General features: G+C 41.3%; 2 protein-coding genes across 4 annotated transcripts; one reads left to right on the top strand and one right to left on the bottom strand.

Moving 5' to 3' along the window:
- Positions 1 to 12,022: 12,022 nt before the first annotated feature.
- On the bottom strand, positions 12,023 to 33,206 carry sh3tc1 (SH3 domain and tetratricopeptide repeats 1). Of its 2 annotated transcripts, XM_023966131.2 has the most exons (19): positions 33,017 to 33,206; positions 32,437 to 32,508; positions 28,770 to 28,900; positions 27,867 to 27,972; positions 27,337 to 27,477; positions 23,702 to 23,900; positions 23,500 to 23,576; positions 22,295 to 22,490; positions 22,082 to 22,212; positions 20,778 to 20,816; positions 19,331 to 20,680; positions 18,317 to 18,457; positions 18,018 to 18,239; positions 17,762 to 17,942; positions 15,855 to 16,005; positions 15,032 to 15,154; positions 13,496 to 13,646; positions 12,706 to 12,902; positions 12,023 to 12,625 (listed from the first exon to the last, which is right to left on the bottom strand). In XM_023966131.2, the coding sequence occupies exons 1-19, from the start codon at positions 33,129 to 33,131 to the stop codon at positions 12,377 to 12,379; spliced, it is 3,972 nt and encodes a 1,323-aa protein (XP_023821899.2). In that variant the 5' UTR covers positions 33,132 to 33,206; the 3' UTR covers positions 12,023 to 12,376. The 2 variants fall into 2 exon arrangements, with proteins under 2 accessions (XP_023821899.2, XP_023821900.2); XM_023966132.2 differs by lacking the exon at positions 32,437 to 32,508 and having other exon boundaries at positions 33,017 to 33,190.
- Positions 33,207 to 39,117: 5,911 nt separating this feature from the next.
- Positions 39,118 to 60,622, top strand: znf16l (zinc finger protein 16 like). Of its 2 annotated transcripts, XM_023966143.2 has the most exons (5): positions 39,118 to 39,987; positions 46,324 to 46,536; positions 49,569 to 49,670; positions 49,752 to 49,861; positions 50,519 to 50,861. In XM_023966143.2, the coding sequence occupies exons 1-5, from the start codon at positions 39,252 to 39,254 to the stop codon at positions 50,663 to 50,665; spliced, it is 1,308 nt and encodes a 435-aa protein (XP_023821911.1). In that variant the 5' UTR covers positions 39,118 to 39,251; the 3' UTR covers positions 50,666 to 50,861. The 2 variants fall into 2 exon arrangements, with proteins under 2 accessions (XP_023821911.1, XP_023821910.1); XM_023966142.2 differs by lacking the exons at positions 49,569 to 49,670; positions 49,752 to 49,861; positions 50,519 to 50,861 and adding an exon at positions 56,485 to 60,622 and having other exon boundaries at positions 39,129 to 39,987.
- The last annotated feature ends 11,173 nt before the right edge of the window (positions 60,623 to 71,795 follow it).

Raw genomic sequence — 71,795 nt, 5'->3', positions numbered from 1 at the left:
CGTCGTACAAAGCCCCCAGGATGCGATGCACAGGCCAATCCTGCAGACGCTTGGCAGAAATACGGGAGCTACGGCGCAGAGGATGCGAAGCAGCAGCGGAACCGCCCAGAGAGATGGAAACGGGGGGAGCAGTCGCGGGAATGAAGGATACCTCCCCATCAGAAAAGGGGGGGCGATCGCTGTCCGAATCGCAAGGCGGGGCAGACATACCAACGCCAACACACAACAGAAAAAGCACTGACGGCATGAGAACAGGCAAAGAACGCGGTGCTGCAGTAAGGAGGATGAAAAATGTACACACCTGGACTTAAATAGGACGCTGAACAGGTGAGTTTGATTAACTGACCCGCCCTATAGGGGAGTGACCGCAGGCAACGACTGCCTGAGTTGCCTGCCCGAAATGCTCCCAAGGCCGCTCACTAATTTGTGGAAACTAAATAATTATTCACGTTAGTCATTGATAAAAACAAATGTGAGCAATATTTGGATTTACAGCAGATACTTTAACATTTCTGTCTGTGTGGGTCTCATTATATTGCATGGAAGACAAGGATGATGTTTCGAGATCAGATTTATTTATTTTAAAAAGCACAAAAGGATCGGTAATCATGTCTCCACCTTGTCTGGGTTCATTCACATCCTGCTGCAAAAGCTGCTTTCTGCCGCTACTTCCATGTCTCTGTGACCCACATTGCACACCTTCACACAAAAAATGCACACAGAATACACTTACATACCACATTGGCTTACCAATGAACCAACCGGTGAAATAAACACAAAAAAATCTTCTTAATTCCTCTTATTGCTGTCTGTTGTGCTGACTTTGCATGTGCTGCTCCTGTAGAAAACAAGTGCTTCTTACATCTTTAGCTGAAATCAGGTAATCTAAACATTTAAAAACTCTTCTTAATTAAGTATTATTGCTCCTACAGCTCCCAAAATGTGATATAGTGTAAAAAATACAAATATTTCAATCTACAGATTAAAGAAAAATAATTAAAAACATTTTCAGTAGCACTACGACAGAGCGCCCTCTGCTGGCTAAATAAATAACTGCTCACATATCAACGGCAACCGAAGTGGTGAACTCTGTGTAAGGAGGGAAAACGGTCGGACAGTCCTTTTTATCTGGGGATTCAAGAGGTTGAAACCTGATAAGAGCCGTTAATGGACATTAAAAGTTAAAAAAAAGGAAGAAGTTATGTTGGCTGTAATTGTTGTAAAAAGTATTCAGATCTAAGATGTTTGCTGAAATTAGTGTTGTGATTTTGTACAACTGTGTCGTTGCATTTTTCGTGTGTTTTATAGCATTGCTGGACGAAGCTAATGTGGCCGGTGTTCAACTTCGCCATCATCCCTGTTGCAGTTCGGGCCACAGAGAACCTGCTGTAGTTATTTTTGTGTATTCTTCTCCTTTTATTTGACCTTTTTCTCTTTTTTTTTGTTTTGTTTACACTCGTTTCTTTTAAGATTTTTGAAGATCTGATAGTGACTGGCTGAGAGAAGAATCCTAAAGATTAGAGATTCACAGTTAAAGTTGGTTTAAAAAAAAAAAATTGTTATCTTCCTTATCACTATTTGATCTGAAATCCTGAGTTACATTTTTGTTTTGGAATGAAGAACCCAAAAGCAGTTGTGTGTCCTGTGCAGGCGTAATTCACCAGGCTACACAATTTGGTACCAGGAGTGGGGTTCTGCAAAATTAGCGACTCAGGAGTTTTTGCAATATAAAGAAATATAGAAAAAAATGTTCTGTTTTTATTTATCTGCAAATTGTTTCTCCACATCAAAATACTCTTTTGTGTTTAAACACTTTTTGTGTATTTATTCTGTAGTGACAGGACTAGTTATCCTAGTGAATTGTTACAGATAGCCAGTCAGGGGACCTCACAAAAGAGAATTTTCTTTTAATGTGGTCTTTATTGCTGTATTAAGGGATACCTTTGCAGATTACGAGCGATTAGTGTTGGAGGTTTGGAAACGTGGCCAATGCTCAGTCCAAAGAGGAACTTTTGTTGATGCAGAGTTGTTGATCTAAATGAAAATGTAAATGATGGACATGCAACTCAGATTTCCACTCCATCCTGTAGTTGTGGGGATGCGGGGGAACTGAATAGGGGGGACTCTTGGGTTACAAGAAGGAATCCTGTGGGAGAAATAACCTCACTCATTAGCTAACTGTACCTGGATGAGGATGAAAATCCACCAGGGGGGGCTGAACAGACAAATTATCTAAACCTACCTGATATGACTTCTTTTTGCAATGACCTAAGAGCCTTGAGTGAAAAACTAAACAACATAGAGGTTAATTTCAGTGCTTTAAACAGAGAGGAGAAACTTCATGCCTATATAGACAAATGTGTTTTAGACCAGTGTTTTTCAACCTTTTTTGAGCCAAGGCACACTTTAACCTTGACAGAAATCCCACGGCACACCAGCATCCAAAAAAAAGAGAAACTCAGTTTGTATTGATCTACAGTCCCTCCACAATCTCATATGCATTTATGTGATAATTCTGGAAGAAAAACCTGGAAGCTGCAGCTGTTTTTTCTAAAAGATCTTATAAAAGTTAAGTTGAATGATTTATAAACTCATTGTGGTTTCAAGACGTTTAACAAGGAAGAATCATTGTGCACTGAGACACTGTCACTTTAACCCAATGCATCATGGGAGTTGTAGTGCAAACAGCCGCCGAACGCAGACAGACTCGCGTCTCTGAGCTTCATTGTTTTGTTCACTTGTTCCACGGTCTGACACCGGGGGCGCTGAAGGAGAACAGGAAGTTGGAGTTGTTTTTAACATTCAATTTAGTCTTAATGTGCCCCCCCCCCCTTATTATGACCTGTTATTATATCTTTTATAATTATTTTAGTGTTTTGTAATGTATGCATCTTTTTTTAACAATGGGTATTTTAAATGATTTAAATTTTTTAAATCACTCAACTACAAAAACCGTCAGGACACGTTTCCCATAATGCATAGTTTTGTAGTCATTTAGGCTGCCTGTCCTATAATAACCTGCGCCACTGTGCAGTTTATTAAATAAATAAAGTGCTGTCATTTTATTTTTTGTAGTATTTTCTGTGTAAACACGAGACCTCTCTGAGGTCCACCTGACATTTGTACCTGGACTGAAACTTGACCTGAAAGCTGTTGTTGGAATGTTAGAACAACCAGCCAATGAGAGAGCAGGACATTGAATTTGCCCTTCATTTTGTTTAGTTTTCTAGTTCTTTCAATGCTTGTAATGTTCTGTTTTCAGGTTTGGAGCCCCCTGTCACTGTCTCACCTGGATTCATTTGCTAGTTACCCACAGCTGTCCTCATTGAAGTTGCTCATCCTCAGTGAATATAAGAATCAGGTTTTTAGTTCATCTGTGTTTGTTGGCTTTTTTATTCTCCTTTTGTTTCAAAGTTTGTTCTTGTTTAAGTTCATTTATTACATCTCTGAGTTTCTTCCCTAAGCCTGATCTCCTGCCTTTTAAATGTTTACCCTCCAGTTCCCGACAGATGAGACGGATCTGTGGAGCAGTTGGACTCATTAGCTCAAGATCCCAGAAAATGCTGATCTTCCTCATCATCCTGTCATGAATATCATGTAACTTTAGTAAAGGAAATAAACAAAATGTGAAGGAATTTGTTTTATTATTATCATTGTTTAAATGTATTTCTTTAAATGTTAACTCAGATTGACCTTTTTACCTCTTCTGAAAACAGTTGTGTGTTTGTTCATCTGCTTCTCATCTCCCACCCAGGATGAGGGGTTTACGACACACTGTCCTGAGCTGATAAGGGATACTGTTTGAAGTTAGAATCCAACCAAATGGGTCATTGACGACACCCCCTGATGAACTTTTTGTCTTTGTCTTGAATTGTTACCTCCCACTTGTGTTCTTAATAAAAGCAGCACAGGGAGGGGCAGACCTTTGAGAAGAGAAACGTGGTGGACCTTTTCCAACACATTTGCTCCTCTCCCTCGTGCATGAGAAACTTGATTCTTGTTGTGGTTTGTTGTTTATAATTGTGTTTTTCTTTAATGTCTAGATGCATTTATCTGACATTCTTTGGTCCATTCGAGCCGGATGACAACATATCTGCGTCCTTGGGGGAGGACCATGCCGATTGAAGTCTGTGCTCAGCCCGTGAGACTAGGTCTCCGGAGGAAAGTCCGTCGTAGTGAATTCTACGCCGGCCAATCGACTGGTCTGATCCCTGGGTCCGGATTGACGTTATTCGTTAACCAGTCAGACCACAACGACAAGGCAAGTACAGCGCTTTTTCAGGGGTTCAAGTCCCCGAAGTGGCCCAGAATTCTGAGGGACAGGTTCAAGTCCTGTTGCCTAAAACACGTGTGGGTTTGGAGTCCCGGAAAAGTCCAGAATTCTAAATAAAGGTGTAGGTTCGAGTCCTGCAGCCTAACACGCGTAAGAGGGTTCAAGTCCCTAAAAGGCCTAGAATAACAACAAGAATAAAATAAAAAAAGTTTTTTTTTGGTGTGAATGTGTGTGCATGTGTGAAAGGAGTGAACTTGTTCGAAGCAGTGAGCAGCTGGAAACCTTGCGGTGTTAACACAAGGCTGCTTGTTGGAGTAGAACAAGATTTCATCTCATTAGGCTTTAGGTGAAAAGAACCCAGAGTCTAAAACGGGTTTTGCTCCTGGGAGGACCCTAAACGTGTGACCGGATCAGACAATAGGTCTGACCTAGAAGCTTGTTGCACGGGGAGTGAAATTCGGTCCTGAGAGAAATTCTCTGTTGGTTCTGATCACACTCTGTGACTAACATAAATAAAAGAAAAAAGAAAAAAAAATGGGGGAATTCAAATGGAAAGGTTGAATTAAAATGAGATTAAAAATATGTGTGAAGAGTTCATCCAGATTCAACTACATTTTTGAGAAAATGGGATAAAAATTACAATTTTAAGGGGAATCTTGGAGTACAGGAATGTACAGAATTAGTTCAACGGTTACCAATTAAAAACTAGAATAAAAACTAAAAAAGAAACAAAAAAATAGTGAAGAATTAATTTGTGCAAAACTGTGCTTAAATGAAGCAACGAAAAATAAAGAATGGCATTCAGAAAAGTAAAACTAGAGAAGCATGTCTGATTGCTAAAAAAAGGAGGATAAATCAGTTGTGAGACTCAGACCCCTGCAACAGCAGGCTGCAGCGGGCTGCAGACCGAGCAGGAGCAGGATGAAAGGGGGGAGAGCAGAAACCAGCTGATTTCTCACCTCCTCCCTACCAGGGGACGAATGCTCCTCTGTTGACGGGTTTTTACCCACCAGTGACTGATTTAAATAAACCAGAAAAAGAAAAAATAATGTTAGGAGGAAAAGGGAAAAACTTGAATGGAGAAAAAACTATGGGTGTTGGTTTGGAAGAAGCTGGAGAGTCATCTAAAGTTGCAGAGACATTTCCAATCATTGAAGTGCCCAATCCCAGAGCTGGAGAAGATGGCCAGAGGCCTACACTTCTTTTGTTTAGCACCTGGACATTAGAGGATGTTAGGAAGACAGTGAGGGGAGTTATCTCTCACGGGCAAATGATGGAAGTTCAGAGAGCTTACCATCTGAATAGCATTAAATGTCAGCAAGTATGTATGACTGCTATGAAAGCAGACTGGGCAAAAGTAAAGGAATCCTATGGATGATGATGATCCACCCAGACCTTTTCAGCATAACAGTCTAAGAGTTAATTCAAAGTCTTACACTTTTAGGACAAAGAATTAGAGAAGCCTTTCCAATGAGACCTGATTATGGAAAGATTAGTCAAACTAAACAAAAAGATGGAGAGTTAGTGTCTGATTTTATAGTCAGATTTAAATAAGTTTTAAAGCTAATAGTGGACTCAGAGATGATGATAATGATGATGATCCCTATAGACAGCAGCTGAAACAAGTTTTACTGCAAGCTATGAGACCAGAGATTGCAGACTAGATAAGGACACTTTACATAGATCTACCAACAGGAGCACTACAACAGTTTGTGAATTTTGCTGTTCATGCAGAAAAAGTGATGGTGAATAAGAAGAAATTTAGGAATGAAAGTGTAGATACATTTTGGCAGGAGGAAAGTAGTGATGTGTTTTTTGGAAGGAATGTGAAGAGAGGAAGAAATCGTGGTCATGGAAAAGGAAGTTTTAGAGGAAGGTTTAGAGGAAGTAGCAACAGAGGGTCAGAGCAGGTTGATGAATGTTGGATTTGTAGACAGGTCCTGAAAGGAAGAAATCAGATTGATTAAATGGTAAAAGAAATGACAAGATAAAAGATGAATCAGAACTAGAAATTCAACCAATTTGTGATGAATTTTTAGATCTCACTGAAAGGGAAATAGTTTTTGTTGATGGGTCAGCAAAGAAAGATGAAACAGGCAGAAACAAAGTGGGTTTTGCTGTTGTAACTCAAGATAAGGTTCTGAAGGCAGGACCCCTGTGTGGAAATTCCTCAGCACAATCAGCAGAGTTGACAGCCTTAACTGAAGCATGCAAACTGTTTAAAGATAAGCCAGTTACAATCTACTGATAGCCAATATGCGTTTGCTACAGTGCATTTATTTTGTCAACAGTGGAAGAACAGAGGGTTTAAAACATTAACAGGAAAACCAATAACGCATGTAGACTTACTGAAAGAATTATTAACTGCTGTAATGTTACCATCTAAAGTAGCAATATGTAAATGTGAGGGACACACACGAAGAACAGATCATATTTCTAAAGGAAATGCCTTTGCAGATGCAACAGAAAAGCAAGCTGCAACAAAAGATGTAGAAATATGCACAAATGAGAATGTGACTGCAGATGCACCCGCTGATGTTTTAAAAGAAATGCCACCCAGTGCACCAAAACAAGAAAAAAAATTTTGTTGAAAAAGGAGCAAAGTTAGAACAAGGTCTTTATGTCAGCACAGAAGGTAAACCTATTTTACCAAAATCCATGTACAAATGGGCAGCAATTTTGAGTCATGGGCTTTGCCATGATTCAACAGGGGGGATGGTGAACTTATTAGAGAAATATTATACAACTTATGGATTTATGCTCTATAAACTCTATAAAAAATTTTTTTGTAAACAATGTGTTACATGTATGCGTCATAATCCCCAAGGCAATGTTAAATTTAAGAGAGGAAAATTTCCTGAACCACCTTTTCCTTTCCATACAATCCATATGGATTTTATTGAATTGAATAAAAGCAAGGGATTGAAATATTGTTTAGTGATTATTAATGCATTTTTCAAATGGGTTGAAATTTTTCCATGTGCAACACAAGACGCTATTACAGTAGCTAAAGCTATTTGTAAAAGAATGATCCCAACTTTTGGCTTTTGTGATAATGGTACACATTTTGTAAATCAAGTGATAGATCTAAAGAGACATTGTAGTTATCACCCACAGAGTGCAGGATTAGTTAAGAGAACTAATGGCACTATCAAATCAAAGTTAAAGAAATGCATGGAAGAGACAAACAGACAGTAGCCTGACTGCATAGACTTAGTTCAACTAAGCATGCGTATCACACGCACAGCAGGTCAACCTTTAACGCCTTTTGAAATGTTGTATGGACGTTCTTATAGGTTACCAGACATTGATCCTACACAGCAACATTCTCCAGATGATGATGCAAATTTAGTGGATTATTTGAGAAAAATGTTTACCACTAAAGATGTGCAAAGGACAAATCAAGTGCCAGATTCCTTTTTATCTCCACAGGACACTTCACCAGCGCAGGTTGGTGACTGGGTGTTTGTGGAGGCCGTAAAAAGGAAGTGTTGGTCCAGCCCACGGGGGGAAGGGCCATTCCAAGTCCTGCTGACTACACCAACAGCTGTAAAGATTGCTGAAAGGACGTTTTGGATCCACCTGTCACACTGCAAGAAAAAGCATCTGGGTGAGGCTAATTCCAACTGCTAGGTGGGGAAGTCTGACTACAAAGGGAGGCAGCTGTATAGAAGCTGCTTGTCTCAACGTCAGCGAAGCAGGGGAATCCACCTAGTCTTAGGGAAGAAAGCACACCAGATCTCTTTTGCACTACACGGATCCTACACTGTTAGAGGACTTGAGGAGGTGATGTGCTAGTAACCTCTCCCTCCCGAAGATAGGCACATATCCACCATGGCGTGTCCAACTGGGCTAAGAGACAGTTTATTTTGTTTACTGTTCCTGCTATTCCTGACAGGAGCAACCACATGGATTCGATTCTTTTGGAATCATTATCCACCCGCAAGAAGAACCACCAGTGAGGAAAGAAACATTTCTCGACGATGGCTGAGTATTGATGAACATGATGTTTTGAATAGTCCAAAAATGAACATAACTCACCTGTATATGACAAATTCTTGGTATAGGTATGTTATGTTACTGGCTAAAGAAAGGAATAGATCTGATTGCTATGTTTGTTCTGTAATTGAAGCTTCATCCCTACATCCTAATTTGCAGGCAAAGCAATTTTCTGAGTGGAAAAGCGACTGTGTTATTGAATATAGTACCAGAGGGTATATTAGTACTGGAGCTGTCACCACTTCAAATGGTACTCTTGTAAGACCGAGTTGCAAGAGTTTGTATCAGTTTAAAAAACGGAAATTGACAAAATCATTAGCTCCATATGCTAGTGTGGAACCAGGAACTGTGTTTCCACATTGCGTAACTAACAATGGCACAAAGTTTTTAGGAACTTTGCCAACAAAGATGTGTCGTGAACTTCTTGTTCCCTTCACAGTCCAGATAATCAATAACAGAGTTTCCCATGGTTATGCAGTTCCCTGCCCCAGAGGACGTTGTGTTGGATCTAATCCAGATTTAATTCCAGGTAACAATGGTACTTATGTGGTTCATCAAATGTTTTGGTTATGTGGGCAGGCCCTCTACCTCAGTCTGCCTACAGACTGGAGTGGGATTTGTGCTTCTGTAAAGGTCACAGGTCACACTTTCATAGTTTCTGCAGTCCATGAGCCTCACCTGCGCTACAGACGTAACCTTATTGATGTCAAGCCACATGATTCCATTTGAGGATCACATGTTCCTGGAGACCATAAACACTGGAATACTGGGGAAAAGGTAACTATGGCATTGTTCCCTAGGTGGGAAATGCTAAAAACGCTCTCAGAATTGAGACCATTGATTATAGATTAGGTTTATTTTTGAACGCTACAATTAAAGCATTTAAAGCCTATAATGAAGAAATGTCAAGCATGAGACTTATGGTTCTACAGAACAGATTGGTTTTGGACTTATTGGTTGCTCAGGAGGGAGGTGTTTGTAAAATGTTAAATGATACTTGTTGTACATTTATTCCTGACAACATCGATGAAGGTCACAGCATCACAGAAGCATTACATCAACTTGAAAAGGTTCAGCAGGCAATGCAGGATGACAGGAAACCCCAATCTTGGGATTTCTTCTCCTGGCTTGCTTTTGGTTCCTGGTGGCAACTTTTGTTAAAAATAGTGACACCTATTCTTATGGTACTGATCATATGTTGTGTGTTCACTATGTGCATTTTTCCTTGTATTCAATCTATGATTTCCAGAGCAGTGAATGGTGGAGTACAAAGTGTTCTTCTGAGTCAAGAATACAACTTGTTATTAAAGGGAGAACAAGATGACTGTAATGATTTTGAAATTGAAATTACTTGAAAAAAAAAAAAAAACTTCTCATCTGAGTGTAAATTGAAAGTGTTATGAAAATGAAGATGTCACAGAAAACTGAAAAGTGATGTGATATTGGATGTGAGATTTTGACATTTATCAATGATAAAAAGGAGGGAGTATGTGAAGGAATTTGTTTTATTATTATCATTGTTTAAATGTATTTCTTTAAATGTTAACTCAGATTGACCTTTTTACCTCTTCTGAAAACAGTTGTGTGTTTGTTCATCTGCTTCTCATCTCCCACCCAGGATGAGGGGTTTACGACACACTGTCCTTAGCTGATAAGGGATACTGTTTGAAGTTAGAATCCAACCAAATGGGTCATTGACGACACCCCCTGATGAACTTTTTGTCTTTGTCTTGAATTGTTACCTCCCACTTGTGTTCTTAATAAAAGCAGCACAGGGAGGGGCAGACCTTTGAGAAGAGAAACGTGGTGGACCTTTTCCAACACATTTGCTCCTCTCCCTCGTGCATGAGAAACTTGATTCTTGTTGTGGTTTGTTGTTTATAATTGTGTTTTTCTTTAATGTCTAGATGCATTTATCTGACACAAAAAAAAGCCTGACAGTAAATAAGTCATGTTTTATTCATTTTACAGCTTCTTTGGTTCTTTTTTCCCCCTTTTTTTGTAAATGTAGTGTCCCTAATTGACCACCAGAGGTCAACAAAGCTCAAATTAATTAGGCCTTTTTAGGAGGAAACGCTCAAGAGAATCTCAGGAATATTTTCAATAGATTTATGAAAGTTCAGAAAAATAATAATTTCATAGATTCAAGGCTTACTGTTTAATTGATTTACCCCAATCTGGATAAAATACAGGGTTGTGTCAGGAAGGGCATCTGGTGTGAAAATCTCTGCCAAACCCAAAGTGTGGATCAGTGAAAGCGGTTAAACTGTGGTGACCACTGATGGTATATGCCGAAAGGTGAACAAACGTGTTTAGTTTTACATAAATTGGGGATCCAGCTCATACAAAACGTCAAAAACAGAATTTCAGAAAAATTGAAATCTCTAGAGAAATAATAATTTATTACTAACTTACTATAAAAAGATAAAGACAGAGATTCTGATCACATCAAACTAATCCAAATAAAGTCTTTTCAAAATGATTTGCCCATCTTTAATGGTCTCGGAAGGGTCCAGGTCCTGCTGGACCTCCATCCAGATCGTCAGCAGAAGGAACCCTGGAGTCCTCTAGAACATTCTGCTGGATCGTTGCAGTGATTTTGGATTGAAGAAAGCAGAGTTTACCAACACCAGTGCTGGACATTGTAGCCCAAATCATGACCTACTGGAGATTTCCCTCTGGACCTCCAGCAGCTTGGGTTCTGCTCCTCACCAGTCTTTTGATAATCCGCTGAAGTCGTCTCTTTTGCTGGTGCGTCTTCTTCTGCTACATGTTACCCTTCTGTTAGACTTTCTGTGGATCTGCTTGGATTTGACGCTCTGTGAACAGCCAGCCTCCTTAGCGAGGAACTTTTGACGCTCTCCCATACCGATGGTCTTCTGGATAGTCAGTATAGTAATTCCCATACTGAACCAAACGGAGACAATTACCTCTGACTTGGTGCTTTGAGTTGGATTTTATGAGCTGGAACTGCAATTTATGTAAAAATGAACTAATACTTGAAATCAATTAAACCTTGAATCTATATTTCTATGTAATATAGACTGCATTTTCCATGATATTGTAATTTTTTTGTATTTCAAAACCAGCAGATCTAGGCTGAATTCTGTCGACAGTTGTTGAACCAGTGTGTTTTTGTTTTGTTTTCGGGAGTTTCAACTGTTTTTCTGTGTGCATTTTATCCTTTCCAAACACAATAAAACCTGTGAAACTTTCTTTTTCTTCAATTCAAACAAAAAAACTTTGCAGTGAGGAGGATGCACTTTACTCATTAGCATGAAAATGCTGCCCCCTTGTGGTGAAAACCTGCACGTTAAAAAAATGCAGGAATGCACAATCCTGTTTTCTTTCTATTGTGTTGATCTGTTTTGCAGCCTTTCAAAGCCCAATGCACAGTCTTTCTTTAAATCAGGTCTGCAGCTTCTTTTTCATTCATGCTACATTTGTTTATGTCTTTAGTTTGGCATTATATCACATTTAGACATTTCCCAGTTTCACAACTAATTCTGTTCTGATTTTGAACTTTTTTTTGTAAGTTTTTGGACACAAATTTCCAAATCCTCCCATTATTCTGTTGCTGTTTATCTTTCAGCACATCCCTTCACCATGTTTGGCACAGCTGGCTTTGAGGGTGGCCGTGGTGCAGCGGCAGGGCGACCAACCTCCAATCAGAAGATCACAGGCTTGGTTCCCGCTTTGCCTGCCCTAATATCAAAGTGTCCATGGGCAAGGGAAAACAAATCCATTCCATAATTTCCTTTGGGATTTAATCTGCACAACGGACAGAGCAACCGTCTAAACCCAGAACAAAACTGTATATTTTTCCTGAAGAGGTTAAACAATATAACAAAGGGAACTTGGATGCAGCTTCATTGTCGTTTCTATTAAATAAGATCATCCTCCTGTTAGTCAAAGGAGCGTAAAACATTACAGAAATGCAGAAAGGAAAAATAACATCAGTGAATCAAACTTTAAAACACTTGAAGTTCTCAGAGAATGTTCAATCCTTAGACAAACATCTTCTTCATAGCTATTATCAAGTGTACGTTTCTCTTAAAGTGATTGTCTAAAAGTCTAATGACTCGAGTTTCCTTTTAGTCACAGCTACTGTGTGTTGTGCTGGAACATGCTGACCCGCTGCCGATCTGCTGAGATGTTGATCCTTTTCACGTTCAGCTCTGTGGCAAAGCTTCTGGCCTTCTGGTAGAAGAAGAGGGAGAGCTCCCGGTCTACGAGGAAGTTGTGGTAAATGGTGGCGAGGCGTGTGCACAGCTGCAGCTGAGACCTCTTGTTGCCCAGATCCATGGCTGCAGCCAGAGCCAGGTGGTAGTATCCAGCAGCATCGAACGGGTCCTGCTCCGAATGACCCAAAGAGACGTCTCCCTTCAGAGAACGGTCTCCACATCCCCCATCCTCTGTGTGTGTTTGCTTACCTTCAGGTGGTGGAATATGATGTCTCCAAGCGTCTGGTACACCCTGACATAGTACAGTGTTTCCTCATCAAACTGCAGAGGACTTGGACAGAGCGCCAGTGCCTTCAGGTAGTAGTGTTCGGACAGTTCAGACTGCTCCAGGTGTTGGTACACGAAGGCCAGGCGATGGTAGGCCACTCGCTCATTCAGACGCTCTCCTGCAGACAAACCAGGCACGAAGCTATGCTACGTCCACACTGGGCATGTGTGGCGCTTTGAGCAGACGGTGTTCATGTTGGACTGTTTCTACCAGATACCAGGGCGGGTACCTGCAGCTGGAAGAGGCTTGGTGTGAAATGTCAAAGTGGTGGAAATCTTATGAATCTTGCTTTTTTTCTTTCACAGCTCTATTCTGATTTATGAAAAGACTTGGTGTCGTGTTTATCCAGCCGGACACAAGCTGCAATTATTCATTTCTTCTCCATGATCAGTTTTTAAATGGCTGGGACGTCCGTGTTTTTAATTCATACATCACTACCGAATCAGAGTCCCTGATTCAACTGATTTAACTTTTGACAAGCGTTCAATGAGTAGAAACCTGCATAGTGATGCATAAATGTGAGTTTTGAATGTGGAAGCCCAAAACGTGCATTTATGCACCTTTACCTAGACTTCTTATTGAAATGGTCGCTGCAGCGTGCGTTCCCGAGCCCAGTGTGAATGTAGCATTACAGTTCTTCTGCTTCTGATCTGCAGCTTTTCATTTTGAAAATCCTTCACATTTCAGAGTTCCCGGCAGAAGAGTGCTCACCTGCGCTGGCACTGATGTCCACAGCAGTGTGAGCAAACTCTACGGCTTCGGCGTAGGACTTGAGAGCGAGCATGACTTCAGTCAGCTTGTTGCACAGCCTCAGTCGGGACGGAGAGCTGCCGATCTTCACTGCAATGGGCAGAGCACGGTCCTGCGGGGTGAAGAGCACAGACACCGCTCTGCTTTAAAGGTCTACTTTCAAAGCGGTCCCAGTGGTCTTTTCATTATCATCATGCCGTTTTTTAGATATGATTCATTCCAGATGACGCTCTCCATTTGTACTTTTGCCGTGCATGTAGATGTGGTGAATTTAAAGAGTCTAGAAAATGTTGTTTGGTTTATGCCTTAATGACAACTGACCCTATGGGTGGATGCAGGCTGTCTGTCTGTGGGGGAAAAATGGGCAAACCCTAATGGGTCACGTCGTTGGCACGTCGTACAACGCTCTGTAAGCCCGTAAGATGAAAATTCACGTTTTCTACGGGCATGCTGCAAGCGGCCGGTCATGGCAAACACTCATATAACATGTAAGGGTGAAGTTAGAGAGACTCATTGTTTTTCAAGGAGCCCGTTAGTGCTGTTCACGTGTTAAATGCACGCTCCGATTTTGTAGTTTGACTATTAGAAATGAGGAAGGATGTATTCAGACTGGGAAAATCACTTGGTCAACAAGTCCTGAACCTTTTATTTGGTCTGTATTCAGTCTGCTGTCAAGGGGACTTGCGTGTTCCCGACTAATGCTTTGTAAACAAAACCACATGACTAAAGATCTGCCCTCGAACACGACCATTGTTGCTTTGCATTTGTCAGCAGCTCATCCTTTGCTCCTTCCTGCTTTGTTTACATCACATGAAGATCGGCTAAGGTGGCCGTTTTGATCCAGTTTTTTCCGCTCCAAGAACGGGTTGTATTCTGGAGGGAGAGTCTCAGAGCGAACCGAAGCTCAGTCCAATTAAAAAACGAATCAAGACCACCTCGAAAGATGGGTCAGAGAGCGGTTCCTGGTCCCCCGACCGGGGTCAGAGCGGTTTCAGTTCCTAGACCAGTTCAGTGCATTCAGACTGAAAATATGTTCCGGAGAATCAAAGGACTGAACTCTGGTTCACTTTAAGCTAACCAAATGTGTCCAGTCTCAATACACCCTAAAATAGACGATAAGAGTTTAGTTTGTCTGAACATCCTACAGGCGTCCTGCTGAAACGTCTGTATTACCTGCACACCCTGTGCGTGCAGCATTTCCGCAAAGTCATTAGGGAGCCAGTTCTCGCGCCTTACTAATGACTAGAGTGCTGTGTAAAGGACATAGTACTACAGCATCCTCCATATTCCATAAGTGCTTGTAACTTACAGTACACACACTTACCACACACATGACAATCCTATGTTACATGTTCACAAGTCTACACTAATATTAATGTACATCTGTGCTCCTCTTTAAGTTGAGGGATTGTCTATGACCCTCCACAGACCCAGACAACCTAAAAACCTGATTCACCCAGACGGGTGCATGTGACTAAGGCGTTTTTTTTTTTTTACCCTATAGAAGGTGACAGCTTTCTCATAGTCCTGACAGCTGTCCCAGAAAATATCCCCCGCAGCTTCCAGAAGGCTCAGGATAAAGCTGGTGTGTCCGGTGCTCAGAGCTACATCCTGGGCAGCCTAAAAAAACACAAATTCAGATTTTTCAAATCAAACTTTGTGTCCAGATGATCAGTCTCCTTAACGTCCCACTCCAATCATCCTTTGATCTATTTTCAAATGGCTCCCAGTGGTCTTCTTAGTTTGATTACACCGCTGTTAACCAAAACAAAAGAAAATACCTGTCTTTTGCTAGGACATAATTTCTGCAGATCGGCAGTAGTTCTTTAGAAATTTGCCTACGAGATGAATACGGGACCGTTCAGTTGATTTAACCTAAAAACCGCACAATCATAATTTAAAAAAACCACTTGGAGCACCTTTACAATGGATCAAAAGAGGATTTTTTGAGACTTTAAATGCTGCACAGATATTCTAGCAATTTGGAAAATGCCTTTGAGCTGAAACTTTCTGTTCCACATCATTTCTGAGGTACAAACAAGGCTTTGTTGATTTTTACTGACAAACGCACAAGAATGATGCAATATGTGATGGCACATTTTATTATTGAAGCATAACAAATAATGTGTAGGATAGCAGATGAAGAAAAATAAATGAAACCTGCAGTTTAAACTATTCTTTTGTCTTTTTTAAGTAGGAATGAGCGTTAAATAACCATTAAACACAACAATAATGTATTAAGGCTACAAAGTTCATCCCAAAGGCTCTTAATCTAGGTCCCGCCTCTGCATTAGGATGGTGCAATAGCAGCACAGCTGACCTGAACGTAGATGTCCACCAGCTCGGTTTGGCCGAGCAGGTGGTGGATCTTCCCTGCTTTCAGCCAGCCGTACGCTTCCTTCTCCTTCCAGCCCAGGTCGATGAAGATCATGAGACTGCTTTTAGTGTAGTCCAGAGCGGCCCGGTACGCCCTGAAAACATGCATCATCAGCATACATCTAGAAAACTGGCTCTGGGGTGGATGCCTGGAAGAAAGATCAGGTTCTTGCTACCACTGCAGTTAGTTCTGCAAGCAGCAGCGTTCCTTGTGAGGATTGTGACGGCTGCAGATGCTGCCACCCCTTCAGGGCAGCTACCTCCAGCACCATACATACATATATTTTCTCACTGTACATTGTGCACATACTTTTAGATTCTTTGTCTTTTATTTGGTTTAAATCTAACATTTATTAACACACATTTTAAGCTTCATTTCAATTTACTTTCATCTTACTCCACTCATCACGGTTTTGGGCACTCTGGGTCCACGTGCTGCCTGTCTTCTGCGCGATGTCATGTCTCCATCTTTTCTTCGGTCTTCCCCTTCCTCTCTTCCTGTCCCACGGAGTCCATTCTGTTGTTTTCTTAGCCCATTCGTGGTTCTTCATTCGGGCTACATGTCCTGCCCACTTGCCTTTGGCTTCAATAACTTTCTCGATGACATCCTTCACCCCTGTTCTTGATCTTAAGTCTTCGTTCCTGACCTTATCTCTCCTCGTAACACCCAGCATTGATCGTTCCATGCTCCTCTGGGTGATTGCCAGTTTCTCTCTTTGGCGCTTGGTAAGTGACCATGTCTCAGCTCCATATGTCATTGATGGCAGTATAACAGTGTTCATGATCTGAATGTCTTGAGTTTTTATTGAGTTACCATTGTTGTTGTTGCTACTATTTATTGCTGGAACCACCAAGTCAGGCCTGACACAAGAACGCATGCCAGTGAGTTAGAGGTGTCCAGCTCAACACTTCCGTCTCAACACGACATTGACTTTTTTTTTTTTTTTTACCGGAAGTGTCGCTCAGAAGTGATTCGAGTAGACTGCAAATCACGTGACCAATGGAAAGGAGGTCTCGTCGCTCACATCACTTGTCGAGCACATTGACGGTCTGTCAAAGGTCAAGCTGTTTGTTTTGCCCATATACCAGACTGACACATGGTTGCCAGAGTGGGTTCACTGTTCTGGTGGAAATCCCGGCTTTTCTCTGAGATTTGGAGCGGCTCACTAAAAAGAGCTTCTTTTGGCTCCAAAACAGCTCTTTAGTTTTCATTGTTTTGCTTTATTTATTATTAACAATATAAGATTATGCACAAAATAAAAAAACTAAAGTAAAAATGTGTTTTTCACAGTAGTTTTTTAGCAGACGTCACTACTTCTAACTGAAATGATCTGATCAGAGTGTTGCTCTCAGCCTAGTTGTGTCAAAGTTGGTCTGTGCTTCACGGGCGTTGATTTAAACTTCACTACAGTCAGCAGAAGCTCTATATTCAGCAGGTGCTTATTTGGACTGAACCATCGCCCAGGGGAGAAGAAACTCTTTTTGTGTTGAATATTTCTTTACTTTGAATTCTATTTGATTTATTATTTATCATGCTTGTTTGCTGTATTTTGTAGCTTCTCTTGGTCTTTTTCAGTTCCCCCTTGTCTGTCTAGTTACAGCTACTATATATGTAACCTTGTGTTTCCAGTTAGTTTAGTTTGAGTAGGTTTGTTTGTCTGTTCAGTTAGTTAAGTTTTCCTCCTCTGTTAAAGTTTTTGTGACTTTGACCTCTTTTAAGGGACTATTTTGTACATCTAGTGAGAATAAATATAATTTTTTTAATATATAATTCTTGCTGTCCTTGCTTTATTTTGCTCCGCCCACCACAATGATGATGACAGGGGGATGTTTCATCTCACATGCACACACCTCTCTGTGCCCAGAGCCAGGTACAACTGGCTGATTGCTTCCAGTGCGTTTCCCTCCTCTGCTCTGCTTCCAGAGCATCTCAGCAGCTGGATCAGGTGCTGGTTGTAGATGATGCACTGGGCCTGGTCTGGACTCTCGTGTTCGTACAGATGACACAGGTGTCTGGTTGCACTGAGCTGATCTAAACAAAGACAACGAGGGGAAACTAGAGGACGGCAAGGATGCTGCAGTCATGATGTCGCTGTCAGATGCTTACAGTCTGCTAATTTGGCTTTCATGGCCAGCAGCAGAGCCCACTCGTAGCATCCTTTCCCATACTCCAGCTGCCGCTGCTCCACATAGTGCTGTCCAAGCTCCAGCAACACTGTGATGAAGTTTGCCTCATGGTTTTCCTCACTGAGCTCGGAGAAGAGCTGAAGCGCCTCAGTCAGCTTTCTCCATGCTAACCCTTTGGCGCCCGCCTTCAGGAACAGCAGACCTATGTGAAATTGAAGAAATGCTGAGTGGGATCTGAGTTCAGTGCACAAATCCAACTCTGACGTCACGGAGTCTCACCCAGATTTGCCTGAGCTACGGCCCAGTTTGGCATGTCCTCGTACTCTCTGCAGACGTCCACGGCAGCCTGGTAGCTCTCTGCGGCTCTGCGGTGGTCGCCCATGCAGCGGAGAGCCACACCGCGCATGTTCAGAACCACTCCTTTTTAGAGAGTCTCAAAGTTAGAGAATCCACAAACCTACAGCTCAAAAGCATTGAGGATGTTTCTAGAAGACTTGAACAAATGAATGAACAGCCCTCATTTCTTAGGTGCTGTTTCAACGCAGCAACAGAAACAGGCAGGATTGTAGATTTTGAGGACCAGGACTGATCAACTCCTTTTTAAAAGGTTGACTTGTGAAATGGCAGCTTCTTAATAAAATGTAGCAGAACGTTTTGCAGAAAGCTGGAGAACTTAACGCCTTTACACAGGAGCTTTAGCTTTTTTTGAATTATGTTAAATAATTATTGGGGGAAAAAAAGGTTCGGCCCACTGTCTTGTGGGGTCCAGATGACCCCACTCCCAATGTTGCCTTGGATAGCACAAGGGTTAATGGCTGTTTACAGCCTCCACATACAAAATGCTCTATAGAGCATGCATTAAAACTCAAACCAGGTTGAACTTTGACCAGTCAGGGACCAGGATTTGGTGGGGGTGTATTGATGGCGTCCATATTATTCCACGAAAGTGCCAACCGTTTAGAAATGTATCATGAAGGAGAAATGAATAATTGCGGTCTGTGTCCGGCCTGAATTCTGTCACCAAGTCTTTTATGCATTGGAATAGAGCTGTGAAAATAAAAGCCAGGAGCAAGGTTCTCCAGATTTGCACTACTTTGACATTTTACACCTTCCAACTGTATGTGCTGGACATGCAGTAGTAAACAGTAAAACAGTAAAAGAAAAAGAAGCCCCTCCCTGCTTGCCCAGTGTGAACAACATATACGTGTTTAGCGTTTTCTTCAACACGTGTCACATGCCTGATGGGAAAGTAGCATTAGAGGTTGAGTGTGGGGTCACATATGAGGTACTGACCTTTCTGAGGAGATTTGCAGTGTTCAGACATGGACACTAAAAACAAGTTTAGGATGTCTAAAGCATAAGAGGGCTGATTGTTCTCGATGTGAAGCCACGCCAGCCAGATGAGGGCGCTGTTCCTGTCGGAGGCTGAGATGGGGACTTCCCTTGAGGACCACTTGTTTTTGATGAGGGAATGAATGCGACGGATTGCATGATCAATCATTTTGTACTTGTAGAATAGCTGGCAGAGACACAGGGTGAGTTGATGGCTAAGAGCCCGGTGATGAGGACTTCCTCCTTCTTCCTGCGCCTCAATGACCGCAAGCGAGCGATACAAATACGGAGCCAGCTGAGGTGGAACAGACGCTTCCTGATCTGTTGTCCCGCCGCGGCCGTCAGCATCGCTCAGAACCAACATCATGCTGCCCAGGCAGTCAGACAGCGGGGCAGAGGGCTGCAGAGACGCTCTTCTGGCAGAGCTGGTGCTGAGGTGGAGAAGGTGCAGTTTTCTGTACAGCTCTCCTAAGATCAGGTATCCATGACTAGGAGAGATGTCCTCTCTTCTCTGAGCCTCATCCCAAACAACAAGAAGCCTTTCCAAATAAGGAATAACCTGACTTCCTTCTCCTTTCATCCAGTGGTGCTTAGCCAACAGATAACAAGCTCGAGCCTCTGCCCTTTTGTTGTGAGTGAGAACAGCCTTCTTCAGCATGTATTTCAGAACATTGTTGTCCTCTAAGCTTTTCAAGCAGTCCGGGACTCCCAGCAGGAAGGCACTGAGGCGCTCTGCGACCCCAAAGAAGCTGTCTCTGTTTTTCTGCAGGAGATAAATGGTTGCCAGGTTGGAGTAGATGCTGGCGAGCAGCCTGAGGTCTGTGAAGGTTTCTCTCGGAATACCAAGAGACTCCTCAAAGTAAACTCGAGCCTGGCTGAACTTTAACTTCCCGGCACAGAGCTTACCCAGCAGAAAACACAAACGAGTTTGCATCCAGTAGAGGCGTCTCTTCCTGGCTGTTTCCCTGGCAACACCCAGGAAGGAAATAAGCTCGTCGTCGTCAGAGTGACCTTCAAAGAAGGTGGAGCTGAGAGTATCAGAACTCAGGCTGTACAAAAAACCAAATTCCTCTTTGTAATCTTGTCCATCCAAAAAGCAAAAAAAGGGAGTGAAGTTCTCAGTGTTGCATTCTCCCTCGACAACTGGATGAACAGTGAAGCAGGGCAGGCATGTCTTCTGTCTGGAGTCTTCCAGAACTTCGTTTTCTGTCACTGAAGAAGCTGAAGTTGAATATTTCTCTGGAGCTAGAATCCTCCGAATATATTTCCTGAGTTTTTTCGGTGAAGGTTTAGTGTCTGGAGAGGAGCTGGCTGAAAAGATAAATGGGATTGGAAATTTACACTGACACAGTAAGGCAGAAACTCCAACAGAACAATAAAGAAGTCCAAAGAGACGTCTAATACTTACATCCTGTTTTATTTTCAGAGTCTTGGTAATGGATGGTATCTGAAATGGGACAAAAGAGAATATTATTAACTGAAAAAAGAAGACCCTAAAAATTAATAAGTTTAAAACTACAATCTACTTCTCTGCCACAGTCCAATTTAAGGGGCATTTGTTTTTTTAGAGGGAACACATAGTGACTTAAGGCTAACTATCCCTCAACCGGTGGGGTGATCCACGTCGAGCTGTGCCGTGAAGAAGAAATGCATTTCTTCTGAAGGTTTACATTTAAATAATGACTTTTTTTTTGTTTTAGCATGGTTTTGAGTTCTAAAACCGATGTCATATTTTCTGACCCCTAGCAGCTACGCACTAACGTAGCTCTCCGGCGGCTAATGATGACATTATAGATAGATAGATATTCTTTATTGATCCCACATTGGGGATATTCAATTGTCACAGCAGTTCCAAAGAGCAGAGAAAAGAAAAGTGACAGCAATGTGCAAAAGTGAGGGGTGTTCCCAAATGTGCAAGTATTCAGATACAAAAAAATGTGCAAAAATAGAAAAAAGTAAAAAGTAAGTAAGTAAAAAATTATGTACACTATTACAACATAACACATGTTATGCCTAATAATAAAATTAAATAAATAAAGTAAAGACACAGAATATACAGATGAGCTATGGATGTATGAAAAACCGGTTTGTACATGCATTTTTAAACTGTGGCATTGTACAGTCTTACAGCTTTTGGGATGAATGACCTTTTCATTATCAAGTGGTAGTAAGGTTTGAAATCAGAGATGCTATTTTTCCAAATCTCTCCGCTTGAGAGGCTAAATGTAGGGGTACGGAGAAGTCGTGGGGTGGGGGAAGAATTTGGAATCCCCCGTTTTTTTAAAGGAAGTGGTCGCTTGAACGCCTGTTGCCGAGGTGAACATATAGCTTAAAATGCTACCTTATGAGCTTGCCTATTTTTTAAGCATTAATGTTGATTTTTACTGCTTATTTTTTCTATCACTGGGTCATATTTATTAATTTTCTTAATAGAATAAATATGTGAAAGTTATGAGCATCATAGTTTTCAGCACTTTCTTCAGGAGCTGCTTTTTATAAAGTAATTAATTTGATCTGCACTGTAATCATAGATCATTTTTTTACATGTTTTTTAAAATGTTGAGGAAAATACCTGAAAAACATGCAGGAATCCTGTGGATTGGATTAGTTACATACATGAATCAAGGGGAGTTTCAATTGCTAGTAGTAACAAAAAAATCATAAAATACTTCAAATAGAGAGATGTGATCTACAAATGACCGTCCGTCTTACCCAGTTTGTAGTTTTGACCAGCATCAGTCAGAGATTTTCTCTTTAACTTATCCATTGATTCTTTGATGATTTCTTCCTCTTTCTGAGACTCGAACATCCATTCCTTTGTGTCTAAGAACACATCGCCTGAGCTACAAGGGGGGTGAAAACAGAACAAAGTAGTTCAGGGTTGGTCTTTAAAACCCATGAGATTGTACTTGGTGATGTTCTCACTCCGAGGTTTCAGAGGTTGCTTCCACAAAACTCGTCTTTACGAGACCAACTTCTCCGGTTGCCTCCTTCTTCCCAGTGAACCAGTCAAAACAGGAAAGCAGAGGTCCCACGATGATGATGACGTCACCGGGTGCCAGGCTCAGCTCATCCGGGCCCTCAGCATCATGTGTCTGTGTGGCCACGCATTTCCCTCTGGCTGAGGAGGTTTAAACAGGAGCACAAGAGCATTTATGGGAGGGGCTGTTTTTCGCTGTGATGCAACTCATCACTATGAGCTGTGACCTGCAGCCACCAAGCAGCTTCAGACTGTCCAAAACTGACACAAATATGCACAGTTTTCCAGCTGAAGTTGCACATCCTCCCTATTTTTTTAAAGGAACTTTGAACAGACTTTTAAACAGGAGATGTTCTCTCGAATGTTAGATTGTTCTTCGTTTAGGTTAACATTGTCAATAAGTGTTGGGAGTTTGGGGGGTTAGCAAACTATGAAAGTGATGGATGGAATCAAAAATGAGCATCTGTCATCCTAGGCTGAAAATGTGTGCTGCATTTGTTTTGTTGTTCCTGTCGCCACACAAACTGATCGTGAGTTGGGGTGCAGTGGTGATGCAAGCCCACCTCTCGTCTAACTACAGGAATTTCCCTCAGGTTCAATCTCATTGGCTGTTATACCATAGTCCAGATGAATACTCCATTCTGATTGGCTGCTGGGTGTGGATTAAAAAGCGATAATGGAGAGTGAGGATGTAAAAGAAGAAGCTCCGGTCACATGGTCCAAATGTTCTGTATCCCTGCCATGGCCTCTTTGAAACAAACTTTTGTTTCATTATCTGGACAAAAACAAGTGTTAAGAGGTGAACTTTCTCTCTGAACTGATGCTTGATTTAACCCAACGTGACAATCAGCATATTTATCATTTTTCTTTGCCACCGATGTCAAGGATGGCTTAGCTGTTACCAAGGCAACGCACCACACCACGTATCAAATAGTCCACTTTTTATGAAAAGGATATTTAAACTGGAAAGAAAATTCAAGACTAAAGTACTAAAAATTGAATGATTGAATATAAGTGACCATGGTATTAGCGGGACAATGCCCTCCGAGGTGTCCATTATCAGAAGTTAACAGACTTCACGAAAGCAACCGTCCAATGGATAGAAGGAAATGAAGCACCAAGCAAAAGATGAATTTAATGATAAACTCACCAAACTGCAAAGGAAAGTCACAGGCAGGTTTTCCGTTTCCGACTAGAATACTTTCTGGACAGGATTTGAGAAACCATCTGCATAGAAACCACAGTCATGCAACTGAAGCATCAGACTGAATTCCAGTCACTTCCCGCTGACAGAAGAGAGCCTTCTCTTCATTAATGAGAATCAATCAAGCCTTGAGGTGGTAGAGACTCACTGATGGAAGGGGATAACTGGCTCCAAGGCCAGTTTGGGTGCTGTGCCCCGAGCCCCATCCGCCAGGCAGAGGACGGTCCATCCTGAGCCGAGGAAGGGAGGCTCAAACTGTGCGACGTCTCCCTGTTCCAGGTACAGGTCTGCACCAGAGGTGGAGCTGTCAAACATCTGGCTGACACTGCAACTCGCAAACAGTGAACCTGAGGACAGAAATGGGGTTCCACTCAGTGCAACTCAGCAAAATCTGTGGGACCATTTTTATTAGACCACTTCCTAATTTGACTTTATTGCTGAACCATCTGACCAATCAGCAGCCACAAAAATATCAGCTCTATTTTACCAACTCGGTCGTGGTTTTTAGAAGTAAATGTTTATTTCTACGGCGAAACTTTCTAAGATAAATATTAGAAAGTGCTTCACAAAAGTAAAACATAAAATTACAACCATTCATCATACACATTTCAGAGACAAAGTAAAAGACAGTAAAAATAAAGTAAAAACATAATAAAAGTCAAAATTAGATTAACTAAAAACATCTTGACCTGACTTTTTAAACACCCATAATGACAAAGGGAGGTCATTTCAGTGATGAGGAGCAACAGCTTGAATGGCATGATCTCCTCTGGTTTTATAGCAGGTTTTTGGGATTTGTAAATTGTTATTTTTAAGACCTCAGGGACCGGGCCAAAGAGTAGGGGGTTAAAAGTTCAGCAATGTATTCAGGACTCTGTCCATGCAAGCCTCTAAAAACTAGATGTATAATTTTAAAATCAACTCTAAATGTAACTGTAGGACATTAAAGGAGTAATGTGTGATTGTTTATTGGCTAAAAACCTTGCCACAGAGTTTTGGACAAGTTGGAGATGTTTTCACCCTTGTGCTACCTGGGGTCCAGATGACCCCACTCCAAACATTAACATGCCTTGGATAGCACATTAAAGAACTTTTATTAAAACAGTTAAAAGCGTGATTAATCATCACCTGGTCAGGTCTAGATAAGATGTTTTTCAATTTTGCCAAGGTCCTCAGATGATACAGGCAATTTTTGACTTTTTCTTTTAAGGTGTCCTTCCATAGGTAGGGATTTGTCAAACACCCCAAGGTTTCTGACACTCGACTGGACAGAGGAGCTCAGAGACCCAAGGTGCTGTTTGATGAAAGGGATTTTGTTATCTGGAAAAAAAATAATTGTTTCTTTCTTCTGAGCATTTGAGTGTGGTTATGGTTATTAAATAACCATGACTTAATAATATCCTGACCAATTTATTAGATTGCTTAAAAATCATTGTCTGTTTTAGGGAAGGAATAGTAAAGCTGAATGTCGTCTGCATACAAATGATATGAAATGTGGCTAAATTTACTAAAAAGATTCCCAATAATAAAAATTATAATAATACATTTTATTTAGAAAGAATGCGCTTTACATTTACTAGAATAATCTCAAAGTGCTACATTATAAAACAGGAATAACAAGGAAAACAAAAAACAACAAAAAAGTACTAAAAAGCATTATGAAAAAGGAATGTCTTTAAGCCTTTTTTAAAGGTGTCAAGGCTTTGTGGGGCTCTGAGGGATTCTGGGAGGCTGTTCCAGAGTCAAGGAGCAGCAGCCTGAAAGGTTCTGTCTCCCATTGGGGTTAGCCTGGTCCTTGGTTGGTGAAGGCAATGAGTAAAATTTGAGTGGAGGATTCGTGAAGTGGTGTGCAGGGAAAGAAGGTCACTAAGGTAGGCAGGGCCAGTTCCATGGACACATTGGTAGGTGAGGAGACAGAGATTGTAATGAATTCTGGAACGGATGGGAAACCTGTGTAGTGACTGAAGGACAGAAGTGATGTGGTTAAATTTGTGTCTCCCAAGAGAAATCGCATAAAAAAATGACGAAGAACTGAACCCTGGGGAATGCCACAAGTTCTTTTTTTTTCCTTTCAGAGGTTAATGAACGTACAACTTTGATAAAGGTTTTTCCGGTAAGGTATGACACAAACTAATCTAAAACAGACCGAGACAGACCATAATCATTTCAAAGGCGTGCAATCATAATGTTGTGATCAACAGTATCAAACTCAGATTTCAGGTCCAGAATTATCAAGACAGTTAACTGGGAGGTATTAGTCAGTATTAGCCAAATTCTGAATTATTGATGCTCCATAGCTAAAAAGCAAACATGTGTTAGTCTTAGTATTTGTCCCTCCAATGAATATCATCTCAATCAGCCATCAGTCTTCTCAATCTGTTGGCTTTTCACCTGCTTGCTGCATATCGGCTGGACCAACAAATGTCCTCTAGTTTATTTTTGACAGAAATCCCATGCTATAACTAAACATCACCAGTCTGTGAGACACTCCTCACCTCCTTCACACACTCTCAAGCTACAACTCTACTCAAAAAATATCACTCAGTTCCCTTAAGCTTGATGTACATGTTCATTTCAACCTGTCAAACTGTTTTTAATCCATGCCCTAGGAACAAAGGTGTACCTCATGGCTCAGTGTTGGAGTGCCTGGTTTTTGGTTTATATACAAGCGTATGGCTATCTGAAGTGCTCACATCACACATTATAGGTTTTTATGTTGCTGCTATACATATGGCATTTCTGCTATGTTAACCAGGCATGTGACGCGTGTTCAAGTTTAAGCTAAACGCTGGTTCTTTTAGCATATGATATACTAGCACATGCCAGTTGGAAGAGGCTTGGTGTGAAATGTGTTGTAAATCTTAATCTAGACTTTTTCTGTCACAGCTCTATTCTGATATATGAAAGACTTGGTGTCATAGAATTCTGGAACCGCAATTATTAATTTCTTCTGCATGATCAATGTTTAAGCGGTTGGTACCTCCGTGAATTAAGGGACATCGCTGTAAAATCCGAGTTCTTGATTGGTCACAGTTCAACTGGTTTACCTTTCAATGAATGTTTAATGGGCACGTTTTTTTTTTTTACGTAGAGCCCAAAAATGATCATAAAAATTGGCATAGCTACGTGTGAACGCAAGAGATTTGAACGCGGACGCCCGAATCGTACCCGTTTACATAGACTTTTCAAGGCCTGTGTGAGCTTAGCTTGAACATAGCTTTATTCCCCAGTGACGGTGGCATCTAAGCGCCCCCACAGCCCATCAGGCATGGATGAAGAAACATTGCTTTCATCTAAATTTGACCAAAACCAATCAGTACTGGTCTCTCCAATATAACCCTTTACCAAATGGGAAAAGAACCGGTCATTATGATTGTTGACCAGTAACTATTCTTTAATAAAGCTGTTTTTGTCTTTAAGCAAAGCAAGTTTTTAATATCCATTAAACAGAAACTGTCTAATCAGCTTCAAAATGCTGGTTCATGCTAATTTTACAGTATGTTTTGATAACTCTTTTGTTTCTCATTACACTCTTTAACCTGATGTATTATCCCAACATTTTACCTTAAATATTTTTACACAAATTTCAACCTTTCCTTTTGATCTTTTGTAAGTATTTTTTTGAATATGGAGGAAAATGTAGTCATGCTTAAGAGCTTCATGTCAGCCATCCCGTGCCTCAGACGGCAAGCAAAAGGTTTAAGTTCATGACCGTATAAGCATAGTTTGCTCATAGGGCTGGACGGAAAAGACACAATTCTGACATTAGAAGTCTCCACTCACCTTCTTGCATCAGGATTCCTTTGTGAAATAGATTAAGAGCCTCCTCCTGAATGGAAACCCCAACACCAACATTTTCCTCCAAAGAACTCAGCCAGACTTTTTCATCCAACAACAAATCCTCCAAACAGTGACCCAGGAAACCTGTAGGAGAAAAGCATGAGCACAGAGGGAATGTCATGTGAACGTTTATGTTCAGCGGAAAGTTTGGGGCGGAAAAAGGATTTTAGACTTTAGATGTGGGTTTTGTCATCACACTATTTTCTGCAAACATGGGAAAGTCATCCAATACAGCTATTTCTATTCAACTGTTTAAAATGATTCACCTTTGAGTATCTCTAGGGTTTCATGAAAAAATCATTTTTGTTTTAATGAACTAAGAGAAACTAAAACTATGATTTCCAATTTGATTTTTTTATGTGATTACATGGAAATGTTACAGATATATAAAACTTATTTCCAGATGCTGTTCATGCTTTTGTACAGAAGCAGAATTGTTGGATCTTATGGATGTCCTCAGTTCAAATCCATACCTATGGTGTAATATGTGGTGAATTTCCAAATTTCCTCAAATGTTTTGAATGTCACATAAATGGATTTTTCTTCACTGTTGATTGAGACCAGTTCAGCTGACAGCTCCTAAAACAGAAAAGAGGTTAAATCCATGTTTGTTTTCAGTTTGTCACATATGGAGGAGGAAAACTGCAGAATAGGAAGAACACAGGAAGGGAAATACACAAAAAAGCTTTAACATTTGAACAGATACGAGTTCAATTATAAAAGTAACACTATCACTGAAGTGTAGTAGGACACTGTGGGTTAACAAAACACAGTGTAACTTTTTTAAGAGTAAAAAAAAAGAAAAGAAAATTACATCATAACTATCTAGACAAGTATACCTTTTGGCGGGTTTTCTGACATCTTTTCCTCATTTTACAATAGATTATCAGTAAAATGACAAACTTCTCTGAACTTTACATTTTCACATTTTTACATTTGTTTTAAATTAATGGTTTAATGCTAAACTTTCAGGACGCACAACTGGCTGAGCTTGGCTACTGTATTATTCCTTTATGATGACAAGATTGTAAAGGTTTGGTGGGAGAACTTTAATGAAGTTGATGCTTCAGAAATGTGAAAGGGCTTTGTTTATGACAAACAAAAGCAAAGTTTTACTGACTACAGACTAGGATTGATTATGCAAGAGTACCGTTTAGTGTGTAAAACTCTGTTAAAATGGTCACTAAACTACAGCAGAGAAAAATGAAGAATGGGAACAGAAGAGAATAAAGAAGTTCTTGGATTTTTAAGCAAACACGGCAGTTTGCTTGGATAAGTCAAAATCAAAGCTGCTCCGTCTTGAAAAGCTCAGAAGAGCTTTCCTTCATTTGAAAAACCTTCTTTGGAACAAAGAGGACATGTTTTACGGAGCGCACCACAAACAGGTTTTTGACTCCATCACAGTCCGCCTGTAGGAGGCGCAGTTTCTCCCTAAGCAGGTCCTGCGACTCCTCGTCCGCGGCCAGACGGTCGGGACCTCGGACCACGTCCAGCAGAACGGGCAGGACTGCAAAGGAGACACACTTGGGTTCAAAGGGGGCCCATGCTGTTCCTGCTCAAATGACCCATATTCATTTGTGTAAAAAACAAACACAAATAATAACATTTACCTCAGCCGCGATATATTTATCACATTCATTCACAAATCTGTCCAACTGCATATAAAATGTGTTCATATTTAAGCTGCTTTTGCGTCTTTTAACCCTAAAATGTGACTTCGTATGAATAAAGTACTGACTAGAGCAAAACTTTTTTTTAAATTAAACCATTTTTTTACCAGTAAATACTGAGATCTGCAGATCTTTTTTTTCTCAAAGCTTCCTAAAATTCCAAGAAAAACGGCAATCTTTGTTCATGATAGTCATTTCCTTCTGATAATAATCCCTGCCATAATCTAGTAATCCAAATTTACTAACTAAAAACACATAAAACATTGGTAATGGCATCAGAAAACCAAACAGCGGAGTAAACCGACAGCAGCTCAGGCAGTTGAGCAGTTTGTCCAATGATCAAAGGGTCGGGGGTTCGATCCCTGCTCCCCATGTCAACTATTATGTCCGGTGGCAAGACACGGCTCCCTGCCTCCAGTGTGGCTCCACTGGTGTGTGAATGTGCGTGAATGTTCCGGTGATGGTCAGAGGGACCGTAGCCGCGATCTGGCAGCCACGCCTCTGTCATCACCAAGAATGAATGAGGAGTGAATGAATAATGGACACATTGTGAGCGCTTTGAGCGTCTGCAAAAGCGCAGATAAATCGAATCCATTACTATTAATTTTTTTCTGTGAGGGAAATCCAGAATACATTTCAGCACAACAGAATATTCTGAAGCACGTACAGGCGCCTTTGTGACACACTACGGCTTCACGCATGAAAGTTGACCGAAGAAGCAAGCTTAAGGCCAGAAAATAAACTTTCAGTCCAAGTAATCAAATGATCTTTTTGTTAAACCTTCAAATCACCACACATGTAACCTAGAATTTAAAGTTCTGCTTCTGATTCAGTAGCTCAGCTCCAGCAGAGATTAAAAAATAACCAGCTCCTGAGCTTCAGGTAAACTCAAAAAAGGCCATTTAAAGCTTAATGAGTGACTCCAGAGGAACTTCTGGGTTCAAGGTGTAAAACGCAATAAATCCTCAGGCATTATTCCCTCTAAGGTCACTTTGCTCCGACCTCTAAGTGTTTTTACATCAACTGTTTTATTATGTGAATGCCTATGTGTTGTCAAAAATGAAAAGACTGAAAAATATGAGAAGCAGCTGTTGCTTCACACCAATCTGACAGGATTATAACCCCCTTTAGCCCTTGTCCTATCTTGTGGGGTCATTTTGACCCCACCCTTACATTGACGTTTTATTTCTACCCTGACACAGGTGGATAAAGGTGGAGAGGATTTCATGTAATCCATGGAGACCCGTGAAGATCAAGAATCCTTGAAAAATAAAAAGATTTAGCGCACTGTCTAGTGGGGTCCAGATGACCCCACTCCCAATGTTAAAGTGCCTTGGATAGCACAAAGGTTAAATTAGCAGTCAGCTGACAGTCTTTTCTGAATCAAGCAAAACAGCAAGTTCAACTCCAATGCTGACCTTCCAATAACCACTTTGACACAAACCCAGTTGCAGTTCCTTACAAAGGCACTGAACCAGGTTTCAGAACTATCTTCTATAGACTCCAGAAGTCCAACTTCACACCAAAATACAATTATGGACAGCCTGGCCTCAGAACCCTGTCCTAACTTTTTTCAGGACTATAAGTGTCTGCATGTGTATGTGTTGTGTTTGTGTGTGCCACTAACTGTATAAGAAAACTGGACTAAGTGACCCGTCCCTCGCGTTCCACATAGGAAGTACCTGATGGTCCCAAAAAGCCAAAACCCTGAATAAACAGCGATTACTCTGTCAGAATGACTGAGCAATCATGTATCTTGCTCTGATGCATTTTTCTTAATCCTACTTTTTCACTTTTTTTTGTGTGTGGTTCAAGTTATAAACTGGCCAATCAGATGCCACGATAAAAGTATGTGGTCTCACGTCCAACGTTGCAAATCTCTGACTGAAGGATTCTCTCGAACCCACTTTGAAATACCATAGAGAAAAGTTGACTCAGACTGGCTCGGACCAATCACTGCTTACTGACATGGTCTGTTTCCAACATGGCGACAACCTCATTGGGGAAAAAATGGCGACTGAATTGACTTCATTTGGTTAGACCGGAAGTAAACCGTTTTCTATGGGTAACGTCACACTCGCTAGTTCCAGTTCTCATATACTTTCAACTCAACTTTATTTATACTTTCACACAACAGCAATTGACACAAAGTGCTGAACACAAGAAATAAAAGAAAACAAACACTAAAACACGTTAAAAAACAAGATTAAATATAAGGAGATAAAAACAAAAAAGTAAAAGAACACTAAAATAACAGAAGTCTCATGTTTGATTAGGAGCCAGAGCATAACAAATGAGTTTTCAAACGGGTTTTAAAAATGGACAGTGATGGAGCTTCTCTTAAGGAGAGCAGCAAAGAGTTCCTAAGCTTTGGAGCAGCGAAAGCAAAAGCTCTGTCTCCTCTAAGCTTCCGTCTCGGTACCTCCAGAAGCAGTTGATCAGCTGATCTGAGGCGCCGGCCCGGCGAGCAAAGAGAGAGAAGCTCAGACGGATATGGCGGGGCAAGACCATGTAAAGATTTAAACAGATCTTAAAACGAACCCTGAAATCCACAGGCAGCCAGTGAAGCGATGCTAAATTTGCCGTTATGTGGTCTCTAGTACGTCATCCAACCAGAAGACGGGCAGCTGCATTTTGAACACGTTAGAGAAGTGAAAGAAACGACAATGACAATGAAAGTCAATGAAGTGTGTGTGCGTACTTGTGTGTGTGTGTGAGGGTGTTGTGTTAGTTTACATTAGTTTTCACTGACAAAAACACCCGGAAATGTCAGGAGGTATGACTGCATGTTTGAAGCCAAAACAAGCTCTGACCAGGAAGGGGAAAACCGGTTTTGTCCAACGATACGAGGATACCAGGAAACCAAATTCTGGCGTTGCCCAAACCTCCCGGTAGTTCAAACACTGAAAAAGAGCGGTTTGTTAGAAAAGAAGGATATTTTATCTAGAAAACAAGGAAGGAGGGTTTCAGCTCACAGAGCTGCATCTGAACCAACCACTAGACTTTTCACACAGACAACACCAACGTGGAGATGTATACGGTGTTTACTTGTGTAGTGCTTTTCTACCTTCCTCAAAGGCCTTACAGTCACAGTCCCATTCACACACTGATGCTGCCAAACACTGGCGCCAACCTACAACCACCAGAAGCAGCGTAGGGTTCACAAGTGGTGGAAACCAAACGCGTGATATTCCAGCCAGCGGTTGGCCGCTCTACCTCTACACAGTGGCCGCCCCATTCGGCGAACGACGTGGTTTAGTTTTGCAGAACAAATAGCCTCAAAGTTTGAGCACAAGCAGACGTAAATAGACATTTTTTTCCTCTGTATCTGATCTTCATGCAGGTTCTTCTCAGCACAAACAGAAAGGATCACCTGTTGGAAAATTCTCCTCGCATGCCGACAGATTCCTCTTCAGACTCATTGTATCTTTGGAAAAAGCTCGAGCTGCAAAAAGAAGAAACTTTAAGTCGACACGCTGATCAACGCTTGATCCAAACAGCAGTGTCATGTGTGTTGCATGATGGCATCAGAAGCTTTTTTAGGAGAAACATCTGAGCGACTAACAGACGTCCACGTTTGTGTTTCTCCTGCTGAAGCTGTGAATAAACCTCTTTTTCTTCTTCCATCTCATGCTTGGGTCAGAAAACTGTCCCTACAATGAAGCATGGTGGGGGAAGCATTATAATTAGAGTTGCTTTAATCGGAGAGACGTTTTGGGCATCATGTGCAAATAAAAGCACAACCTATTCAAGATTTTAGGAAAACAAAGACGTTAAAAAAGATGCTGATAAAGCACCTGTAGTTCTATGACGGATCATGACTCGGTTCTGTCTGGAAAATAGACCAACATTTAAAAAAACCGCGAAAGCTTGATAGAACGCAGAATAAATGGAAACAACTTCTGTCTTTGAGGACGGACAGAATCCTCTCGAACTGAAAGTTTGGTTCTGACCCGTGATGCTCCTGTTTCCGGTGCTGCTCTGTCTGCGCCGCCCCGGCTGCCCGTCCACAGGCTCCTCTCTCCGGTTCCGATCCCAGCTCGGCTCACGGTGCCACCTGGCTGACATGTCCTCCTCACCGCAGTGTCACCGCTCGCTCGTGACCACGGAGACCTGGCTGCGCGCGGGGCGCGCGCGGCGCCGTTCCAGCGCGTGGGGCGCGCGTGGCCGCCTCTCCTTTCGCAATAAAAAAGGTTCCAAGGCGTTATTGCAGCAACCGAACCGAACTAATTCAACATGACCAAAAAAATCCCATTTATTTATGAATAATTACACAAAAATACATTTAAAATCTTAATTTAACGTTTTCAAACGTATTTTTCAAACTTTGATTCATGCATCGTGATGCAGAAGGAAGAGTCCGTGATGATGATAATGATGATGAAGATAAAGTGGTTTCATTCTAAAGCATCTATACTTTTCGGTCTACTTGTCACTGACAGCTCATGAACCCTTTTGGTCAGTTTTTGAAGTCTTTCCCGCCTCTTCCGTCCTCAGGATGTTCAAAGTTTTTGTTTTGCATCTGAGTCCAACTTCAAGTGATTGAGTTAATAATCATTAAGTTAAAAAATGATGCTTCCATCTTTGAAACACAAAGTCATAAAAGGGAGCTGCAGAACTTGTTTTCTGTGGGTTCTGTCACTTGAATGAACAACAGAACACACAGACAGGAAACAGCAGGACACACAAAAAGTCAGTTTGCACAGATGGAGCTCAGGTCAGTTCATGTTCCAGAGTTTGAGCGGCCCCCTCAAACCCCGCAGGAACCCACTCAGCATTTCCTTTCCTCTGCTCAGTTCCTCTGTCATTCTGCTGCTCTTTTTCCTCCGGAGCAGCTCCAATGACTTTAAGACCCCTGCAAACATTACAATCACAGAATCATGCGGCCTTTAGGAGATCTGGGCAAACTCCCTGCCTCATCAGGTTCTCCTTTACTGCACACAGTCAGCTGATGTGGTTGTACAAAAATTGAGACCTTTACCCCCCACACTATTCATCTCAGCATGGGCAGAACTGGTTTCCTCGGGTGAGCTGCATGTCAGGGCTGAGAGTGCTGCTGTATTTTTATGAAGGAAAGGAGTAAAAAAAAAAAACTAAATAAATACATGAAACATAAACAAGATAGAGAGACAAAATAATCAATCAATAAAAATCAAGACCCACTCAGATGAGCAATTTTTCTGATGATGGAGGACATAAATAAAAATAAACCTAAAATTGCATTTCTGAGTTTGTTTTATTCAAATCATTGTGACTCAGGAGAAGAAGAAAAGGATGCTGTTTGAAACAGCTTGTAGCTGTGACGTAGAAACTACAACAGCAGCCCAAAAGCTCCCTGTTCCGCTCCATTCTGATGCATCCACTGTCAGACAGATAGATCCATGAATGTCTTTGTTTTACTGGTCCGAGCTGGAATCTGGATCTAAACTGTACGGCATTTTGGTTGCACCGGTTAACGTCAGGTTGGGGTTGTGAGGGGCTGTAAGCTAGCGGGAAAATGGGTAAACAGATATGGGTGACGGGAAGAGGGGGCAGGTTTACAGCGTCACAACAGTCCCACCCACAACTTAGAGGTAAATTTCTGTTGTTGTTTTTTTTTAAATGTTGCCTAAAATCGGCATAATTAAAATAAAAAAAACCACAGGGAAAACTTTTACAATCAAAAGATAAAAAAATCCAAATCACACACCAAAGATCAAAAGATGGTTGGAGGACTTTTAAAATTCCTTTGAGAGACTTGGAAGATCAAACTTTGACAAAAAGTCACCATGACAGATGGAAAATAAAAAATGTCAACATTTTTACATAAAAACTGATGATTTCTTTTAAAAAAGAGGATGCACTACAGAATATTAATATAAAAAAAATGTAAAACGTAATGCATGAATAAACTCCTAAACTACATAGATGGGCCAAAACATGGCTGAATGGCCAAAATATGATCTTTAATGTTTTTTTGTTTCGTTTTTTTTTGGTTTGCAGCCCACTGCTTTGAATCTCCATGTTGTGGTTCTGAAAAGGGAATTCTGGCAGAATTTCAGCAGAAGTCAGAAACAAGGTTGGCAGTAACTGAAGGGTAAGCTAAAAATAATGAGAAACACGAGTTTGAGTCCAAAGTCTTTTGTTTTTGCTTCATTAATGTTTAACAAGAGCGGCTCAGCAAATTACAAAGGATCACAAAAATGTGAAACGTTGATCGTAAATTTTATAATCCGGTGTGAAAATGTTTCCAATCGTTTAAAATGCTCCATGTAACTGAAATTATGATTAGTGAGAATTGAGGATCACTGCATGTTTGATTCTTTTGCAAATGACACAGATGTTTCCTGTTTCTCTAAAGCTGGTTAACATTATAAAAAATACAACAGCTGCTATTCGGGAGTTGTAAAGGCCTTCATTTAATCTCACATTTTCTTCAAGCCTGTCAAAAAAACAACTGTTTTAAGTAAAGGAAGGACATCTTTGAAGAGCCTTGGACAGGATTTAGTGCACATTGTAGCCCTGACATGTTTCTTTCTGTCAAGTTCTAAGTGGGAATCTGTAACCTGTGGCTCTGGAGTCACATGCGGATCTTTTATCCCTTTTTTGTTGCCCTTTGACTTTGAAAAACATTGTTAACATTCATTCATTCATCTTCTAAACCCGATTTCTCCTTTTTGGGGTCACGGGGCTGCCAGAGCCTATCCCGGTCACTCATGGGTGAAGGCAGGTGACACCCTGGACAGGTCACCAGTCTATCACATGGCCACAATCACACACCTATGCACACTCACACTCTAGAGACAATTTAGACTAACCAATTGACCTATAAAGCATGTTTTTGGACGGTGGGAGGAAGCCGGATTCCCCTGAGAAAACCCACGCATGCACGGGGAGAACATGTGAGGGTTTGCTAACAGTTTGAATAAATGTTGTTTTTGTAATTCTGGTTAACTGTTTTGTAAATAAAGTTTTGTCAATTATTTGGGATTTTTAACAGGTCAGATAACTGAGCCAAAATGATGCAAACAGGGCTGATCTACTGTCAGAATGGTTTATTGTTAGAAGAAGTTTAAAGCTTTTCTTATCTTCAGCTGCACAACCGCTTTAGTTGTATTTAATTGCAGTTACGTAACAGTTGTTGTTTTTTTAACTGAATTCTACACCAATGATGTCATGTATATATTTGATGATTGACGGAGAAAAAGTAGGAAGGCACACCAACAGTCATAATGATAGAAATACTATTTTTCATTGAAGAAAACCTGCATGTGCTTCTGTCAAAAGAAAAACTAGTTAACATTTTTGTATATAGAAACATATCACTATTCTAATGCAAACATTGTAATTTTTAAAAGCTTCATTTTATAAATGAATGGCTCACTGGCCACAACAGCAAGTAAATTGTATTTTTCTGAGCTGTGAGGCTTTGCGGCTGTCGCAGAGCTTTGGTCCGTGAGAAACTAACACAAATGTCTCTTAGTGTTAACGGTTCAAGACTCCTGTTGCAGGTAAGTAACGCAGTGGACTTTTAAGCATGTCTGTCAGGGGTCTATACTGCTGCATTGACACCCGATATGAACGTTTTAGTCACAGAAATTGGAGCAGGCATATGGAATTAGAAGAACTAAGTGACTTAAGTTTGTTCATGTTGAACATTCCTCATTTCAGATTCAATCATGGTGTGCCACAGGGCGCTAAGCTTGGTGCTCCATGTTTTACTTTTATATATGACCAAGCAAACTATTAAAATGGCAAAATCTCAATGACCTTGTGACTTTAGAATGGTGACAATGACGGGGCAAAAATGCATGTTTCAAACAGATTTATTTTTGTTATCAATATTAAAACAGCAGTTCTTTTAGGTGTGGTGCTATTACTAATGGAAAGCAGTTGCTACAAGTGTCTTTGAAATCCCAGACGAGCCGGCGTGCACATGCAAAGACGAAGCACAAAATTTGGAGGGGCTCATTAAATAATATTGGTTATTTTTTAAATGTTTAAATAATCTTATATTGATAAATTCTTTATCCTTTGTCAATTTTTGTCAATGTTGGCAGAGAGTTTTTACGCTGGACGCCCATTCTGACACAAGCCAGTATTTTCAAGATACAGCGAGACCCAGATAGGCAGCAGCGCAAAGGTTCTTGCCGAAAAGGGGCCGAGGGGTGGGACGTTGGCGCCAGTGTTCGGCAGCGGAGCCGCCATCAGTGTGTGAATGGGTCTGTGTGTGTAAAGTGCTTTGGGCCTTTGAGGAAGGTAGAAAGCGCTAAACAAGTATACGCTATTTACCATTTAAAGACACAAGCTAGATTTTAGCTGGGAACTACCAACCCAGCTTTCCTGCTTGCCAGTCCCGCAACCAGCCAACTGAGCCATCCAGCCTTTACATTCTTAACTTTAGTCAATAATTATACTAATATTGACGATTGATTGTATAAGAACTGGACTGAGTTGCCCCTCCCCCCTCGTGTTCCAAACAGGAAGTACTTACTAGCACCAAGAAGCCAAAATCTTAAAAACTTTAAAACAGCTATGAATTAGTCATTCTATATGTCAGAATAACCATTTTTGCACTGATACTTTTAATGTACAGTATCAGACATTTGATAAGACTCCAGAAGCCCCAGACATTTGAGCCTTTGACTCGTGTAACAAAGTGGCATTTGTTACTTGTGTGTGTCAACTTGTGTCCACCTGATTTTAGCTGTTTTTCTGCTCACCTAATTCCTCACCAGGGCATGTTTGAACAAATGTTTGTTAAGCTGCTTGGCAGCCATTTTGAATGTTCAGCTGAAACCAATTTGAAAGGGGTGTTTAGCTGTTAACCCCCGCATCCCTTCGGTAATGGTTTGAACCAATTGGCGCCAGCCTATAGAAGCTCAGGTGTTTGCTCCGTAAGGACAAGGTGGATGGAGTTTGTATTGAGAATCTGTTGGACTGTGAAAAATAAAACTGTTAACTCCATACAAACCAAGATCCAGACTGGTCACTTTAGCACAGCCGCTTCTGCTATTTTGTCACACTCTGTCTTTTCCAGTAGACATTGTTATCCACGTGACACCATCAGTCGGCTGTCCTCTGGATGCCGTCCCCTCTTGTCTTTCTAAACAATGTTTCACCACCATAGATAGGGCAGTCGATCCTCACCATTATTAACACCAGTCTGTTGAAGGGTGAGGTACCTGCAAGTTTCAAACATGTTGTTGTTAAACCCCTAAACCCATTGCCACTGACTGAGCAATCGGCACTGATCTTCACTGTCCATTTTTTTAAAAACTTCTTAAACCCCATTTTCATCATCAGGCATTTGACACTGTGAAAAAAAAGTGATAAAGAATTGAGGAGAGGACAAGTAAATCAGAATAGAGGACAGAATTCCAGTGCACCATACCTTTCCCAGCTTCTAACTTCTAGCAACCAACTAGCAACTTCAACATGTGTTAAAGTGTCTTTGAGCAAGACACTAAACGCTCTTAGTGGTTGAGGCTGGCTGTAGGCAGTGGAGCTGCCATCATTGTATGAATGTGTGATGGGACTTTGGACCGTCAAACAAGAAATAAAAGTGCTAAATACCAATTAATGTCCAGGGATAAACACTGAAGAAATATTGTATTTTTTAGTTCTCTTCTTTAGCCGCCTGTCATAAAAACCTTCTAGTTACTTCTATTTTAAAAGTCTGGAGGATTCCTGGTTATTCTTTAATTAAAATTAAGAAAGGGATATAGTAATTTATAATGAAGACACCTTTTAACAGATGAATGAACATGCAAATATTTGTACCTAAAGTTTATATTTCAAATTTAAAGACATTAATGGACTCACGACTGACATTTTGTTCTTTGTCTTTCCCATCAGTTAGGGGGGATGGGAGGTGTGGAAAGAGGTAGGGGGTTGTGTAGGTACAGGGAGGGGGGGAGCTTTTTAAAAATTGTTTTGTTTTTGTGTTTATTTTAATTTTCATGCTTGTTTTTATATTATTTATTTTGTTTTGTTTTAATGTAAAGCACTTTGTGTTAGACTTTTATGTTAAAAGAGCTTTATAAATAAAGTTCGATTTGATTTGATTTGGGAGATGCCTTTATTTTGAAGGCGTTATTACGTCACCTCCGGTCTCTCCTTCCTGCATCAAACAAACATTAGCTCCGCAGCAGCTCCAAGCTAGCCACTCGACCTGTGCGAAAAAACGGCCGTTGTCCGCCAGCATCAATGAGCCGCAGAAGGAACCGTGGCTCGGCCGAAGCCGGGCTGTCACCCGAACTCCGCGGTCCCTTCATCGACTTCTCTGGTTCTACGAGTCGCGGTGACGACGATTTTCTAGAACTGGAGTCCGACGAAGAGCTGCTGTGCTCGGTCAGCGACATCACCGAGCACCTGGGCAGAAACATCACGGTGGTTCTGGAGACGGCGCTGTCAGAGATCCGCAAGATGGTCAGCATCCGAATACGAGTCCTGAAAATGGAGCTGCTCGAGAAAACCCAGGAGGTGGACGCTTTAAAGGCCAAGTTAGACGCCGTCCAGAGGGACTCTAAAGACGCCCTCCCCGGTTTGACGACGGCCGCGGAGCTGGCCGCGGAGGCCGGCTTCAGGAAACAACACGACCTCAGCGGCGCATCCAAGCACAACAATAGCGACCCCCGGAGGGTCAAAGCCCCCCTTCCCGGGGTCAAGAAGGAGAATATCGATGCGATTTGCGATTATCTGATGAAGGACAAAAACTCAAAGGGCTGCGGTGACTCGGAGGACCAGGTCAGCCACGTGGATCATAAGCCAGAGCCGCATTCGCTCCACCTGTGGGCGGACGGCGGGATGAGCAGCTCCGGGCCCCCGCAGGGAGACGCGGAGGCCGCCACGGAGGACATCTTCAGCCTGCTGCCCTCCGGCAGCAAGAGGATGTACGAGTGCGAGTGGATGGCGCCGATGGATTACTCCTCTGTGCCGAAAGGTGGAGCAAACACAACATAAGGCTTAAGGCTGCAGGGGGGGAAATAGTTAGTACGGGGTGACACGTGCCAAAATGGGGTTTCAGGGGTAAGGGATCCACTCCAATGAAAATCATGTCTTTGGAATTTTTAACACATTCTAGCAGGACACATGAGAAGAAATTTATGATTAAAACTACATTTCTGTATGCAAAGAGTTGGGAATCAGGAGCAGATAGAGAAAAATGCTGCTTAAAAAGAATGTAGTTGTTACATAAAAAGCCACAAGTCAGGATCTAAACTGTTTTTTTGTCACACCCCTCATGTGGGTGTGAGGGGCTGTAAGCTAGCGGCAGAGAGTGTGAACAGATTAAATGAAGGCAGGCTCACTCTGCACCAACGGTCCTATTTTTCTAATATACTCCTGCCGTTCTGCAGAAACTAGAAAACCACAGCTTGCTTGCGTTTGCCTAAAAACGGCAGTAACCCTTGTGCTATCCTAGGCACTTTAACATTGGTAGTTGGGTCATCTAGACCCACTAGACAGTGCTCTGAACCTTTATTCTTCAATGATTTGTGATCTTCACTGGTGTCCATGGATTACATGAAATCTTTCCACCTTTGTCCACCTTTGTCATGGTAGGGAGAACATGTAAATGGAAGGGTGGGGTCATCTAAGATAGCACAACAGATGACTGGGAACACTGAAAAAGATCAAAAGAGGAATGGACAGCTAGATAGCTCAGTTAAACGCACCTTGGAACCTGGATTCGATTTCCAGGGGGTGCGATGAACTGCCCAACTATGTGGCCACATGGGGGCCCAAGTCTATTCAGGATGTGAACTAGGCCTGCACAATATACCGCAAATTTATCGTTATCGCGACATCAAGCTGTGCAATATGCATACCGCAAAAGACGGCGAAAATCGCAATAAATGGTTACCTTCAGACTTGTGCTATCCTAGGCACTTTAACATTGGGAGTTGGGTCATCTAGACCCACTAGACAGTGCTCTGAACCTTTTTTCTTCAATGTTTTGTGATCTTCACTGGTGTCTATGGATTACATGAAATCTTTCCACCTTTGTCATGGTAGGAAGAACACGTGAATGGAGGGGGGGGGTCATCTAAGATAGCACAAGGGTTAAATGTGCTAAAACAAACTCATGGCAGCTTGAAATATTGAATAAATGAAATAAATCCCTTTACGCATTTAACCAATCGGAAGGACCCGTTTACGTTGTTGATCAATCAAATGAGCCCTTTTATGTTTGATGTTTGCCTCCTATGTCGACAAGGGTCATTTGGAGTATCATTTTTATACTGTTGCATTGAAATAGAAATTATGTTTTTGGTTGGTTTGATATTTGTTTATATACCGCAAATTATATCGTTATCGCAATATTAATCACCAATATCGCATATCGCGAGTTTTGCTCATATCGTGCAGCCCTATTGTTCACTTTTTGTCACATCCCATCAAAACAGGTGGTTTGGCAGAGATTTTTACGCTGGGGAACAGGGAAACCCAGACTTGGGGCCCCCTTCTGGCTACATAGCCAAGCAGATGCGTGAAGGGTCTTGATCAAGGACCCACACTGGATGAAGGTTATGCGGCCCAGGGGAAACGAACCCCGGTTTCCCATGTTCTAGTCCTACACGCAGCCAACTGAGCCATCCAGCTTCCCGCTGATTCACTATTTGAATAAAGAAATACTCAGAAATGCAATTTTAAGTGAGCTTTTCTGTATACATGTCCTCCATCATCATAAAAATGATAGAACATGTTAAAAACACCATTTTCATGTGAGTGGGTCTTTACACAACGCAACACTTGTTATAAAACCCTCAGACAAAAACTGGTTCATCCCCAGGACACAACTCCTAGCTGTAAACGGTCATTGAGTGAATTCTATCTACCCCTTGTGCTATCTTGTGGGGGCCAGATGACCCCACTCCCAACGTTTACATGCTTTGGTTAACGTCGGGAGTGGGGTCATCTGGCCCCCACAAGATAGCACAGGGGAAACTACATCACAAACTATAATGAACGGTACACTGGAGAAACCAATTTGGTACATGGGCATTCTTGAACGTGCATTTAGGCGACAATGAGGTGAGCAGGGAGGGGCTTCTTCTTTTTCTACTGTTTATTAGCACATGTCCCCCACCCCGGAAGAGGTTTGGTGCTAAATGTTGAAGCGGTACAAATTTGGTGAATCTTGGTCCAGGCCATTTCTTTCACAGCTCTGTTCCGATATAAGAAAGACTTGCACAAACTGCAATCGATAAGTTCTCCTTCATGGTCAATTTTCAAACGATTGGCACTTCTGTGAATGAAAAAGGAAGCCATCCAAACATCGTTTCAAAATCCAAGTCCCTGATTGGTCAAAGTTCAGTCTGGTTTAACGTTCTGTGTGCGATTTATGGCGGTACGTTTTGTACGTAGAGCCTGAAAAAGGTCTTAATGTGCGTAGCTGCACATGTACATGAGATTTTTGAATGCCAATAACGCGCATATATGCATGGTTTATAGAGTTTTTAGTGGAGGTGGTGTCTTGACCCCGCGTTGGCGGTGTGAACGTAGCTTCAGACATGCATGTTTGGTACACTTCCACCGGACCATTTCAAGGACATGGAGTAGTGCGTATGTTAGCTAGATAGAGAGGATGGTTTGAACAAGGACAGAAGAGATGAGATAAGATCAGACTTTATTTATCCCCCGATGGGGAATTCTTTTGTCTGCAGCAGCAAAGTGACATTCAGAAGGAAGTGATTGCAACATCTGTCTCTCATCCTCTCACTCCAACTGAGGACAAAGGACTCCTAATGACTAATAATAACCCTTATCGTGTTTTTCTATGAACTCCAAGATCACTGTGACCTGAAACCACTCATGTCCTTGAGTCATTCACTCATCATTATCCAGTCCAAAGTCCTCCCTTAGAGGAGCTTAGAAAACCACTTCATTTATTAGTTTATTTGAGAAACCTCAGATGCAGACAAAATTTCTTCATTTTCATCTTTTCTTCCCTATTCAAAGATTTAATCACAACAATATAGAAAGCCGCTTGTATGAATTTTTGTCTAGTTGTAATTTAGAAAATGCCCATTTAAACCCTGAAACGTTAGACAGGATGTACTGATAGTAGCCTCCAGTCACTTGATCAGACATTTTCACCCTCTGATGGCGGCAGAGCTGTTGTGCTCGGCGGCATTCAGAGCACCAGGAGTAACGTGAGGTCAGTGTTTTGCCCCAAAACACTTCACTACATGAGCGTACAGACAGGAAGGTCTGTAGGGGGGTAGTTATACTGCCAAGTGCAAAAGCCGGTCCTCCTCCAGGAAAATTAGAGCCCTTTTTTCCAGGCGTCTGGGATATTCTTTCAGCTGATTTGAAAGCAGTAGAGGAGGGGTATTAAGTACCGCTAGTTGGCAGTACTGGGTTTAAGGGGAAAACGAAAGCAAGACACCAAACTATGTTTGCTTCTAAAGAATTAAATATCACCGTTGTAGCATTTTATGTTGATAAAAGTTTTGCCAAATGAAGTATCGCAATATTGTACTGAATCGATATTTTCCTACAACCTTAGCAGAAACGTAACCAAAAGCTGCGGGAAACCTCACTAAGATTTTGTACCGTCAATAACGGTAGAATAACAGAAAGAAGAAAGTACTATTGACTGTAGACCGTGGCCGACATTACGTTTTTGACTTACGGGTCAAGTTAGATTAAAAAAATAATTAAAAAAAAACTACCGGTCAGGTATATTTTTTACCGGCCAAAATATTACATTATTTTACACAAAAAACCTCGTGTTTTATTTTATAAAATATTGTGTTGAATGCAAAAAGGGAGGAAGTCCCAACACATGTTAAACCTAAACTCCTTTTTTTTTAAGAGCCTTTTTTTCTATGTAGCCTAACTCCTTTATTGATTTTTAATCAGTCTTTGTTCTCTGCTTCTGCCGTTTTCCCAACATCAATAAAGTGGTGCTTCTGTTTTCCTTACATCAGCAAAACACTATGCAGACCCCCCCACGAGGAGAGCTCTTACCTGTAGTCTTAACCAGCTGAACATAATGAAAATTCTTTTTGGATTCAAATAAAAGTAATTCAGATTTTTTAACACGTCTTTAGGGTCATCTTTTTTGCCTCCACAAAATGATTGACATAATATGACCATCATCAGGTCAAACTTTCAGTTTTAGAGTTAGTGTATCTTGAAAATCTTTCATCCAAATCTTTTTCTAAGTCATGACTCTGACAGAATGAAGCATATTGACTGATGTTGGTGACCCCCCCCCCCCCCCCCCCTTTCCTCTTATAAACATATTTATTTACTTATTTTTATCTCCTTTTTTTGTAACGTATTTGTGGTTAGTCACTATAAAGTCTCACTCCTCTTTTGTTATCCGGGCTTGGGACCGGCAGGTGTGAGTACAGTAGGTCACTCAGGCACACACACCTTAATGGCTATGGTGTGGGAAAATTCTCATGAGAATATTGTTTCCCCCTCCCCTAATGTCACGTTAGCACCCAAAATGGAAAATTATGGTCCCGCTACTCACAACAAGGTAGACATGCTGCTAAGAGTGTGTCCCACCAGACACACAGTCAGCCATGTTGCAGACAAAGTCATTACTTCAACTCTTCATATACCGGTAACCATTAATTGAAAATATTGTACTTGAGATGATAATTCCAGAGGGGAGGCATATTCAGTTGGAAAGACTTGGATGTGAGCAACTCCCAAGCCTACATTGGCTCCCTGATTTTGGGAGGAGTTCACAAGTCAAGTTGTTTCCCACACCACGAAAAGTATAGAAGTTCTCGTGGGAATAGTTGTTTTCCCCACCCCCCTGTTATGTATCAACTCAAAAGTATCAAGTCTGTACCTGCAGGTGTGGGGATGTTGGGTCACACAGACAGACAGACAAGTTTTACACTGCTAAAACGGCCTGGGGTCAAATTGACCTCAGAGGAACACCAATGTGCATGCATTGGTGTGTTTTGCACATTGAAAAAAAATATCATGATCATTTCATGCTTACTGGTAATCAGTTGTCCCTGTCAAATTAGGAAAAATCATGAAATATGGTGTAAAAACAAAAAAGTCAACTATTATTTCTTGAATCATAAACATTTAATGGGGTCAAATTGACCCCAAGGATAATAGGAGGGTTAAGACCCTTGGCTTTACCTGGCTTTTCCGTGGATTTGTTGACCAATGAATTCAACAGTAGCTTCAGGCGACAGTCCAGAACCTCTGAGCTGTGGACAGAAATCCACACGTGGTTCTGTTTATTCTGAATGCGACAGGAAAAGATTATTAAAAAGTCGTTTATTGCCACTTAAAACTCTTGATTTGGTTTGTTATGAGCAAATATTGGAAATTAAACAACGTAAGGAAGAAGCATCGTCGTCATCGGCTGTAGCTTTTGGAACAGAAGTGATTAAATATGTGGTTGAAAAGTTTGTGACTGGACTAGTTGTGGTCTGGTTCAGCGTCATGGAGCTTAAATGGAGGATCAGAAGATTAAAATAAAACCCTGTTAGAACCGTTCAAATGAGTCCAGCACAAGAGGTCTTCAGCTCTTATCTGTTTGCTCAGCTGTTGAACAGGACAAGTTAAAAAAAGCAACTGCAATTTTACCACAGAACTGATTTACCAAACAAGCCTCAAGTCCCACACAACCTTTCAAAATAAATACAATGCTGGGATTTATAATTCAAGCATTAAAACAGTTGAATTCTGCTTAAAAATGTTAGCACTTTGGCTGCATTGAGCTTGGGAAGATAATATGATCTGCTCTGGTGATGCATCAGAGCTGAGACAGCCAGGCCGGAGAAATGTGCTGGAAAACAAAAAGCCATTACTCCCTCTGGCCTTAAGGGGGCACTGTTGTCTGTGAATTAAAGAGCTCCAAATCCTTTTATTTGTATTTTAGGAAACACAAACTCCTGAGGTATTGAATAAACTTTTTTTCAGTAAAAATGAATCTCAATGCATTGTATATTCTTAAATTAGAAAAACAAAACAATGTGATCTCTAAAGCAATCTCGCCTCCCCTCAGAGAACCACATTTAGAGAGTCCTGTCCATGTTTCAGTTTCCATCATAACACTCTTGGATCTTATTCTAATCTTATTTTGCCTTTGATTCACACATTCACACATTTTATGATCTCATCTTTCATCTTAAAGTACATTTCATTGGTTTTAGGTCACTTGTAGGTTTGTGGAATATATAATGTTTATATTTTGCTGGACAGGTACAGAAGTGTCTCATTTTCAGCCGTCTCCACCGTGTCTGCGGTCTCTCTGAAACCATGGTTTCCTGCTGTCTTTCCTTGCTAGTGCTGAAAGAACCCGCCAAGGAAAACGTTCAGCACAGTGACGTGGAGGATGGCGCGAGCGAGGACGAGCTGGCTGGCGCTGGAGGCGGTGGACCGGAGCAGATCCAGGCCTCCATCTCCCAAGTCCAGCCTGCAGAGTTTTCTATGGGACCCCAGAGCTCTCCTGGACATGCAGGGAGTCCTCTGGAGGGGACCGCAGACCCGCCAGAGTCAGGTATGAACCGCTCCAGGTAACTCGGACCCTGCCGTGTCAGAGGTGGGTCAACTTGAACAGAAATTTTCATTTTAGGCCTTTTGCAGCCTAGGTGAAGACTAAAGGTGGACTCACACCAAGATGTTTGGCCTTCAGACCGCTGTGATCATCCCGGCACCTGGGTTCGAGTGTCTGGACTGACTTGCTGTCCACAACCGGTGTGGTTTTCTGAAAGGATCAGGATAATTACTGAAAACTGTTAAACTCTTCAGTTTAAAGGTCAAATTATTTTAAGTTTGATTGAAAAAATGAATGGAAGTATATAAAGAAACTTGGGGGAAAGATTGTAGTGAGGCAGCATATTGAGCTTCACAAGCAGAAACTGCTGACGGTTTCAGGCTGGCCGCTGCCGCTTTTTAAACATTGGTTGTTCTAAATCTCAGACAGACATTTTTATATACAACCAACACTCCCCCTGCTGGCTGCTGCATGGTTTTCCTGTCTGCTGGTTCCTGGTGGATCTGCCTCAGCGCTCTGAGGAAATGACCTTTTGGGCTTTGCACTCCTGCGGTGAAATGTTCTGGTCAGGCCTTCTCCATAGATCCTCACAGTTTACTATCACAGTGCTCCAGAGATTTGTGATGTTAGGTTGGGAAGCCACCAAAAAGGTCTGTGGTGTAGTGTGTTTGGAGGAAAGTCTGAAGGTTTAAATGCGTACCAAAGACTTTTTTCTGTGACTAAAGCAAATGCAGACTCTTCTGTCTGTAACTACTGGAGGTAACGAGGAGATAATGTACACTTCTACTGTGTTTGATCGAGAAGAATGACGGCATTTTCACTCCGGAACCTAACAGCAGACTGAGCACGGGTCAGTCAGCAGTTATCCTGGAGCGACTTCACCCTAAAACGGGTCACTGGTGGCAAATTCCTCGATTCTTAGTGAGACATTTTATCAAATCACTCGCACACAGACACTAGGTCTCTCCTAGTGTTCTTGAACTCACCGAAAGCAGACAACTATAAAATTTGTCTCAGACTTTTGAATCAACTTGACTCGAAGTGACAGAGCAGGAGAGGAACAACAACTTGTGCGGACCAACATTCCAGAGGCCAAGATCCCCAACCGGGTCAACTCTACGCGAAGCAGGCGTGTTGCACTACATGAGGCAAATGGTGGTCACACCGGAGACTGACCGGCTTTCTGAGTCCCCAGACCCCCAATAAAACTAACCGACACGTTTCAGAGTGGCCTTTTATTGTGGCCAGTCTAAGGCACACCTGTGCAATAATCATGCCGTCTAACCAGCATGTTGATATGGCACATCTGTGAGGCGGTATGGATAATCTCAGCAAAGAAGACGTGCTCACTATCACAGAGATGGACACATTTGTGAACAATGTCTGATAGAAATTTTCTACAAACACAAAAGAACCATGTTTCAGATCTTTTGTTGCTTTTATGTTTTTCCTTCAGTTTATAATGACTAAGTGACAGCTGTTTATTTCCCAATAGAAGTCTATGGGATTCTGGCTTCTTAGAACCAGCAGGTACTTTCTGTTAGGAAGGGGTGGGGGGGCTCTCAGTCCAGTTCTGTTATACAGTCAGTCATGTAAACTGGGATAAAGCAGGAAAGGGTTGAAATTTGGCTCAGTTGGATTAAAGGTCAAGTAAATGGAAATAATCTGTCACAAATCTACAGCTTGTAGTTAAAAAAGAACACAATGAGCTGAACATGTTTGTAATGATCAGTGAAGCTGGACTAAGTCTAAGCATCGTTGTTAAACTAAGACTGAAAACCGGTCATAGAGTAAAACAGATTCGTTTCTCAGTCTTCCAGTTTTGGGGAACCATAAACATTGTAATAATATTCCTGTGAATAGTTTGAAACATGCTGGCGGTTAATGAGACAAAGACACCAGAGATGGGCCGGTACAATTTTTTCCGGCCAATACAGATAACCGATAAATATCCCCTGCAACTGTGGTTGATAGCCTTTCTTTGCAGATACAAAGCTTAAGTGTCTACAGTAACACAAAGTTTAGATTTCCTTTGTGTTTCTTTATTAGAAATGCACAACTTTTCTTTTACTGGACAAACATGTTGTACTCGACCTTTTTGACATAAAGCAAAGGATCTCAAAGGAACAAGTATCACTTTAAAACTTTAACTAAAAAAATATGTAAGCATTCAGACCATTTATTGAATATTGGACATAACTGTAAACCATAAGCTTCTCATTGCCAGGGATTAGGAACAACATGTATCTCTGTCAAAAATAACATTTTCCTGAAAACAGCCGATTACTGACTATGACTGTAAATCTTATAGGAACAAGTATACATTTAAAAATGAAGTGTTTCTGAAAACAGTCAGAAGAATATCTGTAGATTTTGTAAAATCGGACTGATACAGATAAACTCAGATTATGCAAATATCGCCCAATACCGATACTGGCACCGATATATCGCCCATCCCTAAAAGACACTATGTTAATTTATGAGCCTGACACACCTTTGATGTTAGACAGCACAGTATATGACTCTTGTTGTGTATTTGTGGGTTAAATGTAACAAAATTGGCACTGACAAACATTTGGTGAGAAAAAAACACCAAAAACAAGGACTACCATCAGCACAGATAATAAAACCTTCAAAAAGTTTCTGCATTCAGATTTAAGATCAAACTCAAGCTGTCATATTAAGACAAGTCTGAAGTCCTAAAATATATTTTCTCTTCATAAATTGGGAATAAACTGCTTTGAAAGAGCTTTTTAGGAAGCTTGTGTTTGTGCTTTCCAATGTAACACAATTGTGAAGAGAGCTTTTATTTTTACAGCTATCAGCCATGTGCTGGAGCTGAAGTATAACATAAGCAAAGTAACGTTGATCAAAAGTCCCAAACTTCAAATCAAGTCCTTGAGGTTGAGTGATTGGGTGCCACTCAAGTCCGAGTCCCAAGTCCAAGTTTTCATTTCTTCTCCAAGTATCAGACACTCGAGTATCTTACTGTCTGAAAAACTGGAAGAGTTTTCTCACGAGCACTTTGTACGTAGATGCCGAAATCAGCAGCTGGGAATCCGTGTGCAATCCGAGAGTACGGCGCCACCAAAGAGGGCCGGACGATCCGACAATGTCTCGAGGTTCTGCGGCTCCAAGTAAATGTCCGCACTGGACGCTCGACATCTTTTACAACCTGAAAAATGTGTGAGCCTACAACACATTTGTCATTTGGACAGAGACCTTTCCTGACTGGATCCAACAGATGTGGCTCAATCCAAAAACTACAGCTCCAGGTCCATCAGGGGAGAGCTTTGGGAGAACTTCCCTTCTTCCTCCGGATAGCCAGGTAAGTGTGAGGGAACTGGTTGTCAGAGTGCTGCCAACAACTGATTAGACTGACAAATAATAGTAATTTCATTGTTAATATGTCCTGTTATATTAGCTTTATGAGTCAAAATGATTCCTAAAACAGATTTTTCAAATACTTTCAACTGGATGTGGTCTGTTAGCGCTGTTGTTTGCATATGTGCAAGGAGGAACATAGATCAGAAACAATGACATTTCTCTGCTAATGGATCATATAGTGAGTAGATGAAGTCCTATTCATTTCTAATGGTTTTACTTTAGTCCCACAATACAAAAAAGGATTACTGGTGACCAAATAAAGTCCTAACAACCATCTAAATGATTAAAGTAAACAGCGGTGTATCAGAAAAGAAATGTTCTTTGTGATCATTACAATCATTGGTTTGTTTGTAGTAATTAATAATAAAATCTGTTTACTTGTAAAAATGGAGTTACACACTTGTGAGAGAACACTTAGAACCTGGACCAGAAGTACAGTTGTTTTGTTTTTAAGAAGACGTTTGTTTAAAAGTGCTAAAACTCTAAATGTTAACTACCGGTAATCCAAAACAGAACTAAAACAAATTGTTGCTTGCACCTAAAATCTGTGTGTGTTTTGGTATCACAAAACTCAGTGTAATCATTGTTGTTGTTTTAGGTTGCTGCTGGGGAAAAACGGAAGAGACGGAGATGCAAGTTCTGCAAGACGACCGCTGACGTCAAGACCAGCACGACCTGTTCAAAGTGTGGGAAGTTCATCTGCAGGAAGCACACTGTCATGAATTGTTACCCATGTGCTGTGTAGCTGCAACTCTGCCATCGTTTTGCATGTTTCTAAATTTTAATTGTTGCTCAACGTTTAGCGTCATGGTGTGGTATAGAATCACTCGAGTGCTGTGGAGGCCGAGGCACATACACTGGACTCATGTTCCACTTTTTTGCTGTTGTTTTGTCAATGTCTGCTTCAAAACATTGTTTAATAAAGTTTATTTGCAACACAAGTTCTCCTGCGTCTTTATTGACATGCGGTCAGCAGAACAGTTTGACCTGGAATTGAAGAACTGCATTGATTTTTTTCCAGTGGACAGTAATACGAATAAGAAAGGATGCTGTTTTTTGGAAAAACACCCACCTTTGCTTCATTAGATCACAATCAAAGAAGGCCAATACTGTAAAAGTTATTTATGAGATGTAAATAATGTTTATTAGGATTTGCTTTTCTTTCTGGCCCTTGGGATAAATATCATTGGGGTCAGTTTGACCCATACATAACCAAGCTTTCCCTTTGACAAAATGTGCCAGAAGAGTTCAAATGAGCACACTTTAGGAACCACATTGGACCTCTATTTGATTTAAAAATCACTCATGGTTTAAGACTCCAAAAATGTATAAAAGTGTTTTGAGTAGAAAAGTTCTTGTTCGTGGAGGCTGGGCTCGTATTTTCCCACTGAATCACATTCATAGCCCCCCCCCCCCCCCGGTTGGGCTGCTGGGGAGGATCTGGTTCCCCTAACGATCACATGGTTCATGTTGGCAGCGGGCTTGTATCTCCTCCACCCCCCTGTGCACGTCCACGTGCACACTGTCACACTGTTCCCTGTCTGCTTTATCACTCCTCCTAACCAACAGTGCATTGATGGACAGATACGTTCCGCTCATCATCATCCGCTCAGAATTTCACTTTTGGATGTAATATTTGTCTTTCGTGCAGCATAAATGTCTCAGCTTAAAATCATAACCTATTCAAATTAGCAACTCGGCACTTGTATCACCTCACTTTCTCTCCATCTCTCACTTCTTTTCTCTTTTCTTCTCCCCCCCTAACACATTCCCCCCCTCTCTTTCCTCTGTAAAAAAAAAGGACATATATTTATTTTTTATTTATTTTTTTCGTATACTTTATTTATCCCTCAATGGGGAAATTCTTCTCCGCATTTGACCCATCCCCAGGGGGAGCGGTGAGCTGCAACTGAACTGCGCTCGGGAGGCAGTAGCGTTAAGGGCCTTGCCTAGGGACCCTCACTGGGTGATGTTAACTGCTCGTCATTGATATGGTAATTGCCCCCAGTACCATTGTTTCTTCCCCTCCGGGAATCGAACCCTGGATTCCTGCATGGTAGCCGCTCACCTTACCAACTGAGCTACTCAGCCGTTAAATTTAAATTTAAATTATTTGTTCCTTTTATGAAAATTGATGTTCAAATGTTTACATGTTTCTCTTACATATTGAACATTTTCATGATTGGAAGGGAGCAGAATTGAAACATTACATTTACATTTCTCACACCATCACCTGTGCTCAGATTTCACAATGTACAGTTCCACTACACAGTAAATACATTCCATTCATTTAATACATACATTCCAAAAATTGCATTCAACAGTCAAGTTTGTACGAACTAATTTGTTTAGCTTTATACATGCGTTTAAATTTAATAATATTTTGACAACTTTTTAACTGATTCTCCTGGGAATTCCACATTTTTACCCCTGCTATAGACAAACACTTTTGCTTTAATGTTGTTCGAGCAATCTGTTGATTGAAATCAAATTTTCTCCTATGATTTTCTTCTCCTGTGGTAAAAATAAAAAGCTTTTGTAGGTCTTCTGGTAAATCTCTGTTTCTGGCTTTAAACATAACTAATAAGGTCTGCAATTCAATTCAATTTTTTATTTTTAATAAGCCTGACTTAATAAAAAGTTCATTTGTGCGATCTCTAAAATTAGCTTTGTGAATAATTCTAATAGCTCTCTTCTGTAATAGAATAAAGGGCCTTATATTAGTTTCATATGTATTTCCCCACACTTCAATACAATATGTAAAATAAGGTAAAACCAAAGAGCAATATAACATGTGCATAATATGACATGGTAAAACATATTTAGATTTGTTCAGAACAAAAAGGCTCTTGGCTACTTTATTTTTTACATAAAATATATGAGATTTCCATGTTAATTTGTCGTCCAACATAACCCCTAAAAATTTAAATTCGGACACCTGTTCTATTTTTATGTTGTCAATGGACAAAGTCACTTCTGTTCTGTTTTTATTACCAAATACCATAAACTTTGTTTTTGTTAGATTCAAAGATAGTTTATTGTAGTCAAACCACATTTTGAGTTTTATCATTTCCATTTCAATACTTTTAGCTAAGGTTTTCAGATTATCCCCAGAACAGAAAAAATTAGTATCATCAGCAAATAAAACAAACTGTAACAACTTAGAAATATCACAAATATCATTTATATATATAAAATAAAAAGTTTAGGTCCTACAATTGAGCCTTGTGGGAGTCCACAAATAATATTCATAAGATCAGACTTCTTACCTCCAAACTGCACATATTGTTGTCGGTTTTTTAAATAACTGGTGAGCCAGTTCAGGGCGATTCCTCTAACCCCATATGCATATAATTTAGAAATCAAGATAGAATGATCTATGGTGTCAAAAGCCTTCTTTAAATCCATGAAAACTCCTATTGTGTATTTCTTTTTGTCAATTGCTGTTGAAATTTCTTCAACTATTTTCATTATAGCCAAATCTGTAGACTTATTAGAACGAAACCCAAACTGATTCTCACTTAACAATTTATTTTTTTCAATAAAGCTGTCTAGTTTGTTAACAAACAACTTTTCTAAAACTTTAGAAAATTGAGAAAGTAATGATACCGGTCTGTAATTATTAAAAGTATGTCTGTCTCCATTTTTAAAAAAAGGAATAACTTTAGCTATTTTCATCTTCTCAGGAAAAATTCCTAATTTAAGTGAAAGGTTAAAGATATGATGTAGTGGTTTTACAACACAATCTATGGTCATTTTTATTAATTTCATGTCAATCCCGTCACTGTCCTTTGAGGTCTTGTTTTTTAGTTTGTATACTGTAGTCAAAATGTCATTTTCAGTCACATCAGATAAATACATAGATTGGGAAATCCAATTTTTATTTTTAATAATATCTTTTGATTGTATATTGCATGTAATAGTTTCTGCTAAATTGGGTCTTATATTTACATAAAATGAATTGAATTCATTTGCCATGTCCTCTTGCTTTTTGATGACCACATTGTATTTAAGGAAGAAGTGAGGTCGTTCTATTGATCCTGACTTATTTCCTATGACCTTATTCAGAATATTCCACGTAGCCTTTAAGTTATGTTTATTTTCATACAGAATCCTATGATAATATTTCTTTTCAGCTTGTCTCAATACATTTGTTAACTTGTTTTTGTAAACCTTATAACGTTTTTCAGCTGCTGCTGTTCTTAAGTTTAAAAAGTCCTTATAGAGTTTGTTTTTCTTTTTACAAGCATTCTGTAGGCCCTTTGTTATCCAGGGTTTTCTTTTATTTTTAGATTTAGGTCTACTTAGAACTTCTGGACAGTGTCTATTGTAAAGATCTAAATAACATTTCAGAAAAGCCTCATATGCACCGTTTACATCATTTGTATAATTTCATTCCAGTCTTGATTTATGAGATCATTTCTGAAAGCGTTCAGAGTTTCATCATTCCTTATTCTCTTGTATATTTGGTGGATTTCTGCTGACTTTTTTTGCAACCTGGAGTCAAATATAGCAAAGACAGGCAAGTGATCGCTTATGTCATTAATTAATAACCCACAATTTCTTTGAGTTTCCAAAATATTGGTAAAAATGTTGTCTATTAAAGTTGCACTAGTTGTTGTTATTCTGCTAGGCTTTGTAATCAAAGGATACAGTCCTTTACTGTATAATGAATCGAAAAAATCAGATGTTTGTAAATGTGAATCTAGCTTTATGAGATCTATATTGAAGTCTCCACAAATTATTAATTGTTTATGATGGTTTAGATTACTTAACATATCTTCTAAATTTTCCTTAAAAGTTTCAATTTTTGATCCTGGTTTCCTATATACACATCCAACAGTCATATTTTTGTTTTTTTGTAACTCTATTTCCACAGCAACACTTTCCATTAAATCATCAATAGTAGATGTCATGCATTTTACCGGTTGCCATTTTAAACCGTTGTCAATATAAAGGGCAACTCCCCCTCCAATCCTATTTGTTCTGCTATTGAAATACAAATCATAACCTTCAACTTTCAAATTATTTTCCTTCCCTTTAATTATCCATGTCTCTGACAGAGCAATTACTTTAAATTTTCCTTTAAATGTGTCCAAAAAAGATTTAATTTTATCAAATTTTCTTGGTAGACTTCTACAATTGAAATGAATAGAAGTCTACCAAGAAATTTTGATAAAATTAAATCTTTTTTGGACACATTTAAAGGAAAATTTAAAGTAATTGCTCTGTCAGAGACATGGATAATTAAAGGGAATTTAAAAACATAAAATGTAACAAATAAATAAAAAATAATAAACAAAAAAGTTTTTTTTTATACAAATATACACCCTGGTTATCCAAATAGACACAACCTCTTTTTGTGATAGTAAAACAAAACCTGTCCAACACAATTGGCCTTCAGCTCTCATCTGTTCGCTCAGTTGTTGGACAGAACAAGTAAAAAAAAAAAGAAAATCCACATGGAGGTCAAAGGTCTTGCTCAGGAGCCTGCAACAAACCTGCTACAAGGTTTCAATTCAACCAGTTCTGTTGGAAACGAGAATTTTAGCCTGCATTCCATCAAACGTATGGAATGCATTTGTGCATGAGTGCACAATTGGTTCCAAGGGAGAATGTAATGCATGAGTACTTCAAACTACTGGAGTAAGAGAGAAATATTAAACTGGTTCAAGAAATTATTTGGAGAGAAATTGACTTTTGGTGTGTTGTGTAGTTACTTCTAGAAATGCAAAAATTCCATCTAACATCAGGTCTACATGTCAAACGCGTATGGTGCAACATTTAAGAAGGATTTATTATTTAGTGTTTTAGTACATCACACCAGGCTGAGTATAATCCAACTGAAGGCTTTTCTTCATTACTACTTCTTATTAGCAAATTAAAAGAAGTCATTTTTCTGATTTTCGTTTGCTCAAAGTGAGGTTTAAGCCATTTAGCAGTTTCTGCAGAGCAGCAGAAGTTCATTAGAGATTAGTCTCTAAGTTGTGGGTGGTACTGTTGGTGCGGGGTCCGTCCTGTTGCTGAGAGCTTTCTGTTTACACCCTCTCCTGATATCTTACAGCCCCTCACAAAAATGGCGAGCAATCTTGGAGCTATCCAGCCGTACAGCTTTGAGCCAGATGTTAGCTCAGACAAGGAAAACCAAGACGTTCATGGATCTGTTTGTCTGCAAATGGGGCGGAGCAGGAAGCTTGTGGCTCGCTGACTGTAGTTCCTACATCACAAAAACTATCTCTTTCAAATGACAGTTTTTTTCTGTCCCCCTTCTCACAACAATTTGAATAAAGACAGACTCAGAAATGCACTTTTGAGCTTAATTTTCTTTATATATGTCCTCCATCATCAGGGAAATCCTACAAGAACGTGTTAAAAACTCCAAATACTTGATTTTTTTTAAATCAAAGTTGGTCTTTAAAGCATGGAGAACAATTTAACTGATCTTCAGATGTTAAGCTTTGCCTTTGACTTAGAATAGCAATCATTTTGTCATGTGTGTTCAGATTTACTCTGATGTTGACTCCACCTGTGCAGTTTTTAACGCCGTCATGTCTGCTGTTTCAGGTCAGCAGTTTACGGGACACCCCTACATCTGCTCGCTGTGTGGAACCTTCTGCCCCGACTCTCTGTACCTGGAGGAGCACATCAGGCTGATACACGCTGACAATCCGGCTCTAAATGAGCTGCAGTCCACCTCCGATGCTGTGGGAAATGGTAGCGGGGGCGACAACAGCGGCAGCTCAGGGGCGGGCCAAGGAGGCGGACCCACAAAGAAGGAGCTCAAGATTGAGGGGGGGTACGAATGCGGGGACTGCGGCCGGCATTTTAACTATCTGGGCAACCTGCGGCAGCACCAACGCATCCACACGGGGGAGAAACCCTTCATGTGTCCGGAGTGTGGCGAGAGATTTCGCCATGCCGCCCGCCTAAAAAGCCACAGGTTGGTGCACAGCGGCGCTCAAAGCCCCTTCCCGTGTCCGCAGTGCGGCAAAGGTTTCTCGGTTCTGTCCGGACTCAAGAGACACCAAAGGGTGCACACAGGCGAGAGCCCGTATGCCTGCCCCCAGTGCGGCCGGCGCTTCAAAGAGCTGGGTAACCTCTACACCCACCAAAGGATCCACAGCGGCGCCACGCCCTACTACTGTCAGCAGTGTGGGCGGAGCTTTCGCCACCTGGGTACCTACAAGAGCCACCGCTGCATCCCAGCACAGTCATAAGCCAGTTCAACGGGCCATGCTGCTGCTCTGGGACTGCCAGGGCAGTGGGAGCCGAGGGTCAAGAGGAGAACGGGACCGGAAGTGCAGCTGAAGCATCAGACTTGACGCTCCCCTCCTGCTGCTGATGCGGACTTTGAAAAGGAAATACGATGGCTGCATTTACACCGTTTTAAGGAACTGAACTCTGCCAAAACTTCTTGTGGGTTTACTAAAGTGAAAAGGGTTCTGTCGGGAGGTCGAGGCAAATGGGAGTTTTTTTCTGAGCTTCTGTTCTGGCATGTAGCAACATGACCAAGTCTCCCAGTGACCTCCATGAGTGTCATAGCAGGAACAAAAACTAAAAAGCCCAGCAGTCGATTTCCACAGAGAAGAGCGACTAAAGCTACATTCACACTGCGGGCCGAAACGACCCAATTCAGATTTTTTTTGCCCCTATGTGACCTGTATCTGATCTTTTCCTGACAGCCTGGATGACACAGATCCGATCTCTTCAAATGTGACCCAGGCCACTTGTGTGTGTGGTTCTGAATCCGATACGTAACCGATCTTTTTTAATGTGACCTCCATCTGAACGGCCAGGACGTTGTCGATACGCTACAAATGTCGTAATTCTGCGTTGAAGTAGGCGGGAACGAGAACGTAAACACCAACGATGCTGCTGAGACCAGTCAGTGGAAGGGAAACAAGGTCAACGATTTCATTAATATTTGGGGTGACAGCTCTATCCAGGCCAAACTCCAGGGCTGTTATTGCAACCGGGCGGTTTTTGAAAAAATTTCCAGCGAAATGGCCGAGCGTGGTGTTGAACCCTTCCCGCCATTACTTTTTTTCCTTTTCTGACTGTGGTCAGAAGCGCGGGGGAGACCTTCTCCTCCTCCGGGGTTCACTTCCCCGTTCGGACCCTCAGATTCTTCAGAACGGGTTAATAAAGAGTCATTTATTCTGGGAGAAACCTTCTTTTATTACCGTTCTCCTTCCTCCGTAACACACAACATGAATGTGCGCCCCCAACACACTTCCGCTGCCCCCTCTCACTCCCTCCTGCACTGCACGCACTCTCTCTTCTCTCTTACACACACATACACATCCACATTCCACAACAGTGGGTACAGACCTCCTGATCCTGGCTCTATTGCCTTCTTAAAATGAGAAGATTGTTATTGTGCTGGCTCCTTTGTGAAAATAAATTTAATACTGCAAAAAGAGCTTTGTTGGTCTGTTAACAACACTGTTGTTGACATCCATTGTTAACGTTAGCTACTTCCGCAAACAACGAGTGGTGTTGTTCACTGTTGAACACTCTTCTGCGCATGCGGGTCACTTCTGGGTCATTTCACGGTCACACAGGAGATCACAAAAGTTCGCATTTAATTGGAAATGTGAACGGCCTTGAAAAAAATCAGATTTTTTTCAAAAAAATCGTAAATGAAAAGCGAGCTGAGATACATGTGAGGCAGACGAGATCAGAAACCCAAACTGTTGCTGTGAGTGTCGATGCTAAATGTTACTCCTGTGTGTGTGTGTGTAAGCATGTCAGACATGGAGTGTCTCCTTGTGGAACACATTAAGGTTCTCAGTCTTTCTGTCTTCAAGCTGCAAAGTTTCTAGATTATTCTTTAAGGGTACATTCACATTGGCAGGTTTGATCCAATCCAGTTTTCCTTGGATAATATGACTTTATGTTGCTTTTTTTTGCAAGTTAGGGAGCTTACCGACACTCCAGTGAAGACTAAACCAATGAACCTCGATCTGCTGGAGAAAAGCGCTCAGTTCATTTGCTAATAGACTCTGGTGAGGTTAATTAAAGCTGGTACAGAGCACACTGGTATTTGATGGGCGTTCAAGAATGCGCTAACCTTCAGTGTACGATGTTCACACTGGACTTTTGCTACCCAATACTAGCGCAGTACTCACTGTTTGAAGTGCTTTGGTGTCAAATGTCAAAGCGGTGGAAATCTTGCGAACCTTGCTCCAGACTTTTGCTTTCACAGCTCTGTTCCGACATATGAAGGACTTAGTGTCAAACCGCAATTAATAATTCCTCTTTCATGATCAATTTTCAAACGGTTGGCACTTCCATGATTAAACGGGATGCCACTACGTCACTACCAAGTCACTACCAACTCAAAGTCTCTGATTGGTCAAAGTTCCACCAGTTTATCTTTCAACGCGTGTTCAATAGCCGCGCCGTTTGTACGTAGCATCAGAGAATAAATGACAGTGAGTAAAAGTGATAAAACCAGTTTTCAGAGCAAATGTGAAGATGTGTGAATCACAAAAGCTTGGTCTTTCAGTAAGTGTGTTGCACTAAGAAGGTGCAAGAGCTCATCATTCTGGAAGAGCAGGAGGACTAGCAGGACTAGTTTTCTTGTTCATCTTCTTCATGCCTTTTTTTCTGTGCCGACTACGGTTTGTTTCCAAAGCAAGCAGCCTTTTCTACTCAATGTTTTTTTCCAGGCAGTTTGTCATCTGCTGTCTCCCTTCGTCTCCTGAGAGGAATGTGACTGGAAGCAAATCAAACAAAAGTAAGCTGGGAAACGTATCACCATTTATCCCCCGCTTAAACTCAATCCGTGGGATTGTCTCTGTGCATCAAATATCCTGACGTTTTGTCACAATGACCTTTGGAGCTGCTGTGTTTAGAAAGAACAGACAGTTGAGGGGTTTAATTCATTCCGTTTCCTTGCAGTTTGAAATAAATCACATAAATGATAACTGTACACCTGTTTTCTCTGATCAATGCATTTTCACAGTACATTGATTCTTGTAGTGGGCATGTAAACGAGGTTGGTATGAGCGCATCCTAAGTTGGGTTTTAAGATTCTCCCATTGTTTAACCTGGAACTGTAGCTCATCTGCAGCCAATTTAAAGCCTGGACACAGCTCCGCGCTGAGCGTATGTGGTTTTACATGGTGCCTAAACCTGACCTGAGCGGTTCCTGTGCAGACTTAACCCAAAGGTCTACATTTTATTTAAAACATCTTCCTCCCTTTTCCCTAGTAAGACAGTAATTATTTATCACTTCTATTTATGCAAAGAGGTGTCCCAGTGGGACAGCATTTGGCCGCTTCAGTGTTGCCATGACGGACCACCCAATGTTGTGTGACCACACCACGCTGCCTGAAGATGGCAGTGTTCCTCTCCAACAACCGCTTTAGAAGACTGTTTTTTGTCGATTTGGATATCTACTGAGGAGCCTCTTTAAAGACATGAAGGTGGAAGTTTAGCTCCTTCAAGTGGATCTGCTGTGTAACTACAAGCAGGCCAGGTTAAGTCAACACAGCAGTTATCATTTCAAACAATATTAACCGACTCAGACAAATAACGATTATTGTCTATGTATGTCTGTCTATATGATAACAACTAAAGTGTGTGTGTGTGTGTCCCAAAAATTGCTTTAGCGTGTTTTAAACTGGACTTGGTTGGAACACCACAAAGTGTAAAAAATCTGCTTTTTAATAAATTCAGAACCGAATGCCAACAATTCTGTCTTTATTTTTTTACTATATTGGAGAACTGGAGCGAGTGAGAGTGACGTCAACCATACAGAATGACTTTCTTCCACCTTCAACCAAATTAAGTCAAATCAGTGGCCATGTTGAAACCAGAAATCGTCAGTGGGCTGTGATTGGTTCAAGGCAGTCTGAGTCAACATTTTTATAACAACCACTCTCTTCAATCAGGAGTAAGCTTGTTGGAAGACCACACCCCTCCCACTCGATAGCAGGCGACACAAAATTTGAAGTGAGTCCAAATACTCTCATTGAGGCATCTGATTACTCCGTTTATAATGTGAATGGGAAAAAACGAAGATTATGAAGAACGTGTTCATAAAAGTATCAGATTAAGAATGGTTCTTCTGACCAATAGAATGACTGAGTAACAGCTGTTTGTTTCTCTAAAGAAGTATATGGGATTTTGGCTACTTGGAACCAGCGGGTACTTCCTGTATGGAACGCCAGTCAGAGGGGTCACCCAGTTTAGTTCTCAAATACAGTCAATGTATGTAATCAAGTATGGTACTCAGAGAATTCAACATACTCGATAACCATATTTGTATTCTCTATGGCTGTGCCACTGTAGAACCTTTTCTAGCTGAACTGGGAGAATGCAGACAGACGTGACTGACTGTCTCTTTCAACTTCAGAAGGGATATGTGCCGCTGCAGGGATTGTAAAAGAACAAAACACACAATAGCCATACGAAATCTGAATAAAAAGAACAAATGATACAAAGATTGTTGTTGTTTGAACGTTGTATCGCACTGCTGGAAACAAAGTGAGGGTGAGACTGCAGTAAAGACTGCATTTGACGCAAAAATGAAGAAAAGTAGCTAGTCATATTTTTTCCATAAGAGTCACATTCGTGGTGCAGTGGAAGACCTCTGATCGAAAGGATGCAGGTTCCATTCCCGCCTTGCCCGCCCATGTGTCAAAGTGTCCTTGGGCAAGACCCTGAACCCCACCTTGCCTCTGGTGGAAGGTTGGCGCCAGTGTTCAGCAGCGGAGCCGCCACCAGTGTGTGAATGTGTGTGTGAATGGGTGAATGGGTCTGTGACTGTAAAGCGCTTTGGGCCTTAGAGGTAGGTAGAAAAGCGCTTTACCATCCTGAACTGTTCAAAGGCTTGATTTTTGAGCTGCAAAGTTTGACAAATGTCCCAGAAAACTTTCTTAATGTTTGGTAACTTATGAAACTAAATTGTGACTGATTACATTCTCAAAATCTGGCATTCAAACTGTCTCACATGTGAAGTTGTTGTTAAATAAGAGATACCAACAGCCTGTAAAAGATGTACTAGTACTTATTTTTTATCCAAATCTCCAGAACATTTTAAAACACAGGAAAGAAAACCTCCTTTACCATATTTCGTCTGAACGGAAAATTGATTTGAAGACTTAAAAATGCGACAAACTTAAAGGAGTTTGTGGACTTGACACTTTTAGAGAGCTTACAACAGGAAGTTTATACTTATTTGCACATTTCCTGGCTAATTTTGTGTCTTAATTGGAAGATTTTTAGTTAACCCTTATGCTATCCTAGGCACTTTATCATTGGGAGTTGGGTCATCTAGACCCACTAGACAGTGCTCTGAACCTTTTTTCTTCAATGATTTGTGATCTTCACTGGTGTCCATGGATTACATGAAATCTTTCCACCCTTATCCACCTTTGTCATGGTAGGAAGAACACGTCAATCTAAGGGTGGGGTCATTTAAGATAGCACAAGGGTTAAAAGATTTGAACATTTGTTTGATGGAAGAGAAATTTGATTTGTATGGGATTCTCAGCTCAGCAGAGGAGATTTGTCTACTGATTTCTGATCAATTTCATACAAAGACTTCATATTTGTGATCAATAGAGTGTATATTGGAGGATTTGTCTACCTCTGAGCATTGTAAAACAAAAATATTCATTATGATGGGAATTATGGTTTGGAAAGAGCGTCTATTGTCAGTGGCAGTTCTACCCTGAATTACTCCCCGGGCGAGACCCTCCACAACCCCCCCCCCCCCCCCCCCCCCATAGAGTCACTTTGTCCAACTGACATGTTTTATTGTCATTGAAATTAAGAAATTTATTAAAAAAAGGACGTTTAACAGAATTCTGCACTGCATCATAACAGTTATCAGAACATAAAAAATAAAAGACCATAAGAATAGGTAAGGTAGGAAAATATTTAATCAAACACAATATTGAATAACTAATATAAAATAAATATTACAAAGCACAAATCTTTTATCACACAAATAACACGCTAAAATAAATACAACTGCAGCACCAATACACTAAGAACAGAAAACACGGACTAAAACCTAACCTTTCTAGCCTTCCTTGATGCAAACTCGTCAATAACGTCATCAAATGAAATCTGCTCCCCAACTGAATGATTGATACTAACAACGGCAAGGTTAGTGAGTCGCTCCTGAGACATTGGTGACTGTTAGCAGAGTTGTTTTCACGCTTTGGTCCTGGCGTGTGTACCCAGTATCCGACTCAAGAACGGGAGAAAAAATAAAGAGACTTTTCCACGTTAGTTGAACTCCAACTTTTCACACAACTTTATTTCTCAACTGCTCCCTCTTACAGGTCACGTGATCAACAACAGAACCACTCATTGGCAAACGTCACAACGCATCACTCATCACTTGTGACTGATTATTACAACTGAGAGCAAAACATATGAATATGTTAACACCCCCACTTGTTCTCAAGTTGTCATATTATTATACTAACTTAACTATAGTAACAAAACTTCTGTCATCTTATCATACTTTAAGTACATAAGATTAAACTCCAAACATAAAACTCGCAAACTTATGCAACTTAAATTTTGTTGCAGGCTTCGTCATCACATCTGCCACCATCTGGTCAGTTGGACAATATTCCAAAATGATTTTTCCTTCATTCAGAGTTGACCTTACAAAATGGTATTTGATGTCAACATGTTTACATCGTTGCATGCTTACAGGGTTCTTTGCTAGCTTTATAGCCCCTTGGTTGTCTTCATAGACTTTGGGTAAGGTGTAATTGTACCCATCCATGCCCTGTAGCAGTTGTACTAGGTACATACATTCCTGAGTAGTTGCAGCTAGTGCCATATACTCAGCCTCACAAGTGGATAAAGCGACTGTAGGTTGCCTTTTTGTCTTCCAAGAGATCAAAGGACCATTCTCACTTAAACTGACACAATAACCGGTTGTGCTTCGTCTGTCACTTATGTCTGTTGCCCAGTCTGCATCACTGTATGCATGTAATCCCAGTTTTGTATTTTCACATCCCCTGTAACACAGTTCCTGATTGATTGTACCTTTCAGGTATCTTAGAACATGTCTCACAGTAGTCCAATGTTCTTCTGTTGGTTCATTAAAATACTGAGACAGTTTACTTACTACAAAACTCAAATCTGGTCGTGTACATGTAGCAAGATAAATAAGGCTCCCAACTGCCTCTCTGTATTTACTGACGTCAGCCATTTTTTCTGCAACATTTGTGTAAGTCAGTTTCTGCTCACATGGGGTTGATCTAGGTTTACAATCCTGCATGTCAAACCTTTTCAGTATCTTTTTTACATACTCTTGCTGTGTCATTTTTACAATGCCATTAGTCTGATCAAAATCAATGCCAAGAAAATGCTTCAGTCTTCCTAAATCTTTCATTTTGAATCTCTCAGTCAGTTTTTCTTTCACAGTTTTCAGCGCATGTTCACTGTTACCTGCAAGGATCAAGTCATCAACCCATATAATGATGATCACTTTTTCATTTTCTGTTTCTTTTGTGTACACACAATGATCAGCTGGGTTTTGGACAAAATTACTTTCAGTCAGATATTCATGCAATGTCCTGTTCCAATTTCTGCCTGACTGTTTAAGTCCATATAGCGACTTCTCAAGTTTGTACACCAACTTTTTATGATCTGTAGTCGATTTAACCTCATAACCTTCTGGTTGTTCTACATAGATCTCGCAATCTATTGGTGCATTCAAATAAGCAGTTTTAACATCCATCTGATGTAAAATCAGGTTTTCCTCTGCTGCTTTTTGCATCAGCACTCTTATACTCGTCATGTTAGCTGTAGGGGAAAATGTTTCCTCATAATCAATACCTTTCCTCTGGCTAAACCCTTTGGCTACATATCGTGCCTTGTATTTCTTGGATCCATCCATGTTCTTTTTGATGGCGTACACCCATTTGCCCCCCACTGCTTTCTTATCCTCTGGTAGGGTTGTAAGTGTAAATGTGTCATTGTCCTTCAGTGCTTGAATCTCATCATCCATTGCACTTGTCCATTCCTTCGACCTGGATGAAGTAACAGCATCTCTAAATGTTAGAGGTATGTCACACACAAGTCTGTAAGAATAATCAATGTTTGTCAACACTTGGTCCTCCTCCACTCCGGTTACGTAGTCACTCAGGTAACTTGGTTTTTTTCTATTTCTGGAGGGGTATCTTTTAGACTCGTTTTCTGTCTCACAGTTAGGCTGCGTTTTACCATGGGCCTCTGGTGTGGTAGTAGGTGCTGGACCACGTGCACGCGTCTGTCCCACATCAGATCGTGTTTCCTTGTCAATAGCCCTGCTCCTCACGTCACTGTCGTCGTCAAGTGGGATATCCGTTTGTGTTTGGTGTTCAGTCGTACTTTTTCTTACAAACTTCAAAAGTCTGTGTTTCTGCACTTTCCCCTTCTCTGGGAAGTAAACCATGTACGCTGGACTATTTTTGTCGTACCCAACAAAAATTCCTTTCTCTCCCCTTGAATCTAGTTTTCCTTTGTTTTGTTTGTAAACAAAACATTCAGTTCCAAATTCTTCCATCTTGGAGAGGTTTGGCCTTCGCCCTGTCAACATGTAGTACGGTGTTTGTTCTGTGCGATTATTGTAGCATCTGTTCCTTACCACAGCTGCTGTCTGCACTGCATAAGGCCATAGTGCTTTAGATAAACCGCTTTTTGTCAGCATGCATCTGGCCATGTCGAAAAGTGTCCGCCAGTTTCTCTCAGCTGTGCCGTTTTGGTGGGGCGAATATGGAGCTGATGTCTCGTGTCTGATGCCATTTTGGCTAAGAAGTGACTGATACTGTTTCCCTGTAAATTCTGTACCATTGTCAGATCTTACACATTTGATCTTGCCATACGGTGCCGTATCTGCAATAAACAATTGATGCACGAATCTCTAATGAACTGCATATAAACAGAGGAATAATCACGCGTGGTTCATGTTCTACATTTACGTGTTCTTTGTGTTGTTTATTCGTACTCCTTCCGTGGTTTTAATATGGTTAATTTGTGATACATTTGTGAAAATTTCACGTAAAGAACCAAACTTTTCTCACTTTTTCAACGTGTGTTCACCGGTTTCCATCCATGCAATATGCACAAAAGTGCACGTCGTGGCTGTGTGAAATTGCCTTGAGTCTGGTTCACGAATTCTCTCTGTCTTTTATCAAATTCTTTTTTATTAATATTTCTTTTTATTTAATTTTTTATCTAATGCTGTTTTTGTTACTTTTACACTAAACCTTTAACATCCGTTTTTTTATTTTTATTTTGTTGTGTTTCCCATGAGCTGCTGGATGCCCCCAAATATCCCCTAGTGTAATGAAAGAAAGGAGTCTTATCTTAATATTCTGGGAAAATGTTTATGCTATGAATAACAAAAAGATTAAAAAGCTCAAGTGAACAGATCAAAATGTGCAGCTACTCCACATTTGTTCCCACTGTTGCTATTTTTATGCCTGTTGATTTCAACAGTTTCCCTGTAGATTGGAAAACAGCCAATCACAGAGCATTTATGACAAATGTCCGGCTCGCAGAGGAACCAGCAATGCTGTCTTGGCAGCGTCCCCTGTTGCCGTGGCAACAGCAAGACAGGCAAAAATTGGTAGTTTTGAACAAAAAATTTTAAGGTGCGCAATGTCGACAAAGTGATTTCACCTGCCCGTCAATCTGATACAAACAAGCATAGGCGTGTGCACACATAAACACACGTAGGCATATCACATACAGCCATTCAAATTAAGAAATTTCATCTCTGCAGGACTGATTAAAGTATTCCTTTTCTTATATCAATTTTTCTTTTTGTGGCCAAAGGCTGCAGTGGCTTGTAGATGATTTCTGGGGTTCGATACAGAAAAATTTGTATTTGGACATTAATAATTTCACAGCAGCACAGGGCTATTCTCAACTCCAGTTTATCCAAGCCAGCTTTCTTTATCTGCTTTTTAGCTCCTTTAAGGTCCTGATGATGCCCCACCAACAAACAGGCTTTTTTCTCTGCGGGCTGATGACAAACGGGACATGACGGTCCTCCAGCTGCACAAAGTGAGGCAGAAGTGGATCCGCCTATTGACTGAGATCAGAATTAGAGAAAAAAATGTCAAAAAAGTTCAAACTTCAACATAGTTAGCCTGATAACCAATGTTCAAATAAATTTACTCCTGGATGCCTACTGTTGCAAATATGCATCAAACCACTTCTGCTCTAATATTACCTTAATTAAGCAAAAACCATTAGACTAGTTGAAATCATTAGACTACAATATTTTCACGACTATAAGGCGCACTTTAAAGTCTACATTTTTTCCTAACACCAGGGGGCACCCCAGGGGGCACCCCAGGGGGCACCCCTTGGGGCGGTGAAATGTGTAGTCATGGAGCGTAGATAAAAGCAGCACGAGGAAGGGGCAGCAGTGTGTGGGCCAATTGCAGCATCAGTCTTAATGCAATAATGACTGCCTTGGTAACCTGCCTGTATTCGACTTATGTACCAGTCCGTAACATGTTCATCAAGAGGTGGGAGGTAATCCACGTTGTACAGAATGACATCCTTTTTACTTTGACCATACTCTGTAACTGTAACAACATGACCCCCACTTCTCTTCACAGCTCCCTAACTCTTGGTGTGGGAATCAGCACTTCCAATGAGTCTTAGAGGCCATGGGCAGGGCTAAGGCCCAGCTACCTGAAACATTGTTTACGAAATGGCTGAAGCCCTTTTTAAACTGCAGCTATCAGCTACGTGGATTGATGGATTTTTAGGCTACGTTCACACTGCAGGCTGAAACGACCCAATTCCGAATTTTTTGCCCCTAAGCGGCCCAATTCCGATCTTTTCATGACAGTCTGAATGACACAGATCCGATCTTTTCAATTGCGACCCAGGCCCCGTGGGTTTGCCGGCCTGATTCCGAATTGTAGCCGTTCTTTTCAATTGCGACCGCCGTCTGACCGGCCAGGCGACTTGATTCCGAACTGTACGTCATCGACACGCAACAAACGTTATCATTTTGCGTTAAAGTAGGCAGGAACGAGAACGTAAACATCAACCATGGTGGACGATGCTGCTGAGATCAGTCAGTGGAAGGGAAGCGAGATCCCCAATTGGATTAATATTTGGGCTGATCGCTCTTTTCAGGCCAAACTCCAGGGTTCTTATTGCAACTGGGCGGTTTTTGAAAACATTTCCAGATAAATGGCAGAGCGTGGTGTTTAACCTTTCCCGCGATGACTTTTTTTTCTTTCTTCCCTTTCCGACCGTGCTCAAGCGCGGGGGACCCGAGGCGATCCTCCTCCTCCTCCCTGTTCTGATCCTTAGATTCTCCAGAACGGGTTAATAAAGAGTCCATAGCATTTATTCTGGGGGGAACCTTCTTTTAATACCGTCCTCCGTAACACACAACAAGAATGCGCGCACACACTGCCCCCCCCCCCCCCCTATTCTCTATCGCGGCACGCGCTTGCACACACGCGGGCGAGCGGCTCCAACACATACACATTTCCATTCCACAACAGTGGGTACAGACGATCCAGACTCCAATGCCTTCTTAAAATGAGAAGATTGTAATTGTGCTGCCCCTTCGTGAAAATAAATTTAATATTACAAAAAGAGCTCCGCTTTTGACAACACTGTTGTTGACATCTGCTCCGCAAACAAGTGACGTCGTTCACCGTTGAGTATTCTTCTGGCTTCTGCGCATGCGGGTCTCGTTTGGGTCGTGTCACGGTCACACTGGAGATCACAAAAGTTCGGATTTACTTGGAAATGTGAACGGTCTAGCAAACAATTCGGATTTTTTCAAAAAATCCGAATTGAGCATTAAGCCCTGCAGTGTGAACGTAGCCTGAGATGCTATTTTGTGACTGAAAAAATAAAAATCAAAACTAACTCAGATTTGGTCCTGCTCCATTTTTTAAACACGCACTGAGTCTTTGTCTGTGTGCTTAAGCCGTCTTGTCACCATTTCGTGTTTAGAAAGAAGGAAAGCAGACGCACCCGGGTGAACAACAAGGAGGGGGGGTCAGGCGCTGAGCGCAAGTGAGTCTGTGAGCGCTTTCAGTTTGTGTTACCCAGTTAGGGAGAACAGTAAAAAAAAAAGAACAGAGACTGGTTCTTTTATTAACCCACTCTGGAGGCTCTAAGGATCAGAACGGGGCGTTAACGCAGTGTTTTTCAACCTTTTTTGAGCCACGGCACACTTTAACCTTGACAAAAATCCCGCGGCACACCAGCATTAAAAAACAAAAAAAAAAGGATAAAAACAGTCTGTATTGATCCACAGTCCCTCCATGATCTCACATGCATTTTGGTGATAATTGTGGCAGAAAAAGCTAGAAGCTGCAGCTGTTTTTTTCTAATAGATGTAATAAAAGCTAAGTTAGAAGATTTAAAAACTTTTTGATTTGTGTTCGCTGTTGTTTCAAGACGTTAAGAGGAGAGACTCGTTGTGCGCCGACACGCTCACGCTGTCACTTTTAACCCAATGCATCATGGGAGATGTAGTTCAATAATCCGCCGAACGCAGAAAGACTAGCGTCTCTGAGCTTCATGGTTTTGTTCACTTGTTCCACAGTCTGACACCGGATTCTGTGGAAAAAACACAGCTAAAGACGAGCTTTGGCTTGTATTTTTGTTAGAACTGAGAGACTTTATCAGCATAATGCAGAGCCAGGAAGTGAAGACTTTAAGCACTTCTGATTGGTCAGACTGATGACATGTGATTAAGCCTCCAAGAATGATTGGTGGAGACAGTTAAAGGGGCGGGACTTTTCAGAAAACGGCTTTAGTTGGTGCCAAATCGCGGTACCATCATTCTTATCAAAATGTTTTTAATAGAATTAAATAAACACAAAGAAAAAAGTATTTTATGATTTTTCATATTCCCAATTTCTTAGTGTTTTATCAGGACCTGTTTGGAATAACAAAGAGCTGAAATCCTGGAGATGGAAAATGTTCTTAAATCAGGTAATGAGGACAATTTCCCACGGCACACTTGACCATCTCCGTGCCGCGGCACACTGGTTGAAAAACACTGCGTTAACGTGCCCGCACCTTAACACCTGGTTGCCCTATCGTCTTGAAAATAGTCAAAATCATTAGACTACTTGAAAATTCTAGACAAGTTAAAAACCAGTAGACTAGTTAAATCATTAGACTAGTTGAAACTATTAGACTAATTGAAATCATTGGACTATAGTTTAAACCAGTAGAATAGTTAAAACCATTAGACTAGTTGAAACCATTAGACTAATTGAAATCATTGGACTACTTGAAATCATTAGACTAGTTGAAAACTCTAAACAAGTTGAAACCGTTAGACTAGTTGAAACCATTAGATCTATTTGTCTGCAAGTGGATGCATCAGAATGGAGTAGAGCAGGGAGCCTGTGGCCCGCTGATTGAAGCTTGTATGTATGTTTCCACATACATGGAAATTGAAATTCTGTTTCTCTTCAACTCTAGTCTAAACGGGGAAACAACTTCAAATTACACAATAAAACAAATAAACAAACTATAAACAGTAGAGGCTATAAATAGTAGAGAAAAATAAATAAAGTGACTGTAAAACTGAGACAAAAATAAAGTCTAGTTCCTGGAGGACTGGTGAAGGTGCAGTTAGTGCTGATGAGGTAGATGACGTGTGTATGTCAGGGTTCAGCAGAGCAAGGGGGCAACGGGGCAACAAGAGGGGGGGGGGCAGGGCCGGGAGAGAGTTCAGCTTCCTGACAGCCTGGTGGAGAAAACTGTCTTTGAGTCTGCTGGTCTTGGCCTGAAGACTACGTAGTCTCCTCCTGGATGGCAGCGGACTGAAGGAGCTGTGGGATGGATTGGTGGGACAGGACATCTGCAATGCAGAGGGCTTTCCGGGTGAGGCGGGTGTTATAAATGTCCTGGAGAGAAGGGAGGGGGCACCGATGATCCTCTCAGCTGCCCTCACGATGCGTTGGAGGGAATTCCGGTAGGATGCATTGCAGGCGCCACGGCGCCTCCGTAGAAAGTGTGCATGATGGGGGGGGGGGCTTTGGCTTTCTTCAGTTTTCGGAGGAAATGGAGACGCTGCTGTGATTTCCCTGCCAGTGATGCGATGTTATCCGACCAGGAGAGGTTTTCTGTGATGTGCACACCCAGGAACTTGGTGCTGCTCACTCTTTCCACCGTTGTGCTGTTGATGGTCAGAGGAGGATGCTGAGTGTGGCCTCTCTTGAAATCCACCACCATCTCCTTTGTCTTCTCCATGTTCAGGAGGAGATTATGGTCTCTGCACCAACCGGCCAGGTGGCTCACCTCGCTCCTGTAGTTTGTCTCATCACCGTTGCTGATGAGACCCACCACTGTACTTGGTGTAAATGCTGGAGCTGTGTGTCGGTGCGCAGTCATGGGTCAGCAGGGTGAAGAGGAGGGGGCTCAGCACACATCCCTGGGGTGCCCCCGTGTTCATCGTGATTGTGCTGGATGTGTTGCTGCCGACTTGCACTACTTGTGTACTCCCTGTCAGGAAGTCCAGCAGCCAGTTACACAGAGGAGCGTTGAGCCCCAGCTGAGCCAGTTTGTGAGTGAGCTGCTGGGGGATGATGGTGTTGAATGCTGAACTGAAGTCAATGAACAGCATCCTGACATGGGTCCAGGGAGGGGGGCAGGACAGACTTGATGTGCCGCATGACTAGTCGTTCGAAGCTCTTCCTGATGATGGGGGTCAGAGACACCGGACGGTAGTCATTAAAGCAGGAGGGAGATGGCTTTTTTGGGATGGGTATGATGGTGGTCGCTTTGAAGCATGTGGGGATGACAGCCTGACTCAGAGAGATGTTGAAAATGTCTGTGAAGACATCAGCCAGTTCCACCGCACAGTCTCTCAGCACCTGACCGGGGATGTTGTCTGGTCCTGG

The sequence above is a fragment of the Oryzias latipes genome, chromosome 18 (genome assembly GCF_053564925.1).
Source record: "Oryzias latipes strain Hd-rR chromosome 18, Olatipes_Hd-rR_3.1".
In the NCBI taxonomy this organism is placed as follows: domain Eukaryota; kingdom Metazoa; phylum Chordata; class Actinopteri; order Beloniformes; family Adrianichthyidae; genus Oryzias; species Oryzias latipes.
The sequence above is the reverse complement of the archived record's forward strand: the minus strand, read 5'-3'. Positions and strand labels throughout refer to the sequence as shown.

Bases quoted from the DNA above. Each gene is read 5' to 3' on its own strand.
- sh3tc1 (XM_023966131.2), bottom strand. From the start codon at position 33,131: ATGTCAGCCAGGTGGCACCGTGAGCCGAGCTGGGATCGGAACCGGAGA. The intron at 22,491-23,499 runs GTGAGTTTATCA...AAACCTCCTCAG, and splicing joins TGACTTTCCTTTGCAGTTTG to CCAGAGGGAAATGCGTGGCC. The intron at 18,240-18,316 runs GTGAGACTCCGT...AATTTCACATAG, and splicing joins CGTAGCTCAGGCAAATCTGG to GTCTGCTGTTCCTGAAGGCG.
- znf16l (XM_023966142.2), top strand. From the start codon at position 39,252: ATGAGCCGCAGAAGGAACCGTGGCTCGGCCGAAGCCGGGCTGTCACCC. The intron at 39,988-46,323 runs GTGGAGCAAACA...TTTCCTTGCTAG, and splicing joins TTACTCCTCTGTGCCGAAAG to TGCTGAAAGAACCCGCCAAG. The intron at 46,537-56,484 runs GTATGAACCGCT...CTGCTGTTTCAG, and splicing joins CGCAGACCCGCCAGAGTCAG to GTCAGCAGTTTACGGGACAC.